Source organism: Podarcis raffonei, chromosome 5, assembly GCF_027172205.1.
Source record: "Podarcis raffonei isolate rPodRaf1 chromosome 5, rPodRaf1.pri, whole genome shotgun sequence".
Lineage (NCBI taxonomy): Eukaryota > Metazoa > Chordata > Lepidosauria > Squamata > Lacertidae > Podarcis > Podarcis raffonei.
Window position 1 is genome coordinate 67,562,961 of NC_070606.1, and position 71,576 is coordinate 67,634,536.

General features: G+C 44.0%; 3 protein-coding genes across 5 annotated transcripts in view; 2 read left to right on the forward strand and 1 right to left on the reverse strand.

Moving 5' to 3' along the window:
- Positions 1-1,566, forward strand: part of OTOS (otospiralin) — a 3,274-nt gene extending 1,708 nt beyond the window's left edge. For both annotated transcript variants that reach the window (XM_053389954.1, XM_053389955.1), the window contains exon 4: positions 1,201-1,566. In XM_053389954.1, coding sequence (XP_053245929.1) covers positions 1,201-1,385 — 185 coding nt within the window. In that variant the 3' untranslated portion in view covers positions 1,386-1,566. The remainder of the gene's footprint in view (positions 1-1,200) is intronic.
- A 2,834-nt stretch (positions 1,567-4,400) lies between these two features.
- COPS9 (COP9 signalosome subunit 9) lies at positions 4,401-11,838 on the forward strand. The gene is made up of 3 exons (XM_053389953.1): positions 4,401-4,527; positions 9,888-9,960; positions 11,585-11,838. The coding sequence occupies exons 1-3, from the start codon at positions 4,423-4,425 to the stop codon at positions 11,620-11,622; spliced, it is 216 nt and encodes a 71-aa protein (XP_053245928.1). The 5' UTR covers positions 4,401-4,422; the 3' UTR covers positions 11,623-11,838.
- Positions 11,839-23,101: 11,263 nt separating this feature from the next.
- On the reverse strand, positions 23,102-30,867 carry ADIPOQ (adiponectin, C1Q and collagen domain containing). 2 transcript variants are annotated; one of them, XM_053389952.1, is made up of 3 exons: positions 30,616-30,867; positions 26,194-26,441; positions 23,102-24,373 (listed from the first exon to the last, which is right to left on the reverse strand). In XM_053389952.1, the coding sequence occupies exons 2-3, from the start codon at positions 26,411-26,413 to the stop codon at positions 23,844-23,846; spliced, it is 750 nt and encodes a 249-aa protein (XP_053245927.1). In that variant the 5' UTR covers positions 26,414-26,441; positions 30,616-30,867; the 3' UTR covers positions 23,102-23,843. The 2 variants fall into 2 exon arrangements, with proteins under 2 accessions (XP_053245927.1, XP_053245926.1); XM_053389951.1 differs by having other exon boundaries at positions 26,194-26,420; positions 30,616-30,865.
- Between the last annotated feature and the right edge of the window lie 40,709 nt (positions 30,868-71,576).

Sequence of the window (71,576 nt, forward strand, 5' to 3'; positions counted from 1 at the left end):
AGAAACTGTTCGCAAGGCAGAATGTAAATCACCATATGAAATAGCACAATCTGCAATGATACTGAATTAATAACATTTAGGATGGCTGCACCACTCCTGAATCCAGAGTTGCAGATGTGAAACAGTGCTGCCTCCATCTAGTTTCTGAAGCTAGTTTGCATCCCGGAATTGGGTCTCCATGGAACAAGTTGCAGTCAGACAGATGGCCATTGATTCCCCTGGCCAGAGCACATTAATCAAATTGGCAGCACAGTGTTGATTAAAGCTAAATTATATGGCCGCATCCAGCTGAACTTGAAATTTAAGTATTATGTAGCACTATTCACTCTCCTAGGGTTATTTGGATTTATATACCATGCTTCAAAGGCCCACCATGGATTCTTTGACTTCATATTTCAATGTTTCGGGGTCTGGTTGCTTTTTCTTTCATTCTCCCCAAACATTTGCTGCAATCAGGAGGAGGAGAAAAGCAGCATTCAACACAATGAGAAGCATATTCATGTAGCAGAAACACTCCCTCCACCCCAAGCTGGTGTGTATAAAACTGGAGTGTGGCCTCTGGTAGCACTTTTATACATAGAGAAGCTGTGATTTAAGAGGAGACCTTGGAAACTGCATGGAATTTCCATTTACTTCATAGTTTTGGTAAAAGGATCACCCAGCCTTCTCAACAGGTGGTGCTAGTTGCCTGGTGAGAAAAAACACTAGAGGGTCCACGTTCTCTTTAAATTGTAAAAAGCACTGGCTGGTGCCAGAGATTTAGGGCCTATTTTTATTCCTTTTAAAGGTATCTGTGGCCAATATTCAAAGGCAGCTAATCTTTGGACCAATATGGTAGTGGGCCCTGAAGACCTTCCTTCATCTCCATGGCTACCTTTAACGGATGCCACATATAGCTTGTGATGCCAAAGCAAATTCTCATAATAACTAATCAGCATATCCGTTCTGCAGCGACTGTTTTCCTGTTGTACCTTCTCTCTCACTCGCTTCACGAGGGCGTAGCTCTAAACAGTAGCTTAAAATACTTTGAATAAATATGTTGGGAAACACATACTGTTTATTAAGGCAACTGTGCTAAAGCGTAGCACCAGCCCCATTCAGGGAATGCGACTAAAAGGTACTTGTTTAGGTAGCGTGAGTCTTCAATCCCAAATGTCTTGGTTACTGGGGGCAAAGAACCTCATGAATATTTTGTTTCAGACCCCTACAGACAGCCTGCAAACATGCCCTATTGGCCTTTCACAACCAACGATTTCTGGGCATATGTGGAATACTTCCGGATCTTAGGAGCATACCATAGAATCAATGAGATGGCCAGGACCTTCTTTGCTCATCAACCTCTTGGAAGTACTCTTGGATATCATGTCCCGGATCATGAGCACTAACTCACTTGGCGATTCCCAACGATTTCCAATACCAACGGATCACCAGAATTGCTTTTCTAACAACTGTTATTCCACTGCTTCTTTTGTATCAAATACGTAACTTCTGTTCCTGGTACTTCTAATGTTAATCTTAGTGTGGCCTCTTTTTTACTAGACTATATATACTTACTATTTACCTTTTTTGCAAGCAGAATAAAAAATTATTTGATTCTAATGCTGTTTTCTCTAGAGCCCCATGTATCCATAGTTCTATAAATCTGTGTGATGACATTGCATGCATCTATGATTAGGAACACAGTATGGTTCTAAACCACTGAGCCTAGGGCTTGCCAATCAGAAGGTTGGCAGTTCAAATCCCCACGATGGGGTGAGCTCCTGTTGTTTGGTCCCAGCTCCTGCCCACCTAGCACTTCAAAAGCACACCAAGTGCAGATAAATAGGTACCTCTGGCAGGAAGGTAAATGGTATTTCCGTGCACTGCTCTGGTTTGCCAGAAGCCGCTTAGTCATGCTGGCCACATAATCCAGAAGCTGTCTGCGGACAAACACCGTCTCCCTCGGCCTATAGAGTGAGATGAGCACGCAACCTCAGAGTCGTCCGTGACTGGACCTAACAGTCAGGGGTACCTTTTTACCTATGGTTCGGGAAACAGCATCTCAAAAAGGATGTTGCAGAGTTTGAAAAGAGCAACCAAATTAGTGCTATGAGAAACTGAATCCTTTTAGTTTAGAAAAAAAAGGTGAGGGTGGACATGACAGAAGAATATAAAATGATGCATATGTGGAGGAAGTTTTTCTCCTTTTCAAATAATGCTAGATCCAGGCGTCATCCAATGAAGTTGGAGATTTAGGACAGATAAAAAGAATTGGTTGTCACACAGTGCATGGTTAAAGTATAGAAGCTGCTACGACAAGATATTACGGCTAAAACTGTTTTTAAAGGAGGTTGGACTAATTTGTAGAGGATAAGTCTGTCCATGGCTACTAGTTTTGATGACTACGTACAGCTTCCAGGATCAGAAAGACTTCGCTCAGTGGTGGAGCACGTTTTGCCTCCCACAACCTCCCATGACTTTGGTACGGCTGCAAAGGCCTCATTCTTAAAACCCTTGAGATCCACTGCCAGGCAGTGTGGACAGTACTGAGCTAGATGAACCAATGGTCTGATTTCAGTATAATAATAATAATAATAATAATAATAAGAATAATAATAATAATTTAGTATTTGTACCCCGCCCATGTGGCTGGGTTTCCCCAGCCACTCTGGGTGGCTTCCACAGAGACCAAAAATACACTAAAATGTCACACATTAAAAACTTCCCTGAACAGGGCTGCCTTAAGATGTCTTCTGAATGTCAGGTAGTTGTTTATCGCTTTGACATCTGATGGGAGGGCATTCCACAGGGCGGGCGCCACTACCGAGAAGGCCCTCTGCCTGGTTCCCTGTAGCTTTGCTTCTCACAATGAGGGAACCGCCAGAAGGCCCTCGGTGCTGGACCTCAGCGTCCGGGTAGAATGATGGGGGTGGAGACGCTCCTTCAGGTATACTGGACCGAGGCCATTTAGGGCTTTAAAGGTCAACACCAACACTTTGAATTGTGCTCGGAAACGTATTGGGAGCCAATGTAGGTCTTTCAAGACCGGTGTTATGTGGTCTCGGCGGCCGCCCCCAGTCACCAGTCTAGTTGCCACATTCTGGATTAGTTGTAGTTTCCAGGTATAAAGCAGCTTCTGAGGAATAGCAGTAGGCAGTGATGCTTCCAGGTCTGAGGTGCCCTGGACAAAGTGGCATCTGGGGACCCCATGCCATCCTGGACAATCTCCCCAACTCCCTGCCACTCTGTTCCCCACAAGGTGGGCTGAGTGATTTATTTATTTATTTTAAAGCAACAACACTGGCATTTTTTCACGCCTTTGTCTACCTCCTTTGAATCTTTTTAAAGCTTTTCAACAGTAAAATTCTAAAACCCTCTGGATAGCTCAGTTGGAGGAGAATGGGCCTCTTATTAATCTCAAGGTCGTGAGTTCGAGCCCTGCTTTAGGGGTGGGGACAAAGAGTCCTGTATCGCCGGGGGTCAGAATGGATGACCCTCGTGGTCCCTTCCAATTCTATGATTCTTTTTTATAACAATTTTTATTAGTTTTCAATTACATTCCAATAATAGCCTCATTATAACAATGCCAATTCATAATACAATTACTAATATCAGTGCTTTTTATCTGCGGGTACGCATACCCCTAAACATTTTGTGAATCTAAGTTTGGCCTCATTGAGGGGCAGTATTTCAATATGAGTAGGAAAATGAAAGTACAGTGGATGCTCGGGTTGCGAACGTGATCCATGCGGGATGCACGTTCGCAAACTGCAGCGTCACGTCTGTGCACACGCGGGTTGCGATCCAGCGCTTTTGCGCATGCGCAAAGCGCTATTTAGCACTTCTGCGCATGCACGACCGCCGAAACCCAGAAGTAACCCGTTCCGGTACTTCTGGTTTTCGGCGCGTCCGTAAGCCGAAAAAACACAACCTGCAGCATCTGTAACCCGAGGCATGGCTGTACTCCTAAACATTTTTTTAAAGAAAAAAAAGCACTAATACCAATAATTCAAATACCAAATTATATAATTTAGGTCCGTCCCCGCCCCGCCCCCGCGTTCTAGAATTGAAGGTTTGATTATTTTATTTATTTCTGCCTTCCAAAATCTTATTGATTTCAATTCTCTGATTCAAGCCCCGCTGAGTCCAATGGGACGTATTCCCAGTTAAGCTTTAACAACAGGCCAATTTGTAAAAGTTATCCCTCCGGATAAATTGAGAGCTGAGATGGGGAGAAGCGGCGTTGCTGTCGCTCCCCTTTCTTCCCAAGCGGTGCCTGGATCTCCTCCCGCCGCGCCGCGCCGAGGGAGCAAGAAACGCCGCCGCCGCTGCCCGCGGAGAGGAGCGCCAGCCCCCTTCCAAAGGAGCCCGGCGCAGAACGCCATAGAGACGGCGCTCCCCGCGCGCCTAGAGAGACCGGAAGCTGCTTCACACTCCGACCGGATGTTGGAGGGTAGCCGGAAAGTTTTACAGAGGGTCGTAGACATGAAGCCGGCGGTGGACGAGATGTTCCCTGAGGGCGCGGGGCCTTACGTGGACCTCGACGAGGTGAGCGGTCGAGCCCCGGGTGCAAAAGGCCTGGGTCTCGCGCGGGGCTGCCGCTTGCTTAAAAACCCCGCGCGGCCTGGGCTCTTTCTCTGGTTCTTTCCCCTCCTCGGGTGTAAAGGGAGAGGTGCTATGGGGGGGGGGCGCCTCTCAAGGGTCTTCTAGGTGGGCCTTTGGCCTGATCCAGCAAGGCACCTCTTACGTTTCTAAGGGTGGCTGGGTGTGTGTGTTTTATTTTTTGTGCCACGCCTCCCCCCCCCCGGACAGGGACTCGAGGCGGCTTACAGATCAAAAATATGAACAGAATAAAAGCGTAGGGGGGGGGGACCCCACAATTAAACATCGATAGAATATAACATACATAAAAATGCGCTGATAATATGTGTGAAGGTGAGATAGGTTTTTGGGTTTTTTTGGCCAACCTTCACCCCCCCCCCGTGTTCTGCTCCCCACCTCCCATGCTTGCACTTTGGTTCAGCCTTTTGTTGCTTATCCCCCCCCCCCAGCAACTTGATCCAGTTGTCTGTGAGTCTTAGGAGGAGAAAATGAAAGTATGGATGCATTGTCAAGTTTTCAGGATGCCTTATGGAAAAGTTACAAACTAAAAACCCATGCAGTAAAACAGAATGGCAATCAAACATATAAAGGCAGTGTATGAACATCTGTCACCTGCATTGTTCTTCAGAAACAGTTGGAAGGCATTTTTTAGTTTGATGTTTAATCATCATCATCAGTGTTTGGATCAGAGTTTTAATAATGAGACTTCCTCGCATTATGCTTTTACTCTTTAAAAAAACAAATAAGTTGTTATTAGTTTTCCAATATTATTCCAATAATAGCCCCATTATAACAATGTTTTTTTCTGCATTCCAAAATCTTATTAATTTCAGTTACATTCCAGTTAAATTTATAAACCCTTATAGAACAGCTGCATTCTTGATGATTTCTATTCATGTTGTTACACTAAGTAATTAGTAAAACTTCAAGTGAGGAACTCTGTTATCATTATTCTTTCCTGGGTGTGACAATTATTTCTTCCATAATGTTTTTTCCTGCCCATGTATGGTGTGCCCTCCTTTCCTCTGATTGTTGCTGTCACCTATCATGACTTGGCTGTGTTGTACATAGCCCTGAGCTCCTTTTGAGGAAGGGTGATTTATAAATATTTAAATACATAAACACATAGCAGAAACAAAAGAAATTACAGTTAAAAGATGGGGAAGATAAAAAGGATCTTTGCCTGGTACCAAAATGTTTTTTCCTAACACCCCCTCTCGAATCACGTTCTGAGAGGACCTCTGAGTGTTCAACACCTTCCCCATTGCCTTCTGCCCCTTCCTGGCATCGTTGTTAGGCACCTGTTGAACCTCACACACCTTAGGTTCGCACTGTGCGAAACCAACCCACGCATTTGTGACCTGAAACCTCTCAGGTGGAATTCCCTTTGTAGCCCGCGATGACCGCCTGGGCACAAACTGGGGTGCTCCTCCCGACCCACTGGGGCCAGCATGTGCGTCTTCCTCATCAGAAGACTCCCCCTCTGACTTGACACGTCTGTGAGCTTTCTCCATTATGCGCACAGGAGATGAGGGCTCACTCTTGGACACTCCCTTAACAACCTGTGGAGACGCCCTACTCTGTTCAGGGACCTGGTCTCCACCAGCAGGTTCAGGCTCTGGCTCTCCTTCCTCCTCAGAGTCAGACAGACAATCTGAGTGAGCGTCAGAGCTCGCTTTGCGCCTTGCCCAACCATCCTGCTCAAAGAACTCAGCCTGTTTACTGACCAGAAGCTTGGTCTGATCACCTTCTGGGTATGCGAATCTCCACCCTTTTGTCGCAGGCTCATATCCACAGAAGATCATTTCCTGGTACCTTGGGCCACCCTCCTGCTGCAGAAACTTTGGTACAGGCACCATGGCTCTGCTACCAAAAGTGCGAAAGAAATGCACAAGCGGCTTCTGCCGATGAAGCAGGAAATACGGGGTGTCACCTACCACTGCATTGTAGCACCTGTTCATCGTGAAATTGGCCGTTTTTACCGCCTCCCCCCAAAAACTGTGAGGCAAACCAGAGTCATCCAGTAGAATCTCGGATGCTCGAACCAGAGCTTTACTCCTAAGCTCTGCCACGCCACTCTCCTGAGGAGAAGTCACCTTGTGACGTATCCCCCTCTGGCGAAAGAAACCCTTTAGAGCAGACCCAGTGACCTCTGAACCTCGGTCACATTTGAACCCTTGCACCTTGGTGGAGAACCGTAGTTCCACCTCTGCAACCCAATCTTTGATCAGTTGCGTTGCCTCCTCCTTCGTTTTCAGCGTGTACGCCCATGCGTTCTGCGTATAATCATCTGTCAGCACCATCAGCCACTTGGCCTTGCCCAGACTTGGCTGTGGCATACCAAAAAGGTCTGCATGCACAAGCTCAAAAGGCTTTGTGGTTACTCTCTCCACCCTGGGATTATTAAATCCCTTGTTTCTGGCTTTCCTGCAAGCCTTGCAATTCAAAGGTTGACCACATTCTTTTACCTTGCAACCTTTGGTGCACTCTGATAACATCTGGACGTCCTCACAGGACCCATGTGACATCCTCTTGTGCCACACGCAAGCACACGACACATGAGTGTGATCAGTGGCTTTCCCAATATTCCCCTCACCCTCCAGTGGTGTTTCCAAAACAAAGAGGTTGTTTTGATCCTTTCCAACACTTACGAGCTCCTTCCCATCTCTGGAAATTGTACAAACATCTTTTTCAAAACTCACAGAATATCCCTCCTGTAAAAGACAAGGTACAGACAGCAGGCAATGTTTTATCTCAGGGAGAACATAAACCTTCAATTCAGCCTGTAAGAAAGAGACAAACATGTTAGAAACATGGGTTATACGACCCTGTGAACCTGTAGCAAATTGAACTGTTTTCTCAGTTGAAACAGCCTTGCAGTTCCACATTTGTCCATCAGGTGGCGCTGTGACCAAATGGGCATTCGCAGCCGAGTCCACAACCCAACGTAGGACTCTCCCCCCTCCGGAGTTGTCCTTCTTTGTTGCCTTAGCAACTGACTTCCTGCTGCCCCCGACCTTGGGGCTCTCGTTGCAGGTGTTGTTGTTGTCCAAAACCGCCATAGAGGCAGTCAGCTGATAAGCTTTCACACGCCTGCTCCCTCTGTTGCCATGGAAACCCGGCTGGTTCCCATGGGAAGCGACCTTGGAAATATCCTGCCCTGGCTCCCTTGCTCTCTTTGGGCAGTTGCGACGCAGATGTTCAGCCGAGGCACAAACAAAACATCTCCGAGTGGAAAACTTTGCAAACTTGCCTTTGGTCTTCTCTGCCCCCCCAACCTTTCCAGCAGCACTCCTCCTTGAGGCTTTTCTGCCGTTGGGAAAATGGCTTTTGGCTTCTGCTGTGGTTTCTCTGCAAACCCCCTCCAGCTCCTGCCAAACAGCCTGGGCACTCTCAAGACCCTTGGAATGGCCTGCAACCCCATTCTCTGGTGCAAAGCTCCTCTCTTCTCTCAGCTGCTCCCCAGCATGCAGCTCACGTGTATGGGCATTCCGGCAGCCCTCCAACACAGTCCCAGCCCCCTCTGGGCCTCCAGCCCCCTCTGGGCTTCTTGGTGCTTCCTCAGAGCAATTCTCAGCCCTTTCTCGCCTGGCTCCCACTGCTTTCTTCAGTGCCTGCCTTCTCCCGGCCCAGGGCTTGCTCCCGTCCACCTTATCAAAAGGAATTGACGACTTCTGGCTGTCTGCCATCTCTCCCCCGGGGGCCCAGCTTACTTACAGGTACCTCCCGGTCCGGCAGATCTCAGCTCCTCCCAGCAAACTCCTGGCTGGCTCCAGCTACTCCTTAGCTGGCCTTTGGCTGCTCCTCAGCCTCTTTGCCTGCAGTTTCACTTCCCAGCGTCTCATCGGCTGGCCTCTGGCTGCAGTCCTCTCACACGCACGAACGTTGCTTATCTTTATTGCTGACCTCCATAACCTGTTCGGGGTCAATTACGTCCAGGGGTCCGGCACACTTCCCTTGCGCAGCTCTGGTCTTCCCCCCTGGGACCTTTGACGCAGCAGAGCGTAAAACACAGCGGAAGCAGAAGCAGGAACGTTCTGTCGTGTGGTAATAACTCAGGCTGAAACGCAGCAGTCTCCTTATCTTAAAGTCTTTATTCCTTAGCAAAACACAACAGCTATAAATCTCCTGGCGAGAGTTCGCCCATGTTGCTCCTTTCTCCACGGAGCTGACACGCACACTGAAAGACACAGAAAACCACTCCCTTCAGTGTTCTACGCCCGCCCTCAGAATGTGAGGCGTCATCACTCAGAACTCTTAACCCTGTAAGTTCTGAGCCTCTCCTAACATAATCATCATCATCAGTGTTTGGATCAGAGTTTTAATAATGAGACTTCCTCACATTATGCTTTTACTCTTTAAAAAAACAAATAAGTTGTTATTAGTTTTCCAATATTATTCCAATAATAGCCCCATTATAACAATGTTTTTTTCTGCATTCCAAAATCTTATTAATTTCAGTTACATTCCAGTTAAATTTATAAACCCTTATAGAACAGCTGCATTCTTGATGATTTCTATTCATGTTGTTACACTAAGTAATTAGTAAAACTTCAAGTGAGGAACTCTGTTATCATTATTCTTTCCTGGGTGTGACAATTATTTCTTCCATAATGTTTTTTCCTGCCCATGTATGGTGTGCCCTCCTTTCCTCTGATTGTTGCTGTTACCTATCATGACTTGGGTGTGTTGTACATAGCCCTGAGCTCCTTTTGAGGAAGGGTGATTTATAAATATTTAAATACATAAACACATAGCAGAAACAAAAGAAATTACAGTTAAAAGATGGGGAAGATAAAAAGGATCTTTGCCTGGTACCAAAATGGCATCAGCCAGGCAAGTAGCTTTTCCCAGTCAGCTATTTATCGTGTCAACTTTGAAAATTTTGCATCTGGTCCATTTGGTATTTCTTCTATTCCATTGCTGTTCTGCAGATCTCCCCAGCAGGGCATCTCCTGGCGCACTGATGGATTTCTGTGCAATTCATTTTCCATTATTATTTCTGGGCAGGTGCTTTCCCATTATTGCTATTATTTACCCCGCACCTTTAGCCAAAGGAGCCATGGGCATGAAAAGATTATTTGCATCCTTTCACTTGAAAGGGACAAAATGAGGGTCAAGCCTGATTAAACTACTATACTGCAGTAAGGGCTGCAGGAGATGAAAGTGTATAGGGGCATAGGTAGAAAATCATAGGCAGTCAGATTTGGAAGTTTGAGATCCAAGATGAATGGTTATATGAAACAGTGCAATAATGATTCCCTGTATATTGCTTCTATAGTTGATTAAATACTATTCTTTCTCAGGCTGGTGGAAGTACAGGTTTGTTGATGGATTTAGCTGCCAATGAAAAGGCAGTACATGCAGACTTCTTTAATAGTAAGTATTAGTTACATTTTTTAATTCTTAAACCCATCATGTTTATTTTCGCCACTGTCCAGCAGATTGTAAATTGATTTTCTAACCAGTACTTAGAAAAAAGCTTCCATTTAGAAGTTAAAGTATGTATGGCTTGTGGCCCTCCAGAATTGTTGGACTCCTAACTCCCAACTCCCATCATCTCCAGCCAGCATGGCTAATGGCCAGGGATGGTAGAAGTGGGAGGTCAGCAGTGTCTGGAGGATCATAGGGTCTTCTTCCCTTAATTAAAGCCAAAAACCTGTCTGAGGAACGAAGTTTCCATAGCAGGAGGGGAGGGTTAAGCCATAGTTGGAGACATTTTAAAAAATTATCTGTTAAACTCAAAACACATGTGCCAGGGCAATTGTGTGTCTTGGGGGTTTTTTGGGGTGGGGGGAGTTTTTATTATTAAATGGGTTGCCATCTAAATAGAAACTACTGGGAAATGCTTCTGCATGGTGATAGTAACACATGGAGAATGTATGCTGATCCCTCAAATTGCATTTATTTATAGCTGTTTATTCCAGAAATCCCCAGAGCTTTTGTGATGAGACTGTAATTTGGGGTCCATGTGGTGAATATCCACTCCATTGTATCTAATGTTGGTCATACTCAAGAGTAAACCTATTGAAATGAATGGGCATGATTAACTTAGGACCATTTGTTTCAGTGTGCCAACTCAGAGTGTCGGACTAGGACCTGGGAGACCAGGCTTCAAATCCTCACTCGGCCATGAAGCTCACTGGGTGACTCTGGGCCAGTCACTGCTTCTCACCCTAAACTACCTCACAGAGTTATTTGGTGGGTTAAATGAGCTGGGGTAGAACCATGAGCGTCACCTTGAGCTCCTTGGAGAAAAAGGTGGGATATAAATAAATAACACTTAGTTGAATACAACCCAGGGGTACTTAGTAAATGTGACTTGGTGGGTTCCATATGGTAACCATTTTAGTATATTGTTTTTGGTGACTTTCAGTAGCCCTTATAATGAACATGCGGGGCAAGCTTCCACAAATCCACTTTCTGGGGAAGTGCCCTAAAGTCTGCTGACAAGCAGCACACAGTTTCCTTCCTTTGGCTTTCCATAATTGCAGGGGTCATAGGGGAGGTTTTCTGTGGTGTTGCACTGAGCTTTGGTGTTTCCTTTGCTTGCTTCAAAGTGCATCACCTGCAAAGGCAGTTAAGGAATGGAAGAGATATGCGTTTGTACAAATAGTAGCTACAGAGAGGGCAAAATAACTATGGTAAGGAAACCAGAAGTGACTGTGGCTGAGAGAGTGGTATCAGTTCATACTTGTGGGAACCTGAATATCTAAAACAGGGTGGGATGGAGAAAGCCATTTTAAGAAACTGGCCATATATCAAGGCTTACAACATAACTCACTGGGTTGTATCCAGAGAATCACGCTCATGCAGGGAGACTTTCCCATAAATAATAACCTCCTTCCTGGTTTCAGTTGAATCTATTGTACAGTTTGATAATTGGATTCAGGTCTCTCACTTTACTGGGAAATTTGCTTTGTTGCTTAGCTCTTCAGAATTGTTTTTAAAAATCAGAATAATTAAAATGCATGATGTTAATTCACTGCCTTGTTTTTGTTAGATTTTGAAGATATGTTTGATGATGACGATATCCAGTGAAATTCAACTTCCTGCTGTGCTAAATACCTAAGTTTCTTGTAGAAGCAGACTATATTCCTAACAAAAGATAGGAAAATGTGAATATTGTCTCCAAGCCATGAAAGAGCACTTCGAAATGGCCAAAGGTGGTTGAAGAGAATTGTGGAGTTATTTTCCTCTTATAATGTTTGGATGTGCAGTTGTGCAGGCTTGCTTCAATAAAATCTGAACAAAACCTCTCATGTCTGATTATGCAGTTGACTACTGGTTGTTGCCCATGGAAATACGGCTTTTTCTTAATGTTATTTGGAATGTTGTATGCATAGGATGTAGCATTTTTAGTAAAATCCCCAACAATAAAATTAGAAGCAAGTGGGAGGTTTTAACACCTCGATCCTAAATCCATTTACTTGTGAGTGGCATGTTGAAAGATCATTGGGACTATACTTCCAAGTTTCTGCTTTCCTCACTCCCAGTTTAGCTAGGGAGCCCAGCATATTTGGCCAATGAAAATATTCCCGTAGAATATGAGTAAATCTTGTATTAGAGCTCATTTGGCTTCTTGCCATTGTATGGTTCTTTATTTTGTAACTTATTCTAACTACTGGTGGTTTATGACAAGACTTTTCCATAAATACTGAAGAGTCTTTATGGTGCATTCAGAAAATTTCCTCCAAAATAGAGCAGAATTTTTAGATGAATATCTCAATTGTGCTCGTGTTGCTTCCTCAGTCTGTGGGGAAGCTGACTATTTTCTTTTACACATTCTAAAGCCACATGCAGCACATCAAAACACAAGCTCCAGTACAATGATGCTTGGTTTTCTTTGTGTACATTAATCTGAGCTCTCAGCAAAGTGGAATGAAGTATTATTACCAAAATCAGAAAAGCAGTGGTGAATCTGAAAATGAGGTCTCCGGTGGAAGAATAAAAAAATGCTTTTACATTGAGTTATCTGCCCACTTTCATTATATGCATCTAATATAATAAACTTCACATAGTAGAATAAGAATGTTGCAAGAGCTTCATCTTTATATTTTAACAAAGTCTTTCTCCTCTCTGGTTTTTCACATTTACCCAGTGGAAAATGCTGTAACAAGTTTGAGAGCAGGGCTGCTACAAGGGTAGTATACTTAAACCTGACACACATACTCCAGATTAAGACCAAACCTGACATAAACCATTAAAAGTATTCTCACACTCCCCAAACTGAATAAAACAGATTGGAACCAATTTGCAATGTTGTGCATGCAGCAAAGACAGTGGCAATACAGCTAATGGCTGATACTCCACTCCAAACCTTTGTGCTGGCTTTGAAAAGATGTTGGACTGGGAGGAGGTGTTCTGCTGTTTCTTGTACCTACAGAGTAACACCAGCAGTACTCCCCTGGCACGGAGCTCTGCATTCTGCATGCTGAATATGAACAACACTCCACATCCCAGACATCCACATGTGAACAGCTGGGACAGTGAAAGCTGCAAGATAAGACGTTATGTAATAAAGGGCACACAAGGGGGGGGGGATGGGGTAACACTGTGAGCGGATGGAATAAATTTGCCTCCACAGAATCACTGGGTAGTAATTCTGGACTCAAATAGTAATTTAGTACTGGAAGCATACTATCTCATCTATGACCAAAATCCTGAAGGTGATCTTAAAAGGGAGAAGGACATTTGGAAGAAAAAGTGTAGCATGCAGTGACTTCAGTTACTCTCACTTAAGGTAAACACGTATTTACCTGATGGATGGAAGAAAGGAAGAAGACACTCAAAAGATCTGCATTGGGACAGATTTTTTAACTTGTTCATTCATTATCTGGAAGTAGGGAGGGTTGAGCAGTGAGATGGCCCAGTTTGCTCATGACGACAAATTGCTCGGAGATGGAAACCAAAGCAGATATTGAAGAGCTCCCCGAAGGTACAGTATCTCCCAATGTGATTGAAAGGGGCTGCAAAATGACACATGGGATGCAAGGTATGTACCTGTAAATGATGCACAGAGAGGCAAAAATATTGCACTGAAGTATGACAGGGTTTTTAAAATAATAAAAATAACCAATACATACAGGGGCCTGAGGGAAGTCTATTCCTTCAGATAAGCCTTCCTCCTTAATGAGGCATTCACAGAAGTTAACTGTGAAGAGACATAAAACTGGAGGAACAAAAACTGTTCATAGAAAATCTCAGCAATAGTGGCCTCACTAGTGGCAAATATTGACCAATGGGAAACATCCCAAAAGGGTTTATTAGGATTCCAAAAATGCTTGCAAGTTTGTTTTGTTTTTAAAGACTCCTGCCATGCCACCCCTTGAAGACCAAAGAGCAATTTTCTTTCAGCAAGTATTGGGGATGCTCCTACGAAGGAAAAAAAACACTTTTAGAGGCCTATATAATTGAACAAGGACAATCGGGGCTCCTAATTGCTAGGAAGAGCTGCAGGTAAATATAGCAGCAGGTGTTTGGATCCCTTTTTCAGTGATGCTGAATGTGCGGTCAGCTGATAGTTCAGTTGGTAGAGTATGAGTCTCTTAATCTTAGGGTCGTGGGTTTGAGCCCCACTTTGGGCAAAAGATTCCTGCATGAATGGGGTTGGACTAAATGACTCTCCTGCTCCCTTCCAACTCTATAATGTGATTCTGTTTCTTCTACCTGCATTCACTACATGGAGGTGGTGCAAATGAATGACTGTTAGACAGTAGCTTAAGAAACTGGCTTTTATCCTAATTTCAGCTTCATTGTGACCTGGCTGTCTTTCAGCAATTTACATTTCGTCTGTGTCTATGTCTGCATGCACTGCTTACTCACTGATTTGTTTAAGCAAATATAAAATTCTCAAAATTTAGTAAGCTTGGGGGTTTCCCATCAGGTAGGGAATCTCCCTATGTAACCCCCACCCCACCCCACCCAGTTCTGCTTTCATTAGCAGAAGCAAGTTAATTCTGTGACTCTGCAAAAAATATATGCACATACTTAATTTTATGTCAAGAGAGAGCAATCAATAGGATTCGAGAGTTTGTGTAGACCTTTAAAGAAACAGGAACTTCCACAGCCTGTGATAACTTTTCCGCTTACTTAATGTGAATGGATGTAACAAAACAACTGCAGACGAATTGTTAAGTCCTCAGTGGCGGTTATGACAATGAATAGTACAAATGATCTGCCCTGGTTGTAATTTGTAATGAGATTGATTTATTTTAAAAAGAAGCGGGTTGGTATAAGAATCGAAACAACAAAACGAAACAAAAATAATAGTCTAGGCAATGAAAGAAGGCACCCATTGCCTTGGGCCCAATAACCTGTATTACGCCATCTGCTGGCTCTTTGCTTTATTTATTTAATTAAGACAATATTCTATATGCTGCTTGATTGTCATAAATAACGAATCGTAAGACAGCCTGTAAACTGTTTGCAAGAGTATATATTAAAATGTTAAAATTCTTATTAAAAAAGCAGGTATTTAAAAACAAAAGATGATTAAAATCAGCAGTAGCTAAAAAGAGATGAAATGCATGTAACTTCTGCATGTCTGAATAGGCTTGCCTAAACAAGCCCCCTTTTTAAGCAGGCACTGAAAAGAGTACAGTAAAAGCGCCTGCCTGGTGTCAATAGGCTGGGAGTTGCACAGTGTAGATGCTGCCACACTACAAGATATATACAGGGCATAACTTCACTTCTAGGAAGAAGAGAAGCAAAGGGACAGGTGTAACTGCAAAAGAAGGAATCTGAACTGGTAGTGTTTCTTGTACGTATTTCAATGTAACAACAGCAAAAAAACAAAAACCCTTCATAAAGGTAGAAAATTCCACCAATCTTTTGCATCCAGCTGCCCCGCTCACCTGTCTTTTTATTGCCCTGAATTGTGTCCTTTTGCAGCACAGAGAATATTTATGTCCCTTTGCTTTTTAACTTTGCTGTAGAAAAAAGGATCGCTGCTTTCTTGTCTTGATGGGAGACCAGAGGCCATTTTGGGAGTTTTAAAGAAATTCAGTGCAGGGAACAGGAGGGTCACACTTTCATGAGGGACAGTTCTAAATACAGTAGTTAGCTTACAACATGTACTTAGAACTGGCTGAGTTCCTGTTCTACAGAGTTATTAGCATGACTCTTTAGCCTTGTCCAAGAAAATTTGCATAAAAGAGGTTCAAACTCTGCAGGGACTTCTATATATTTAAAAATACAGATATGAAAAACATCACCTGTTGTGTTTTTGCCCATCACAGTGCTCATAGCTGTCAACTTTTCCCTTTTTTAAAGGGCAATTCCCTTATTCCAAACAGGATTCCTCGCAAGAAAAGGGAAAAGTTGACAGCTATGACAGTGCTGCAATGAAGTGCACTGGTGCATCAGGTGCACTGAAGTGTTTTCCTGAGTTACACGTGGTTAGGGATGGAAATCTGCAAAACAGTCTTTAAGGTGCATTACATCAAGATACCACAAGAGTCTTTGTTGTGTTTATTGTGTGTGTTGTGTAAAAAGTAAAAGAAATGAGCATTTTTCTCTCTGCTAGCCAGTTAAATCTTTCAGCTGAACTTTTAACATGGGCGAGGTGACAGGAAAAGGTGCATAATTTAAAAAAGCATCAACTTTTCATGACATAGGAAGAATCAGCAGTGTGCTCCTTATCCTTTTAGCCATTTCCGGCCCCTGACATCATATACATTAGACCTGGGAAAGGTGGGCGTTGCTGCTTTGAGGTTCCTCACCGCTCTTATAAGGCAACATGAATGTTTTTGGATTTGAATTGCAGGAAAAACAAGGATTCCCACCGTCAGACAAGATACCGCTACGTTGGAAGCTGCTAGGGAGGAACTCGCCCCACGATACTTCCCTCTCTGTCAAAAGCACTGTGACAGACAAGTCTTTCCTCCTTGCTGTTAATATGATTGCGGGACCTTTTCGGCAGTTCTGTCAAGCTATTGATTGCAGTGCGCTGTGCAAGCTGCTCTGAAAGGGACGGGCCCAGCGGGTCACAAGAGCAGCTCTCTGAAGCAGAACTGCATCATGCAGTCATTAAGAGGGAGACCCCCCATTGCAGGGAGGAATTGGGGGCAGCAATTAGGACATTCTTTTCAGGGTCCCCGCAGAGAGATGATTAAAAGCGCTGCGGCTGGTATTGCTGAAAGACAGGTAGGTCACAGTTCAGGCCGTGCAGAGGAAAGCACAAACACCACGGGTTTCCTTTTCATTTCGGTGGGGAAAGCACGAGAAAGAGGTCTTTCACCTCAGCCAGATGGATCTAATCTGCTTTTCATTGATCAGTGATCCAGGCACTGATAGTAATGGGGAATATTCCTCGAGACAAGAATGCCATGGGAGCACACTGGAGGCTGAGTTCGCTATTAGTATTCCACATGATGTCAGCACTTAACTACAAGTGCGTGTGTGGTGCGGCCTTGTTTAATGGGTTCAGTACCAAGGATCAAGGAAATGTAAGAAAAACTCAGATTTTTGAAATCGCCAGTGCCTTGGGTTATTTTTGTCCTCCGCCTGGCACTGAAGCATGGCCAGAATATTGTAAACACCAGGAAGACTGAACTGCAAGCATGGGATTTTGTAGAATAAAATCAATGTATTTTTTTAAAAATAGCAATGTAATTGTCTGAAATTCTGAGGATTTTTAAATGGAATTTGCTGCCATTCTCTTGTGCTTTTAGCAGTATCCTTAGATGCATAAATTAAACAGCAAATGGTTTTATTGCCCTGCCAGGCAAAGCAGCAGCTCCTAATTTTTTTGTGCCTGGGCAGCTGTTAAAGGCTCAGAAGCAGGGCCAGCAAGAAAGATGGCAATCCGACCCTGGAATCTTTTGAATAAGGGATCTTGATATCCTTTTAGAAACAGCCACCGCTCTGTTTAGGTCTCATCTGCTTGGGGCGTTAGCATGAGCATTTTTGTTACTCCCACCTTTAATGGAACTGATTGTTTAATTCACCCCCAGGTCTTCTGCAAAAATAAGGGATCACTGAGCAGGAAAGAGAAATGTGGGGTGTTTTCTGGTGAAGCTGTGGGATGGGTTAGGGAAGGTGGATGAGCTAACTTTGAAGTTGCAAAGTTTCCTGGATAACAGAAGGAAGGCTCAGGGTGTTTACAACCAGCGGCTTAACTTGCAAATGGATCGTTGTGATCTCACAGCTTGGACATTGACAACAGGTTTTTTGATTTATGCAAAGGGAAGTGGGATGAGTAGGCTATGGGAAGACTCTAGGTTTGCAGTGCAAAGAAAAATGGAGGGGAGAAACCGCGAAAAGTGGAGGGAACACCTAAAAAACAACTCAATGGGACTGAGCATGCTCAGCGGGCACAGAATGCTGACTGGCAGGTGCGGGGGAGGGGGATGGAAAACCCTGGGTGACGGGAAGTAGAATGGACTGTCTTGGAAGAAGGGCATGGCTGGAAGACTAAATAGCGGCAATCCATGGTGCAATATTTCATTACAGATCCCACTTGCTTAGTCCTATTGCTACAACTTTCACTGCCCTCGATCGTATTGTTACAGAACTGGGATAAGAGAGTTTGGGGGTGCAAAGACTTAACCTCTGGAGTTAGTGAGTGTTAGAAATTAATAAATGGCAAAACTTCGATAATATTTGATTTAGCGAAGGGAAGATGCCAGGCCAGGGCCTCAACTGGGATGGAAGTCCTTAAGAATGGCAAAAGGTGCTGCAGGGCAAGAGATTCTCTGCTGGTGAACAGAGGTACAGGGGTGTGGGTCATAGCTGTCAACCGTCCCTTATTTGCCAGGAAAGTCCCTTATCCCAGCGCTGTGTCCCGCTGATGTCCTTTATTGATGATGTCCCTTAAATTTCCCAGGTTTCAAAGGAAACAGCTCCTCTCCCTCCCTGCCTGCCAGCCAGGGAGGAGAGAGGCTCCAACTGTGTTGCTTGGATGCGTTGCTCACCCAATAAGGAGTCTAAGAATGACTGGGGGGTTGGAGCTTGAATGCCTTGTGCTGATCAAATCGGCCGCGTTGCCTGAGGACTCCCCTTTGCTCAGCGCTGGTGGTTTTCCTTGCTGCATCCCCTTTGCTGGGTTGCTTTGCTGTGGGAACCACCGCTTGAGGCTTCGTTTGGCTGCTGGCTGGGCTTTCTGCCTTTGGCTTGGAGGGGCTCAGAAGTTGAACATACCTGTGTTGGGAAAATCCCTTATTTTGGCTTCTGATCCCTTATTTTTTGAGGCTGCTGATCCCTTATTTTCAAATCTGTAAGTTGACAGCTTGGTGTGGGTGTGGGTGTCCACCCCATGGTTATTGTGGAAGGAGAAATGTTTAGGATTTCAGCTTCCATGACGTAAGAAACCAGGGGAGGCGGCAGGCTGCAGAGGCGGATTTAGGGCAACATGACAGTTTCCGCCATATTGGGCGCCAAGCCTAGGGAGCGCCACAGCTATGGCGTAGTGAATTGAGAAGAATGGAAGGTGAGAGGTGGGGGGCAGGGGGTGCCCACGGGGGGGGGGGAGTGCTGTTTTTCATGAACCTTGGATTTTCTGGCACAGGTCTTTGGGAAGGAGAAGGGTAGAGTTAGCAGTCCAGGCAGATGCCATGTGGGGCAGAACCATCTAGGCAGGTTGGGGCAGAGGCACAGAGACAGTGTGCTGGGTCCTTGGACTCCAATGCTGCACTGCTGTGGGGAGCAAGCCCCTCTTGTGATGTAAGGCTCTGAACTCTCTCCAAAGTGGACCCAGGTGTAAATATGTGTACCAGAAACCATATTTCTTCAAGACACTAGTCTTTGCTGTGCTTTGATTTCCCAATGGAAATACAACTCTGGGTGAGCATTTGAAACCCCTGGAATCTTGTCCAGCCATTCAGCAGAAATTGGGGTGGCGCATAACAGTATTTTAAAGCATTAACAGTGTGCTAATCCCATCTGCCAACCTAGCAGTTCGAAAGCATGTCAAAGTGCAAGTAGATAAATAGGTACCACTCCTGTGGGAAGGTAAAAGGCGTTTCCGTGTGCTGCTCTGGTTTTGTAATGCTGGCTTAGTCATGCTGGCCACATGACCAGGAAGCTGTACACTGGCTCCCTCTGTCAGTAAAGCGAGATGAGCGTCGCAACCCCAGAGTTGTCCGCGACTGGACCTAACGGTTAGCCCCCACACACACACCTTTACCTTTTTAATCCCATCTATATGGAAGAGCCATTGGGTCATAAACAGAGAGCTCCTAATTTATAATTCCTTTGGGTGCCATAGAAGCTCCCAATGCCTCGGGGATACAGATGGTGTTTTTACAATGCACTAAAATGTTGCAAAGGAACACCTGAGCGATGTTTCTTAAGGTAATAACCTGGGATGCAACGGTTGGGTATATTTAATAGACATATGGGAAACGTGGCAAATAGAGAGTCACCTAGGCTGAAATGGTAAAACCAGGATAAGCTAAATGGAATTTTGATTTTTTTGGGGGGGAGGGGGGGAGATAAATTTAGTTTCAGCTACCTCCATGCATTACTAGTTGATTGTCTAGCAAACAAGCATTTGAGTTTTTGTACAAAGGGATGATGTCTTTGCACCATCTTGTGGACTCTTGTAGTGACTGCATCATATCCCCATTTCTCTCAACTTTTGAGCAGTTTAAATGAGCAAGGGATCCTTTAGACTTCAGTCGTTCGCTGGAAAATATTCAGCAAGATCCAAGGGATCACTTGTGGGTACAGACCGGCTTGAACTGTGAAAACGCAATGTAGTAAGAGTAATTTCTTATAGTTGTTTTGAACACTGTACAGTAATTCTACCTGCGCTTTTTAAAAAGGTCAATGATCTTTTAACAATTTCAGAGGTTTCAATTTAAAAATTTACAGGCAATCCTAACTGTGTGGAGTGTGTGGAGCAGTCAGTTCTCCACTGCTGTCCATGGCAGAAGATATTTTTCTCCTATTTTGCTTCACCAACTCCAAGCGTTCAAATCAGAGACATATATCAGGCCCTGTTCCAGGAACTAAACTGACTTATGATTCTTTGGATCCATCACTAGCCCTGCTCCATCCTGCTCCAGAATTGGTTTATTTAGGGTTCTTATACCCTTTCAGTGGGTGCAGCTGCGGAGGGGCAGAGCCTGTGCAAGGAGAACCCCACCGAGTAAACATTAGGAAGAATTTTCTGACAATTGCTGTTCAACAGTGGAATGGACAAAGTTGGAAGATGGTGGACTCTCCTTCATTGGAGGTTTTTAAACAGAGGTTGGATAGTCATCTGTAGTGGTTAAGAGCGGTGGACTCGTAATCTGGTGAACCGGGTTCGCTTCCCCACTCCTCCACATGCAGCTGCTGGGTGACCTTGGGCCAGTCACACTTCTCTGAAGTCTCTCAGCCCCACTCACCTCACAGAGTGTTTGTTGTGGGGGAGGAAGGGAAAGGAGATTGCTAGCCGCTTTGAGACTCCTTAGGGTAGTGATAAAGCAGGATATCAAATCCAAATCCAAATCCAAACTCTCTAGTTGTGATTCTTGCATTGCACAGGGTTGGAATAGAAGACCTTTGGTGTCCCTTCCAGCTCTACGATTCTGTGGTATAAAAATTGTTGAACTAAATAAATAACAAATGTTTCAAAGTCATTATTCTAGTCCCTTTTTTATATCCTTAGTCCTCTTGTGTTTAATTGCGGTTGTTTCCTCCTGCTCTTTGCATTAATATGCCCAGTGGGGCTTCCTGACTTCGCTGCATTCGATATTATTACAGGTAATGTTTAACATTGCTAAATTGGAAGTTGACATTTTTTCTCTTTAAATTTTGTGGCTGTTAAGTAACTCTCTCCCTGCAAGGGCATTTCTGATGGATTCAGATATGCGGTTAGCTTTGGGCAAACTGTGCTGAAAATGAAACTTTCCACAAGCTTTTCTTATTATCACAAAAGAAGACTGTCAGGCAAGTAGCTAACCAGAAGGCTCTGTGTGTGGCAGAGAGAGAGAGAGAGAGAAGGTTTGTGAATGTATCACAGAAAACTGAAAACACATGGGCAACACATAGGTATTCTCTCAAAAGAAAATAGATTTTGTAATGGTTATGTCCGTACGGTGGGGAAAGACTGACAAAGAATGGTAAGGAAGCTGATGAACAAAAACCAACACAGATATTTTGAATCATTAACAACCAGGATAAATGTTCTTTAAAGGAATAATAGCAAGCATGTATCGTTGGTTTCAACAGCCTCAGTCCAGTATACCTGAAGGAGCGTCTCCACCCTGATCATTCTGCCCGGACACTGAGGTCCAGTGCCGAGGGCCTTCTGGCGGTTCCCTCGCTGTGAGAAGTCAAGTTACAGAGAACCAGGCAGAGGGCCTTCTCGGTAGTGGCACCCACCCTATGGAACGCCCTCCCATTAGATGTCAAAGAGAAAAACAACTACCAGACTTTTAGAAGACATCTGAAGGCAGCCTTGTTTAGGGAAGCTTTTAATGTTTAATAGGTTATTGTATTTTAATATTTTGTTGGAAGCCACCCAGAGTGGCTAGGGAAACCCAGCCAGATGGGCAGGGTATAAATAATATATTATTATTATTATTATTATTATTATTATTATTATTATTATTATTATTATTTCACTGTGAATATTGTATAGTTCATAGTACTTTAGATCATGGGTCAGCAAACTAAGGCCCGTGGGCCAAATCAGGCCCAATAGCCTTCTAGATCTGGCCTGCGGACGGTCTGGGAATCCAGGCAGCATGCAATGGGTTTTGCGACTCATCCAGGCTTGGGGGTCAAAGGTGAGGTGGGCGGCTGCTTGAGACAAGCCCCTTCTTTGTCCGTCATGTGCACGCAGCAATCTTTTCTTCTGGGGTGGGGAAGAGGGAAAAGGAGCCACAGTTTAGATTTCCACCATGGAACTGCCGGCGACTGACCTCAGGAAGGGCAGTTGTGGCAGCAGGGGCTCAGCGGCTCCTTGGGAGAGACGCCCGCCGGTGTCTGTGGTGGCACTGCTTCCCGCCAAAGGAAGCAGGGAGTGCCTGGGCGGCTGCACTCTGAAGCAGTTCTGCGCTCTGATGGGGAGGCCACTCGTTAGCTACACCGTGCAAGCCATGGAAAGGTAAATAGCGGCCACCGCCTCGTCTTCCCTCACGTGGGGAAAAGAACGTTTTTGCTTGAGCGGCGCCGGCCTGACTTAGCGTGGCCAATGGCTTTTCCCTTCACCCACACATGAGCACACGCTCTCCAGGGCTGACAGGAATGGCACATTTACCTCAGCCCCCACCCCCACCCCGCCTTACAAGAGAAATAACAACTGTCAACGCGTAAAACACAAAGGAAGCAGCATGGGTGTATGAGGAAACACACCCCTCCCCCCAAAAAATCACATTTGGACAACGTTGGGGTTGGTCCCAATAAGGTTTTTTGACAAAAATGTGGGTCATAATCATGGCAACATATAGTCCAGCCTCCCACAGGGTCTGAGGGACAGTGGACTGGCCCCCTGCTGAAAAAGTTTGCTGACCCCTGCTTTAGATTGTTTGATCAGATTATATATATGCCATCTAATTTCAGCACAAAAGAAATAAAAAAATAGAACTGTGGGTGAGCAGGATTTTTATTTGTAATTCAGTAACATTTTGGTTCCAAATATTCTGTTGCAAACCTTCATTCTTATTTAAGTGCTAAAGACATCCTGTGCATATGCTAAGGTGCCGAAGCCACACGTAACTCATTAAAGAAACAGGAATATGTATTAAAATATATCTGAGAAAGCAATGCAGATCTAATGAGAAATCACTCTGAAAGCCACATCATGGTAATATTGTCAAGCATTAGTTGCTTCTATTTGTGCAGAACAATGCTTATATGGCTGCACCTCATTACTGAATTTCTATTGCTTTAGGCTCCTCTCTTTGAAGCTTATTGTTTGCTCTATTTGTCAGTATAACTGTAAGTAAATAACACCCATTTCTAAAGGAAGAGGTTTGGGCAAGTGTCTTTGATGAGTACAGGCAGATTCCGGAATCACATGTGCATGTATATCACTTGCTTTCTCTATATTTTATTAACATGCTCTTGATGTTGAACAGCTGAATGTGTGAACTGACTCTATTGAAATGCACTGTGGTGAAGAAGGGATATCAGTGGGTTGTATCTGTGATGGCTCATTCATATGAACAAGTCACCACTGGATGTTCAAGCAGTGGACATGCATGTGTGAACCGCCTTTGAACACATCTAAATTCAATTTGCTGTGTTTCCTTGCATTGACAAGTAGACTACAAGGAAAATCCAAACAATTATTGGCTATTTCCCCCCTCTCTCCCACCCCTGATATTCTATTGTCCATTATCCAAGTTTGGGTAGAGCAAGAATCCCATGAAAGTAGAATCATTAACATTATCAGCATAGATACCATTGTCTGTTTCATCTCCATATACTTGGAGCCAGACTTCATCCCCATATTCCAGACGGAGCAAGACAGAACCAGATGCTTGGTCAACGTCGTCCTTCTGGTACTTGTCATAAGTGATGATGACCGCCGTGTCCTTCTTGAACAAGCTAACTTTTACATCTGCCACGTACACGGTGAGATGATATGCAAAATAGTAGACTCCGGGAAAGATGCACCGGAATTTCCCTGTTGTTACGTCATAGTGATTTTGCTCATTGTAGAATATCTTCGTAAACCTGATCGGAAGATTGGCATAAGGGACTCTGGCTGTTAGACCAACACTGAAGGCAGATTGATACCTGGAGGCAGTTTCACCCTTTTCCCCTTTCAGTCCTGGGCTTCCTGGTGCCCCTTGAGGGCCTGCAACACCAGCTGATCCTAAAATTCCACTGTCCCCTTTGAGGCCTGGTACACCTACCAAGAAAATGGATTTTTTGTTAGAGTGGAGCATCCCCAGGAGGTTTCACCCAAACATCCTCAGCTGAAAAGATTATTTCAGCCTCACTTTCCTTCACAAGAACAAAATTCTGAGTCAACTTATTTGTGTGGGCAGCTCATGTCTACGAAAGTAATTCCAGCTTTATTAGGTCTGCTTTCGTTCTAGTAAACTCTCATGAGCTGCTCAGGAATGTGAAGACTGCAGTTTCAGTGTCCTAAGAGTACTTTTGATTCTTTGGGAAATGCCCTGGAAACATGTGGAAGGACATTAGGGTATAAATATTTATGTAAGTAAACCCGGGGCTTTTTCCCCCCAGCTGGAACTTGCCGGAACTCAGTTCTGGCACCTCTCAGGTGGGTGGCTATTCTAAGAGAATGAGGGAGGCGCTCAGGGTGAGTTCCAGCACCTTTTTCTAGAAAAATAGCACAGAGTAAAACTGTTCCTACCATTCTTCCTTATGCTGTGGCATAAGTACCATATTTTTCTGTGTATAACACGCCCCCGTGTATAAGACACCCCCTATTTTGGGGAACTCAAAATTAAGAAAATGGGGGGAATTGCCCAGAGTTGTTGAGATTTAGAGGGGGTTAATGAAAATCACTCACCTGCCTAAAAATGCTGCCAATTGCACAGGTCGCAGAAGACAAAAATCCTCTGCCTGCTCACCGCAATTGGCAGCTGCCAATTGCCCGCCCAGTTGCCACAGCAACAGCCAATCGACAGCACAATCGCCGCTGACAATCAGCAGCAGCCAATCCCCTCCCTCACTCTGCACTATCCATGTATAAGACGACCCCCACTTTTTGAGATTATTTTCTCAGAAACAAACCTTGTCTTATACACGGAAAAGTATGGTATTTAAATCCTTTAAAAATCCAGGTGGCAACTGGACAAAGTGTGTGCTCACAAGACCCTCAAACATTCTTTCAGTGTTCAAATGAATGTCCTAACCCTAATCATTATCAGCTAATAAACATGGCCCTTGGTCAAAGGTGAGATGGAACCTCATGTACCCACTTCTGTCTGCAGATGAGATCCATGGCTCAGCTAGTCATAAACAAGTATTTCATAAAATTTATATACCACAATTTTTTAAAAAAACACCCCACCAACACCTCAAACCCTTTATTATCATTTACAGTAATGTTTATTATATATAATAATAAAAACATAAAACAAAATATTGCTCCTGTCTGCCCTTACTGGTGCTAACAGCAGCTGGGGTGGGTTTACAATGGGGGAAAGGATTTGGGAGGAAAGTGTAAAGACTCTCTCCTAGAGCACCATGTCCGTCATTTTCAAAGTGCCCTCCTTAAGCTAATTATCAGAAAAGGGGGGAGGGAGATTCTAATCACAGATCCCCTAACTCACTGCTACTTTGGTCCTGAATATGTCCCTGGGTGCTTATTGGTTACAGATTCTTCTGCTGTCCTCTTTTTATGCTTTGGTAGTGCTGGTTGTTATTCTGTTCAGTAGTTTTATCTACTGTTATCTACAGCATTTATGTAAAAAATGCACCTTTGGTGTCCTGAAGAGGATTGAAAGGCACGACATCATGTTTAAAAATAAATGACGGAATAAATAAAGGGAAGGAAACCCAATCATCACATTATGTATGCAGTGACATGTTTTTTCTTTCTTCCTCTTGTACTTTCATGTGTCATCTGGCCTGCACGGTGATGTGTGAACCTTTGATCTCAGTCCTGCCAATTGATTAGATTTAAACCCATTAAAGCTCCCGGGGCCCTTGTGGGAATTGCTGGCTTGAATAGAACGGAGGGCTGAAAGCGCTCACCTTGATCTCCTTTCTCTCCCTTTTCCCCGTCCTTTCCATCCCTTCCATCTCTCCCTGGAGTTCCGTGGTGGCCTGGGTAGCCTGGTGCTCCTGACATCCAATTGGCACAGACTCCCCTGGGTGGCTGTTGAGGGTCTTCTTCAGCAACCACTTCAAGGTAACAGCAAAGTTTCAGCAGAAGCACCAGCGAGCAAAAGAGGAGGCTTGATCCTCGCTTCATGTTGCACCTGGAAATAATGAGGAACTGCCTAAGGAAAAGGAGTAGTAATAAGGAACAGTAGGAAACTCACAACTAATGGGGATCACAATCCTAGGCACTCCAGTGGCTCCTCTGTTTACCACTCCATCACAGGGTGTAAGGACCTGGGGTGGGGTGAGCTTACACTGGGGGAAAGTGGGCAACTGCACATCGCTGAGGAAGAGGAAAATCTAGGACCAAAAGACTTATGTGAGTAGCTGCCTGACCTTTCAATCCACAGGGAAAACACTGGAGTCAGACAAGGGACAAACTAAAGACAAAACCAGCTTGGCTCACACAGGGCAATCACAATGACTGAGTCTCAGAGTTAGCATGAGATTTATGTGTCCACCCACCAAATGTAAGTTATATAATTTAGGGTACAATCCTACACTTGGTCCAGTATATCTGAAGGAGCGTCTCCACCCCCATCATTCTATCCGGACACTGAGGTCCAGCACCGAGGGCCTTCTGGCGGTTCCCTCACTGCGAGAAGCCAAGTTACAGGGAACCAGGCAGAGGGCCTTCTTAGTAGTGGCGCCCACCCTGTGGAACACCCTCCCACCAGATGTCCAAGAGAACAACAACTACCAGACTTTTAGAAGACATCTGAAGGCAGCCCTGTTTAGGGTAGCTTTTAATGTTTGATGCATTACTGTATTTTAATATTTTGTTGGAAGCCGCCCAGAGTGGCTAGGGAGGCCCAGCCAGATGGGCAGGGTATAAATAATAAATTTTATTTTTTTTATTATTGTTAGTAGTATTATTTATTATCTGCCAACGGATTTGGCAGAAGTCCATATCAGCTGACAAAATGCCAGGTTCATCACCACTAAGACAGATATGCTGGTGGAATACTAAATATAAACTGGTGGAACATAACACTGGAGTGCCAGAGAATACAAGATAAGTCAGATGGGGAGAATGAGGGGCATCTAGGCCTGCTGGACCTGGGATGCTACCAAGCAGAGCAAGGGTGGGAAATCTTTTTAATCTGGCAGACCTTTTTATTATCTCCCCCACACCCTTGAGCCAACTTTGACAGGTGAGTTGCCTCACTCAGCTGCTGAAGTTGGTCTGCAGGGGTGAGGAAAAGTAATGCTCAAGCCGACCTTGAAAACACACACATCCTGTCACATACTTCAACTGATGCATAGGGAGTTCAGTCCTGCTTTCTACAGGGTTTTACGGCGCTGGTAGGCCCAAACCAAGCAGGATTCAACTCCCTGTGCATTAGCAGGAACTGGCGGGCATGGTCAAATACATCAGTCAGATGGGAAGGAGGTTGATTCACAGGGTGCAGGCGAACCAGCCAGTTTTCAGCAACCAGCCAGTTTTCAAGGAGGGATGAACTCATAAGCTGCTGCATGTGTGTTTTCAATCCTGTTTTCTGCAGTTTTCAGACTTGCCATCCAGTCCTGCTTGGGAACTTGCTGCCATGCTGGAACAAAGCAGAGTTGGACCCCTTCAGCCTCAGCTAGACAGAAGTGGGTTATTCCCACCCAGTTCCTTCTCCTATATACAGGCTCTCTTTTTGATCAGGGAGCTCCATCCTTGCGAGTCTCCTGCTTTTTGTGCCTGTCCTGCCTCCCATGCCTTTATTCCTGAGCCTCTTGTTCCCTGTGAGGAAGCCCCTCTCAACCACAATGGAGTGACCACTCTGGAGAAGCCAAACTCCCTTCTGCCTCTGCTGTCCCCATCTCTCTTCCTAATCCTCCCAGCTGTCAGGGACTCTGCTCCTGCCTCAGAGAGCTTTGGCAGTGTTTGCCTTCTGCTCCTCCACAAAATGCAGAAGAAAGTCACATGAAATGAAGATCACCGAACCAGAAGATCAAGCACCAGTTCTGTAACTGCAATCAGCAGAAGACTCAAGGCACAGTTTGAAGCTGTAGCGTTAAGGGAGATCCTCCACATACAGAAGCATTTAAGGCTAGGCAGAGGGAGGCAGCTGGTTTGGGGTATCATGAAAGGGCAGCAAGCTGTTAGCTGTTTTCCCATTTTTATTGGCAGGGTGGGGGAGAGGCGCTTGTGGGATTTCCTGCTGCCAGTTCCATAAAAACCCCTAACTGGTCACTTGCATATTATCTACCTTGACTTGGGGTGCAAGGTGTATTTGCTGTTCTGCCCCAGAGAGCAAAATGCCCTCAGGAGACCCTGGGAACTCTATTCTAATTCAATTCTGCCCCGTGCATGTTTTCTCAGAAGTTCCACTTTGGTAAATGGCACTTACTTCCAGGTAAGTGTGTACAGAGTTGCATCTTGACTGATACATGCTTCTGTACTGTTTTTGCAGACAGGGGCCAAAGTGACTGGATGATTGGATTTGAAGAACGTATGTTTTATAACCTAAAGAGGCATTCTGTGAACCACACTATGACAAGCCAATAGCTCTGGACGAGGATGAAACAATGAAATGACCTCTAGATTCCAGAAACATTATCTTCAAAGTATGTGTGGCAGAGAAAACTTGGCAGATAGTGGGGTACATATCTGGGCATGTTGTGCTTGTACCACTTCAGTGTCCTTATCGCTACATAACTCAGGAAAAGACATTTAGGTTCCAGCACTCAGAACAGACATATCTTGATTGTAGTTGCTATATTTTCTGACTACCACCCTGTATGATTTTGACGCCCCTTTTAATGTATGCCTCTATTGCAAAATGCAATGCAATTCAATAACATTTTGCATTTTGCTTGACATTTTGCTGAGCTGCTGTGGAGAAAGTTCTTGTACTCAGCCATGTGATCAACATGGAAGGACACTCCACACACCATTCCAATACTTCTTTGTAAAAACAAGCAAACAAGCAAACAAACAAACAAACAAACAATAAACACTACACCAAAATGGGATTTTGGTACCCATAAAATTAAATGCATTTGTAGAATGCTCCTGGTCATATACAGCAGTCCCAAAACCAGCTCCTATACAACCAAATAATTCTGATCAAGGAAACTTGTAAATGCCCACTTTTCCTGATAGGAAGGCAAAATGCAAAACAATATCAAAATATTGGAGAGGAACTGAAGACCTACTTATGTGTAAAAATGCATAGGATTGGGTTGATGGCTGCATTTCTATGCTCACTTACCTGGGAGTAAACTCAATGAATTATATTATTATCTAACTAAATGTGCATAGGCTTGGGCTGTATAGAAAATTTGCAGAGTGAGTGCAACATAACTGGGTTTGAAGTCTACTTTAAAGTACTACATTAGTTGCATTAGTGCTGCTGTATAATAGGGTGGATTATATACTGTAGTATTTATCTTGATCTTCCAGGACAAAAACAAGCCTGATCTTTGAAAATTAATATTCCTACATTTCTGGACTTTAGAATTATCATTGGCACTAGCCTAAGATAATGTATTCTGTTCCGAAACAATATTGTGGAGCTGTGGAATGATGAGGCTGCAATCTTAAAGCCACTTAGTACTATATCCTTGTGCAAAAGAAAGATCTATTATGTCTGAATATTCTTTTAAAAATTTCCATCTTCATTTAGATTATTCAGTGTGACACAATCATTGTGCTGGACTGTCTGCAGAACTAGAATGTATTAGTATAGTGAAATCTAAAGTGCTCAGGTAAGTGATCTATGCATTGTACACTCCTTAGAATGGCTAAAAACTCTCATCAGGCATTCTCACCTGAGGCACTCCAAATTTGTTAATTAGTTAGCATAACATATGTCACCTGTTTGGCTGAATATTGTAGTCTAGCAAGAAAGGCAGGTAACTCTAATTAAGCATCGTGCTTATATAATGTACGGTATCTCTTTCTCCTTTTCCTTCTGTACCCTTTAATGTAAGTCCTACTGAACTCAATCAGACTTGAGTAAACTCGCATAGGGATTACACTGTTAACTACACTGGCAGACAATCATGAAGAATCTAAGTTAGTAACCAGTAGAAGGCAGAAAGATTTCAAATTTCTTGCTACAATAATTTTCTTATCATGAGTTTTTCTCATTTCTGCACTAATTTTGAATCCATTCTTGACTGCTAATTCAAGCACTCAGGGGACATGGAACAATGCTGTTAACTGCGAGCGAGCAATTCTGTAGATAACTTTCCTAAATAACTGGTTCCCAAATAAAAATACAAGTGTGCAGTTTCTTTACAAAATGATTGTCTATTTGAATGGTGTAGTATAATGCTCTAACAAAAAATGGCTCTTACCAGTTGTTCTTTGTATGATGTCCTAAGTTGCTTGCAGTCACTTCAGAAATGCAGTGGAAAGAATGGCCGGGTCTCTCAATCACTTATCACAAAGAGACATGTGGAGCTGTCAGTTATGATGCTGTCCTTTCTATTTGCTACCGAGCATGCTAATTTAATTCTATGCACTTTCTATCATTTTCCTGTTTCATTTTTAATTTGGGATAATTTTAATTGTGTTCTATTTTTAGAGAGACATATTTTAAAAAGAACCAGATGGCTTGCTCGAAAATTGTCAAACCAATGATAATTAGATTTTGTGTTACCAGAGGAATATATAGCGTGCGCGCGCACACACACACACAGAGAGAGAGAGAGAGAGAGAGAGAGAGAGAGAGAGAGAGAGAGAGAGAGCCTTCAAATTATAAACTGTAGTCTTTTACTCAATTTCCTTGGGGATAGTCCCATTGAATTGAAAGGCAGTTTCTTCTGACTCTGAGCAGTCATGTTTTGCTATTAAATAAGTGGTTTAACAGTGCAATCTTATATTGCACTACTTAATCCTACTCAGAATTTGGTCCCATTGAGTTCAAAAGTGCTTACTTCCAGGGAAGTGGGTATAGGATTAAAAGAAGCAGTCTTTTAATTTTACATTTGGTTTTGACTCTTTGTTTCTTTGAGTATCTAGATATTTATCTAAATAAATAAATACCTATTTAGGGGAAGGAAGAGTTCTGTGCTTTGCTAGTTAGAACCCTTTTTTAAAAGGAAATAAGTAACTTTATTAAGTATCTATGTAACTTACTATCATTTATTAGTTATATGAATCATTTGCTCTGCAGGCACTTTTTTTCTGACTGAGCCATACAGCAGCCAGATTGATTTGCACTGACAAGTGGACAGGTAGCCTTCTCTTGCAAGATTACAGACCCTTGCTAATGGGTCTCCCAACCCCTTATAACATTTCAGATGCTCACCCCTTGGCTACTTGTCAAATCGCCAGATACACATTTGGAATTTAATGTTTGATAGCACTGCTGCTGTTGTAAGGTTTTTGTACTGTGTTCTTTTGCAGGGAATTTGTAACCATACAAACATTTCATTTTTTGACATTTGTATATTTTATATGTACCCGGCTTGCCCATTAGTACAGCTCCTGATGCAGCCAGTCCCCCCGAGTCCCAGTGACAAAGGGAAAATATGATGTGGATGGTACAATGAGTTATATTTGGCTGCACGATATGAAAGCACTTCAAACTGCCTGCTGACAAGCAAGAAATCTCTCGGTCAAATTAGAACAGTGGTGTCAGGTGTTAAGATCCTATTGTCAGGCTCCTGCTCTTTCTGCAGCAAGAAGGTTTGACTCTGGTGCATTCTTTAAATGCAGTCTTTGTTCACAGGGGTCTGAATTATTGGGGGAAAATTGGGGAAGGGGCCTCATTTTAAAAACACTGGTGGCAGGCAGGCATCGTCCACAAGAAATCTACAAGCCACACCAGCTGACACCAACCAAATTTTTCCAAAATTACACAGGTAACCAGGCAGACCTGTGACAAATGCAGAGGCAGGTACGTTTGACGTTCCCAGGGCAATGCAGATAAGTAAGTCCTATAGCAACACCACTGGTGGGAACCAGTCAAAATACAGCTGATCATGTCACCCATTCATCCTCTCATTGCTCAAGAGGTCATTCTTTTGAGATGGTAAATACCTTCGTTCTTGAATCCAGGTCCCAGACCTACTCTATTCATGCACAAAATATGCCCTTAAGACAGGATTTGTAAGTGAAAAGTTCCATTGGGAGTGGTTTTCCCCCCAAGATATTTCCTTCTGCTAAAGCTATGGTTTTCCCAGTAGTGATGTATGGAAGTGAGAGCTGGACCATAAAGAAGGCTGATTGCCGAAGAATTGATGCTTTTGAATTAAAGTGCTGGAGGAGACTCTTGAGAGTCCCATGGACTGCAAGAAGATCAAACCTATCCATTCTTAAGGAAATCAGCCCTGAGTGCTCACTAGAAGGACAGATCCTGAAGCTGAGGCTCCAATACTTTGGCCACCTCATGAGAAGAGAAGACTCCCTGGAAAAGACCCTGATGTTGGGAAAGATTGAGGGCACAAGGAGAAGGGGACGACAGAGGACGAGATGGTTGGACAGTGTTCTCGAAGCTACCAGCATGAGTTTGACCAAACTGCGGGAGGCGGTGGAAGACAGGAGTGCCCGGCTTGCTCTGGTCCATGGGGTCACGAAGTGTCAGACACGACTAAATGACTAAACAACAACATTTCCTTCTGGAGAGGAATATTTGGCATCATTAAGAGTCTCTAGATGGCTTCAGGATAGCTCTCTTGTACTATTCCAGACATGTGGTTTATATACTGTACGTGTGTTTACCTTGTCTCCTTGTGAACATTCATGTTATTTATGACACCTTAGAATTCTTATAACAATAAGTGTCCATTGATTAGCAAGTTGCAGGTATTTGCATTTTGTCTTTCTACCAGGAAAAGTGGCCATTTACATGTTTTCTTGATCAGAATTATTTAGTTGTATAGGAGCTGGTTTTGGGACTATATGACCAGGAGAATTCTACAAATGCATTTAATTTTATGGGTACCAAAATCCCATTTTGGTGCAGGGTTGTTGTTTTTTTACAAAGAGGTATTAGAATAGTAGTCAAATACTACATGGCTGAGTGCAATAACTTTCTCCGCAGCAGCTCAGCAAAATGTCAAGCAGTTTGAGATGCAAAATGGTATTGCATTCAGAATTTTTTTTTTTATTAAGACCTGCTTAGCTGTTGAAATCTTGGCTATTTCTGATTATAAGTATTATGCAGTCAGTATTATGAGGATCAGTCACTTGTCAGTTCCCTTTTAATTGTTATTTTTAAAAAAGGATCTTTGTCCAGATTTTCACTTTGGGGGATATGGCAACCCTATGTGAAAGGAACAGAGGGGAACTAGATTCTCTCCCGCATTCCTGAACCTTTCAAGGTATGCTTATTAGGGATACTTTGGATTCTAATCTGTTGTAGTGATTGTATGAACCAGCAGGTGGCAGTTAGTGTACACAAATGCAAGGGGGAATCTAGTCTATGTAATTTATAATGAAGTTTCCATCTCTCTCTCTCTCACTCTCTCACTCACACACACACAACTCCCAAGTCTCTAACAGCTGTCTGTGCAGAGAAATGCAGTAGGCAAGGCTTCTCTGGTACTGGAAATCCTTCACCTGTTACATTTCTGTGTGGCAGTCAGGTGATCTGGTATAGGAGCAGCATCAATAAAACAAACACACACACCAAGCCTAATTTATAAAATGTGTCCTCTTATAATGGATAGCCATTTCAGAACATAAGAAGGGACGTGTTGGATCAAACCAAAGGTCCAAACTAGCCCGTCTTATTTCCTGCATTGGCTAGCTGAGTCCTTCTGGGGAGCCCACCAGCAAGATAGGAAAGCAGCAGCCTTCATTGTTTGGTAGCAAGTATTCAGGGACGTGGGTGGTGCTGTGGGTTAAACCACAGAGCCTAGAACTTGCCGATCAGAAGGTTGGCAGTTCAAATCCCCGCTATGGGGTGAGCTCCCGTTGCTCAGTCCCTGCTCCTGCCAACCTAGCAGTTCGAAAGCACGTCAAGTGCAAGTAGATAAATAGGTACCGCTCCGGCGGGAAGGTAAACGGCATTTCCATGCACTGCTCTGGTTTCGCCAGAAACAGCTTAGTCATGCTGGCCACATGACCCGGAAGCTGTACCTCCCTCGGCCAATAAAGCGAGATGAGCGCCGCAACCCGAGAGTCGGCCACGACTGGACCTAATGGTCAGGGGTCACCCCCCCTTTACCTTTACCTTTATTCAGGGACAAAGCACCTCTGAACCTGAATGTCTTCAGTTCATTTGTCTAATTCCAAACTCCACAAGCATTTCTGGATATTCTGGGGAAATGACATCCAGAAATTATATCAAAATATACTGGAAATGCTGGAAAAGCATTATTCAGTGTTATTAAGTCCCAAGTGTTATTAAGGCCCAAGACTACAAAGAACTCATCTAACCAGATTAATGGGCAACAAAATGACAAATGAGGGTTAATGTGATTAATAGTGGAAAGGAAACAGTGCTGGTTCTGCAGTTCCATCATTTACAGGAATCTACCCCTTGATTCTGCTACCTGTGTGGGTGTAACCAGAACAGAAGCAGCTCCTACTAATTTACTTGGCTCTTACCAGTGGCGACTATCATCTCTTCCCCCACCTCCCCAGGAATGCCCCTGGATATGACACTACACTATGATGAAGCATTATTCCCAGGGGGCATTATGTCCTAGGAATCTGGCCAGCAGACTGCTAAGAGCAGCCAAGTTGCTACTCGAAGTGGCAGCAGGACTTTTCCTTTTTGTGAGAGAAAGAAAAACCTTCAGCCATCTCTTGTTTGAAGGTAAGACACCTCCCCAGTTATTACAATTTGCCCCCAACCAAAAGAACTGTGCAAGGGGCAATGGCCCTGCAAAAGTGGTGGTGGATATTTGGCTCAGCTTTAATTAGTCCCCTGCATAATGGTGTACTTTTCAAGTTTTGAATGTTTCGATTAATTTAAAAAATAAAAATAAAAAATACTGCAATTGTTTGTATTTGGGGGTCTAATGTCTTTGCAAGTACAGGGTGCTTATAGTTCCACAACCAGTTTGTGTTATTTATCTTCCTAATAGAGGGGAGATCACTCACTCACTTGTGCTCATTCAGGTTGCCTTAGCATTGCTCAACCATAGGAACCAGTTCCAACCTGCATGGGCAAAAGCCAGATCTCTGGTTTTGCCCTTTTGTTTCTGCTGCACAGGCATAAATAGGATCCTTCATTGTTCTGCAGAAATGCAGTAACTGTTCTGTGTGCTGCGCACAAGGTTTTTGCCACTTGCCCAAGACAGTTGCCGCGTCAAGGCAGCTACTCTTTCCCTCAAGAAATTGCTGCTTTTCAGCCGGTCCCTAGGGACCATGCTAGATATCCCCTCTATATATGGTTTTGTTATGTAATTGGCTGAGAGGGGGAATGCCAAGCAGTGTCTGATGTCAACTGAGGTGGGTGGGGAGGGGAACTTTAACATTTCCTCCCCCTTTCACAGCCCCAACAAAAACCCACCCCTCTGATATGCTATTTGCATTTCAATTGAAACCTCCATGGATGGAATTTTGGGAAGACGCTGACATAAAAGCTCTACTTATGTGTTTGAAATCATGTTTGTGGGCGTGAAGTGTGTAGGGAATGGGGTCGCCGCCCATCCTGTAAAAAACAGGATCACCCTGTTTGGGGACAAAAATGTCCCCTGTTCTGTTTGGACTTCAAACGGGAGACCTTTTCTTTTGTATTTGAGCTCGGCCAGCCCAAAATGGCGGTTGTGTCATTGTTGGTGCGGCTGATGAGGAGCTTGGCCCAGCATGAGTGACAATAGAGAGAAGAGAAAAGACCTCCTCTCCCTCCCTCGTACCTCCTTCCTTCCTCCTCACTGGCGCTCCTCCTCAGCCACTACCCACCGGTCAAGAATGGTGCGTGTCTGCTGCCACTTAGCCGCCTCCACCACCCTAACCTGACCTCTCCACCTCCTTCCTCCTCCATGCTCAAGTCTTTTCCTATGCCTGCATGGGCAAGACGCTAGAGCTGTGGTTCAAGTTGCCCATGGGAGCTGGCCATCTGCCCGTGAGTCAAGGGAAAGAGAGGGGCCAGGGTGGTAAGGGAGGCCAAATCTGGGGAACCCCCCCCCCTCCACAAAGGGGGGGATTTGGTGTCATGAGAGTGTGTGTGCCCCCCAATCCTCACCCCCAACCTGCCCTGTCTTTTGCCTGACCAAAGGTGGCAACCCTAGACTAGGGGGAGTGACTGCAGGCATGGTACCCCATCCACCCCTGTCCTTGCCTGCTTTCCCTGCGCACTTTATGCCCATATGCATTTTTCCTGAATGAATGAGAAGGCAGTAGATGCACAACAGGCACCAGCTTCAGTGATTTAAAGGGGAATTAGACAAACCTATGGAGGACAGATCTTTCAGTGGCTGCTAGCAGTGATGTTTAGGCCAGTTAAAGCAGTTGTTGGGAAGCAATGAGGGGAGAGGACTTGGAGGCATCTGGTTGGCTAATGGAGGTAGTCAGATGCTAGAGGGACTGTCTGCAGAGTTCCTCTTATGTTCTTAAAATTGAATATTTGATGGCTACATCAGAGAGAGAGAGAGAGGAGGAAATAGAGAGTAAGAAATGAAAGCAACGGAGGCATTTTCTGCCTTGGAATCCTAGCCCAGAGCGGCTGGGGAAACCCAGTCAGATGGTGTTATGTACTAAGCTCGGATCCTAGAACAATAGGCAAGTAGGATCCTAGAATGCAACAACTGATTGGCTTGCAGGAAAAGACCAATCAGGTTTCAGGAGGGAAGCAGAATCAGCCAATCAGATGGGACTCATTGTGTAAATAAGGTATATAAAAGCCTGAGGTTTAGGGGGCAATTCAATCACTGTTTTATAAGCTGCAATAAAGAGCATGAAATCACTACAGGACTCCCGAGTATATTTCAGATGGGCAGGGTACAAATAATGGTTTATGGCAGGTATTATAGAAAAATAGATGTCCATTGCCTAGCATCCATTTAACATTTCCCCAAAAAGCTCAAAACAGCTTTGCATTATCTTAGTAACCCTTACAACAGGCTGTAAGAAAGGCAAATATTGTCTCAACAATATAGAAGGAGTGCTGCTAATGCCATGAGATTGTGGTCTGAGGACTTCTCAGCACAGGCCCTAGCTATCTACTATTATACATCTGCTCTCCAAACAGTACATTATACATTTATAATATAATCAATGAAAGTTGCAGCTCCACTAAGTGCAACATGGAGGGATGGAGTGTTCTTGAATAGGAAAGCTTCTTTTATGCCACTTGGTAGGAAACAGAAGCCAGCCTGTGCTTGCTCGTATGTTGGAAAGGTGCCATATATCTCTGGATGGACTAAAAAAAGACTCGGCTGCTGAATTAATTTAGGTACATCAGCAGTCAGATCAGGTATCTTCAATATAAGTTTAGGGGGTAGTTGGGAAATTTGGAAGGGTTTGGGTAGCTGGGAAATAAAATATGAAAGCAAGTAGGTCATTTTTCTGTGTGCAAACACCAGCGATCTGTACTTGCGTGAATGGGATGAAGGACTTACCCCCAGACACACCAGACACAATTCAAGCTGGCTAGTGATTGTTAGCATTCAAACACTGGCAGAAGCTGAACTGCAACAGAATTCCTGTTGGAGGAGTACACTTTTTGTGGATGCAATCACACTGGGTTTAAGAAAACAAGAAAGTGAATGTTTATTAATAATGGAGAGTGCCTGGTGCTGCCTGATAATTTTTAGAAACAAACAAACAAACATGCTTCTTAAAAGGATAGTGTAAGTTGTGTGTTTGGTCATGTCATGACAATAATTTTGCTTGGACTAGTTGTGAATTCATACTGGGTTGCCATCTTGATTCTAAATGGCGCCTGATGATATATCAAGAAGTGGCTGAGCGTGTGCCAAAATAAAATGAGTGGTGCCATGTTCCAGTCTACCATCTTGAATCATGATGGCACCCGGCACCCAAACATTGATGAAGGCCATTGCCCCCCTACCTAGGAACCCTCATGCCCAATCTGGGGTCACTATCTTGAGAGGCAGCCAAACATATGCCCCCAAATGGGTAACGTTCTTCCAAATTCATGTTTCGGTCCCCCATCTTAAATCAAAATGGCTTCTGGTATCCAAACATTGACAAAGGTCACTTCAGGATCCCTCATGCCAAATTTGATGACGTTACATCAAGAGGTACCCAAAGGTCGAAGTAGACCCCCACACGTTAGGAACTCGCAGGAGGAAGGTGACATGTTGTTTGGACCAGGAACCATAGTCTAACAAACTGGCCCGTTTAAGAAGCCAGCTTCATAATCCATGGATTGTAGTTGTCCTGCTTTGAAACTGAGCAGAATTTGTTATAAACCACAATACCTTGTCTGGGTGATACAACAGACTTGGAAGAATTGCAGGGCAGACACTGAGTAGGGAAACACAGAAAAGCAAAATCTATCTTGATACTAAAACTTATTAGCTTCCGCTGATCATATCACCTTCTGCTCTGTTAAACACCATTGCCTACAGGTGTCCAGATTTGACAGGAAGAATTTCCATTTATTTTATCTCTGCACACCCTAAGCAGCACTAAAAGAGAGGTCTTCAGGTTCTTGATACAGAGTTTGGTTTGTTGCTACAGAAATTTCCCCTAGTTAATAGGTGCTTTCCCACAGCACCTTGCTGCTTGCCAAAATGGTAGGTGGATAAATGCAAGTTTGAGTGATTATAAGCTTGCATTAGATTTGTATGGGTGTGCCATTAACTACATTTGGGAGGTCTGAATAAATTTATTGCTATAACTTGGCTCAGTATTGCAATAAAAACACGTCTTCTTCTTATGTAAAACATTATTGCAGCGGCACAGTGTGATAGGAATTTTGAGGTCTTAGATATATGTTAAATGTTCATAAATGTACCAACCAAGCACGTACATAGATCAGCACAGGAAGACTGACCTGGAACCATTTTGATTCCCAAACTGTGCCAAACTGACCAAACCGCCTCGGTCCAGTATACCTGAAGGAGCGTCTCCACCCCCATCATTCTGCCCGGACGCTGAGGTCCAGCACCGAGGGCCTTCTGGCGGTTCCCTCATTGCGAGAAGCAAAGCTACAGGGAACCAGGCAGAGGGCCTTCTCGGTAGTGGCGCCCGCTCTGTGGAACACCCTTCCAGCAGATGTCAAAGCGATAAACAACTACCTGACATTCAGAAGACATCTTAAGGCAGCCCTGTTCAGGGAAGTTTTTAACGTGTGATATTTTACTGTATTTTTGGTTTCTATGGAAGCCGCCCAGAGTGGCTGGGGAGGCCCAGCCAGATGGGCGGGGTATAAATAATAAATTATTATTATTATTATTAGTAGTAGTAGTAGTATCATTATTATCATTATTATCATTATTATTATATTATAAATGTTTTCTCTGCAAGGTCAAAGGAAAATGGAAAAGCCTCCCCATTGTCTTTTCTTTCACAAATCCTGTCTTAAGGGTATGTCTGTGTTTGAATAGGGTGTGAGCCTGTGACCTGGCCCAGGAACTAAGTATTTATCATCACAAAAGACTGCCCAGGCTCCCCAGGCAATCCAATCAAGTAACCTGCCAGACAGGAGATAAACAACAGGAGAAAAACAACATTCAAATTTCTGTTTTAGACCACCTTTTCTGTGATGTAGGTATGATGTATCTGGGGGGTGGTCTTAGGTTACACCCCTTCAGTGATGTATGTATGATGTTTCTGGGGGTGGTCTTGATCTACAGGGTGGCAATTTCAAAAGTCCATATAAGGCCTTGCACGCCATTGTTCTGGGTTCTTCCTCCTTTCCTGCGGGTAAGAGGAGCACCCTGTTGCAACAGATCAATAAAGATCAAGCTTACTAGCTGCTTTGCTTCTCAATAGTCTCTGGTTGGCCTCTGTTATTTTCTCCTACCAATAGGGAACCTATGTAAGGATGTATGGGCTCTTGGATACCCCATAAGGCAAAGGGGCAATTTTTGTTTACAACAATAATAATAATAATAATAATAATAATAATAATAATAATAATAATAAAAAATTTTATTTATATCCCGCCCTCCCCAGCCGAAGCCGGGCTCAGGGCGGCTAACAACAATAAAACAATACAAAAGTACAAAAGTACAAGACAAACAACACTCTAAAATCATTCATTATAAAATTAATTAAATTCAAGCCACTGGCCACCATTGGGCCAGAGCTCCGCGAAGATTGCCGAGGGAGGGAGTCAGGCTGTGCCCTGGCCAAAGGCCTGGCGGAACAGCTCTGTCTTGCAGGCCCTGCGGAAAGATGTCAAGTCCCGCAGGGCCCTAGTCTCTTGTGACAGAGTGTTCCACCAGGTCGGAGCCACAGCCGAAAAAGCCCTGGCTCTAGTTGAGGCCAGCCTAACTTCTCTGTGGCCTGGGACCTTCAAGATGTTTTTATTTGAAGACCGTAAGTTTCTCTGTGGGGCATACCAGGAGAGGCGGTCCCATAGGTATGAGGGTCCTAGGCCGTATAGGGCTTTAAAGGTTAAAACCAGCATCTTAAACCTGATCCTGTACTCCAGTGGGAGCCAGTGCAGTTGATATAGCACCGGGTGAATGTGATCTCGCAGCGAGGACCCTGTAAGGAGTCTCGCTGCAGCATTCTGCACCCGCTGGAGTTTCTGGGTCAGTCTTAAGGGCAGCCCCACGTAGAGCGAGTTACAATAATCCAGTCTGGAGGTGACCGTCGTGTGGATCACAGTGGCTAGGTCAGGGCGAGAGAGGTAAGGAGCCAACTGCTTAGCTTGGTGGAGATGGAAAAATGCCGCCTTTGTTATAGCTGCAATCTGCGCCTCCATGGAAAGGGAGGTGTCGAAGATTACACCGAAACTCTTAACGGACGGTGCTGGCACTAACTGCGCCCCCGCAAGAGATGGGAGTTGCCCCCCCAATCCCATATCGTCCCGTCCCAGCCACAGGACCTCTGTCTTCGAAGGATTTAGCTTCAACCGGCTCCCACGTAACCATCCAGCCACAGCTTCCAGACATCTGGTCAGTGTGTCTGGGGCCGAGTCAGGATGGCCATCCATCAACAGATAGAGTTGGGTTTCATTGGCATACTGATGGCAACCCAGCCCAAAACTCCGGACAAGCTGGGCGAGGGGGCGCTGGGCGAGGGGGCGCATAAAGATGTACAACAACAGTTAAGGGCTGAAGAAGATATTCTGAGATGGATCCATGACCAGTTAATGGTAGGGTGGGGGGGAGGGATGATGTGCAAAATAAAAGGCACAATTTTGAGCTCAAAATAAGATGTTATAGACTGCCACTTGCTCAATATTTTCATTATTGGGTTTAGGAAAGGATGCAGGAGTGTGATAGTGAAATCTGCTGATGAGACAATGTTAGGAGGCATTTTCAATAAAGGTAAGGACTGGAAAATTATGCAGGATAGATAGCCTTGTCTTAAGGACTGATATAACAATAATTAACTGGATGGAATTCAGCAGGACAATGAGAGACGACATTTATTGACCTGTGGCTGATTAATAAGTTCTTTTTGTATTTGCCAAATACCTGCTAGGAAATAAACGAATGATAAACTTATGAACCAGCACCGTGGGAGGCAACTGATAAGAAGGTGGATGTGAGGAAGGAATTTTCAAAACAGCTTGACATATCTAATAAATATAGGTTGAAATTAATATTACTATACAATAAATTCAAATGGCCTCCCCTACACTATTGTTTATTAGGAATGAGAAGGGTGAATCCTTCTGAGCTTAGCTGAAAGTCAGGCATAAGAAGAAAAGGGGGGAAACACAAATCTACATTACGATAGGACATTATTATTATTATTATTATTATTAGAATTTATAAACTGCCCTATACGCAGAGGTCTCAGAGCAATTCACAGAAAATATATATAATCAGAATAAAAACAACAACCCAATAACAAACAGACCCCAAGAAAAGAGCCGCATTTTAAAAGGTTATAGGATGTCAAACAGATCAACCAAAGGCCTGGTTAAAAAGGAACATTTTTGCCTGTTACCTAAAGGTGTGTAATGAAGGCACCAGGTGAACTTCCCTGGGGAGAGCGTTCCAGAGATGGGGAGCCACTGCAGAGATGACCCGTTCTCATGTTGCCATCCTCTGGACCTCTCAAGGAGAAGACACATGGAGAAGAGCCTCAGAAGATGATCTCAGGGTCCTGGTAGGTTCATATTGGAAGAGGCAGTCCTTGTGGTATTGCAGTCCTGAGCCGTTTAAGGCTTTGTAGGTCAAAACCAGCACTTTGAATTGAGCCTGGAAACTAATTGGTAGCCAGTTCCTTTTCAAAAGTCCATGTCACACAACATTGGCAGCAGGACAGCAGCACACCCTCTCCCCTTCTTCAACATGTGAGCGCTCCACATGCAAGTAACACGTGAACAGAGCTGAAATAAGTAGTTTAATATGAGAGGAGGGAAGTAGAAATATAAGGGAGGGAGGAACATGTGAGCACAGGTCTCATTTCTGTATGTCCAAACCATGTTGCATGGGATCTCCGAACCAGCTCTGTGTTAGAAGAGATCCTGAAATTTAACCTTCAGTATAAGTAGAACCCCATACAATTTCAAACAAAGCAACCCCATTGTTTCCTATATACAACAGACAAGGCAAAGCAAGTTTCCCCCCCTTGATGGCTTACCAACAATCCTCCAGGGCAGGTCTTCTTGTAGCACAATTGGACTGCAATCTGTAGCCTCTTACCTGAGAGTTAGCCCCACTAAACTTAACGGGAGTTCCTTTTGAGAAGACTTGTAGTGGATTGCACTGTCCTCACAAGCCCAGATGTAGCGATATCCATCTTCATATGCGAAAAACTGGGTTTCTGCCTTAAGAAACTGTGTCTTTATGGCTTTCAAACTTGAACTATAGTTTATACACCCCATGGGTTAATGTATCGTTAAAACTTGGTTCTTCATTAGACTTTGAAATGTAAATAATTGTGTAAAGATTTGCCATATCTGCTTGCTGAGTGTCTTCAAATAGATACATGTTTTCCAGAGATAATGGATAATGGATATTAGGTGTACTTGGAATTGTAAAAGAGGTCACACTGTTTCTTTTTCTTCAAGACCTGTAGGCATGTAAATCTCAAAACAAAAACTGAGAAACCATTCATCCACTTGATTAATAATAACTGAAACAAACAAAAATGATTGATTCATTATCTAGGCTGTAACAAAGCAAACTTTAACAATTCCTTGAGTCTGAATATTTGTTTTCAGGATGACCAGTTTGTTTATCTACAAAGGGGAAATTTACAAAGAAAATGACTCATCCAACTCCTTTAAGTCAGAAGAGCAGCTTTTATACTATTTTGATACATGTTAGCATCTACTTAATCAGAAGTTGTTGTTTTTTCAAATTGGGGGTTCATCTGGACATCCAGGAACTTTAAGATAAGAGTGATGAATGGATGGCATAAGATGGATAGAAATAGGTCAGAAAGAATCTGCATCATAACTCCCACTTTCCTTTGGCTTGTAACACCACAGAACACACCAAGGCCACTTACTTGATAAATAAGATTGGTAAATTTCCTCCTCCTCCTCCTCCTTGAAAACAAAAAGAAACTGTTCCTTGCTTCTATAGTGCAACTCTCTTCCAGTTAATTTTGCATTAATGTTACACATAATGACTGAACACAGGATACATGGCTTCAAGATACCTCTCATATTGTACTCTTGCATGCCACCCCAATCTCTGAGCAGTGTGAGATTTCAGGGGGTTCAGGTGCTTATCAAGGGTTTGTGTTTCTTTTTGGGAATGACGCATAGCACAGAGTGTGGCGCCTTTATGATATGTGGTTTATTTAAACATATATACAACTTGATCCTATGGTGGAGGAAGAGTTCACAGCATTAACAGCCAGAAAGGATCTTGTTTCTCTCCTAGCGAGAGCGTTCAGAAATCAAACATCATGCTCTCCTTCTCTGACTTCTAGGTGGCATTACAGCCAACTCCCAATTCTCAACTCTGCCTTTTGTCCTTCTCACTGTTGAAGAGCTGGAGGAGGGACCCTTTCCTTTGTTCTCTTAATGGCCCATTGTTGTTGTTTAGTCGTTTAGTCGTGTCCGACTCTTCGTGACCCCATGGACCAGAGCACGCCAGGCACCTCTGTCCTCCACTACCTCCCGCAGTTTGGTCAGACTCATGTTTGTGGCTTCGAGAACACTATCCAACCATCTCATCCTCTGTCGCCCCCTTCTCCTTGTGCCCTCCATCTTTCCCAGCATCAGTGTCTTCTCCAGGGAGTCTTCTCTTCTCATGAGGTGGCCAAAGTACTGGAGCCTCAGCCCATTACCTTTCCCTTGTTCTCTCTTAATGGCCGATCACTTTTCATTTGTTTTCTTAATGGCCCATCACCCAGGTGATTACACGAACACAGGAAGCTTCCTGTCTTATATTTTAGCACTTGCTGGTTCCAGGGTTAGAATGCGTCTGGTAACCACAAACTCATAACAGTACTAATGCCCCATCAGTTATTTAATTTGCTAGTTGCTAGAGAGTGCTCAGCTTATTCAGAAAAGTTTTTAGCAGCTTCTTCCTCTAGTTTTCATTCTATCTCTTTAAAGAACTATGCTTAGAGCAGAGCTACAAAGAAGATTGCTTCTTTTACTGGAAAGGAATGGCTTATGGCCACAAATCCCCTTTTGGCTGAGGGGGGAGAACTGCTTATGGTAATTTCATCACTAAGTACGTCACTTTTGTAGCATCTGCATGCAGAGGTTCACTGAAGTTCAGCTATCTTACTTTGCTCCCCATTGCCTAGTTCACGCTGAACAAAAAGCTGTACTTATTTCTGGCAACGAACAAAGGAATCTAAAGGGTGCCACATTTGAAAATAAGAATGTGTTATCCTAATATCCTCTCTTGCAAGGAGAGTCATGGAAAGTTTCCCAAAATCCTAGAGTTGTCTTCAGCATTCTGCTAACCAATCCAGGGCCATGAACAGTCACTCAAGGGAACAGATTCCAAAGATGGCACCATTTTCCTACCACAAGTCTTCATCTGCATTTGGCATTTAAAAAATGAATGAGCTCCAGTTTCAGGAATAGACATTAAAGGTTCTATTTAAATAAACCATGGAGGAAATGTCCCTCCTCTGCCCCCTGAGATCAAACATTTTATAAGCGGCACCAATGGTCATATAGTGTACTGTTTTTATGGGCTTACAGGGACCGGCATGTCATTACAGGTACTGGGATCCTGGAGGAGCTATCTGTACATCGGCGGGAAAATCATCCAAAATATCCACCTGAATGATCTTGGATGTCCTTTTATGCTGCTTAATTGTCCAACCACTGCAGTTTGCTCATCTCTCAGATTAAGAGCCAGGAAAGAGATTAAACTGTTTATAGCCTGGTGACCAGTTGGGCTACTTTTAGATAACCTTTTGATGTTCTTATTGGGAAGCGAACCCACAGTTTTCTGAGTGTTTGTTCTGATTAAGATACATATATGACATAAACAGCTGGCTCCTGGAGGGCCGACACAGAGGTGACACAGAGGTTGGTTACTATTCTACACAGGCTCTTTGGCCTCCTCAGAAATAAAGTTCATTTAACCACTAACTTGGCTCATAGTGAGTTTCTGTGTGATCAGCTGAAGACAAAAGAACCACATACAATGCACTGCAGCAACCTTGTCTGAAAATTAGCAGAGCATGGACTACAAAGAGTAAATCATCTCTGTTCAAAAGCTGTCAAAGAAGGCAGGAAAGCACTCCTGGCCACTGAGGCCTCCTGAGTCTCTAGTGACAGTGCTGCTGGGTAAGTCCTAAGCTAAGACCTGCTCCTTCCAAGAAATTACAGTGGTACCTCTGGTTAAGAACTTAATTCATTCCAGAGGTCCGTTCTTAACCTGAAACTGTTCTTAACCTGAAGCACCACTTTAGCTAATGGGGCCTCCTGATGCTGCCGCACCGCCGGAGCACGATTTCTGTTCTCATCCTGAAGCAAAGTTCTTAACCTGAGGTAATATTTCTGGGTTAGCGGAGTTTGTAACCTGAAGCGTCCGTAACCCGAGGTACTACTGTACAACCCTGTCCAGCGCAGGCTCTTTCCTAATGTCTCAGAATCGAGAACTTGGAACACATGCCACTTCTGTCTTACTGTTTTACCACATCCACATTTGAGTATCTTTTTAATTTATTTTAAATATTGTTTTCTTTGAAATGTGGGGAAGCTACTGACATTTACAAAATAAAGAAAACACCCTACATTTCATCCTTAAAGATAAAACCAAATCATAACTGGAAAAGCATCAGAGAAGTCTAGTCCTTTGGGAGACCCAAAACCTGGTGTCTAAACATTTGTTTTGATCTGCTCCCTGAAAGTTAGGAGGGCATGGGGGGGGGGGTTGGCCACTCGAAAAAAAAAGGATTTTCGGGGCAGGGTAGGCCCATGGCACAAATTTGCATAAGAGCTCCATTTGCTGATTTATAGGCGTATGAAATTAAGATGGCGTGTGGCTGAGATTTTGCCAACGCTGTGCTTTGCAGTGTCCAGCTGCCCTTTCAGCAAAGTAACAACTCTTCTTTATAGTATTAAACTAAGGAGCAGGAAGTCTGGGATCTGCCACAAAAGACCTGGAGCTCGGGCCTGCCAGACCACCATTTAACAAAGCTCCTGTGACAAGCTTCTTTGAACAGGGACTTGGAGGACAGAGGAGCTACTTCTGTAAAAGCGGAATGAATGGGAAGACTCATGGTTTAGGCACTCTAAATTAGGAATGCATACTCTTCCCAAGTGTCCCGATTTAACTGGGACATCCCAGATTGACAGAAGCCACCCTGGCTTCTGATCCCAATCCCAGATGACCAATTTTGGGCTCGTTGTTTGGTTCCATGCTGTGGTGCAAGCAGAGCCTTGCAGAGCCAGGCAGAGGCCCGGGCCAGGTAGATATCCCCCCTTTTACCCTGGGGATAACTGAAGTCTTATAAATAAGTAAGTATATAAATAATTTCCACAAAAGTTATGCTGACAAATAATTTTATTTCAAGGCTTGAACCGTATCTGCATATAAAGACAAAATAGAAAATATAGATATACAATAGTGCTTTTTAAAAATACATAGGGAAAAGGATTATTTTAAGTATTTACATTTAAAAATGCTTTCCTGGCTTTCTTTTCTGCGAATTCTTGAATTACGCAGGAAAAATCAAGCAACTTCGCCTTATCGTGGTTTATGTTTATCATTGCTAAACCGTTTAGGCATTCTTGAGCCATTGTTGATTGAAGGAAAGACTTAATTCGTTTTAATATATTGAAACTTCTCTCATTGGAGGCCACTGTATCTGGTAATGATAAGAAAATGCGTAATGCAATTAGAAGATTTGGAAAAATGTTTTCCAAATTCATGGCCCCAAGGAATCTGCCGCCTGCGGCCGCCACCTTTGCACCTCCGCGTTGGCCCCAGTGCATCCCCTGCAATTGTGAATATGCTGACTGAGGCCCCCTTTGGAATTGAAGGCCCGGGCCAAGTGGCCCATATGCCCCCCCCCTCTGTCTGGGCCTGGGTGCAAGTCAGGTGGCTCACATCAGAGTGTGGGACCCAGAAACAGAGGGGGGGGAACTACCTTGATGCCACATATCATCACTCCCCTTCCTCCATCCACTGTGGCACTTCTGGAAGCTGCCTTCTGGAAGTATGTCTGTGGCATTGGAGGGGGAGGCAGAGGCTGGTCTGGTCCATGTAGCAGGTAGGAGAGGGGAGGGATGGGGCAGGCGGGTGAGGAAGGGGGCAGAAGCAGGGAGAGGGTGTACGAATGAGCGACGGGATTGGCTGGATGGTGGGGATGGGAGTGTGCCCCAAATTTTCCTCTCAAAATGTTAGGGGGTATGGGAAAATTCTGGGCTTATAATGACAATGTTCCTCTAAGATTTAGAAAACAGCTAGATATGTTTACTCAGAAGTAAGCCTTATTGAGTTCAATATAACTTATTCCTGTGTGTATTACAGCTGCATTTATTTATTTTTTTAATCTTGAGGCACAGAAGCGTGTTTGTTTTCCTCTCTTCCTCAAGTAGCCCAGGGCAGATAATAAGTTTTATAAAGCGAATATATCAACATCACTACTGTTTTGAACTGTTCTTAATATTTTTGTGTTTTTAGGGTTGCAACATACCCTGGGACTTTAGGGCAAAGGGCAGGTAATACATAATCATAATAAATATAAAATGTGAATATATTAAAATGATAACACTAAAATCACCACCACACAAGAAAATAGTATCTGAGGTTAAATACTTTGTTAGAGGACCACATTTCCATGTCGTGAGATGTTTTTTTGCAGTTAGAAGCTCAGATCTAATTTCCAAGATGCATCAACAATTTCGTGTCAAGAGACACATAAAAGCTGTCTTTTTTTGAAAACATTTAATTAAAATGTGTAAAAACATTTTAAATAAGCAAAATAGCTTATGAAAACGGAAGCTCTTCCGAGATGCATTGTTTTCAGGAAATAGTGACTTCTTATTATTTATAGCTCCAGACGTGGTATACCAAGCAGTGATTCCCACTTCTCACTGCCAGCAGTGATTTTGGGCTTCTTCCAACTTCCTCCTTGAAACAGAAATATGCTTCTTTTGGTGATCTCATTTGTTTTATATTCTCATATTTTTTCCTGCCCCCACAACTCTCCTTCCTTTGGCTAAGCAGCCTTTTAGAAGTGCCATCCAATGTGGAAGTCTTTGCTTTCCCCTTTGAAGAGCGATACTTCACTGTTGGCTAAATCAAGAGTTTTACAATTCTAAAAGCAACGTCTTGGATGTGGAATATTATTAATACAATATAATGAGTGGGAGGGAGTGTTATTGATACTGGGAGGCTGGGTGAGCATGAATTCATCAGGGAGGCAGAAAAGTTTGGAGCAGGAGGAATTAATTGGGTGGTGAGACAGCTTAGGCACCTAAGCAGGCCACACTTGAAGGCCCACAGATTCTCCACGTCAGTGTTAGAAACTCAGATATATAAGCTAACCACGAAATGGCACCTTAAACCTAGGTTACAATTGCCACAATGGAATGTCTAGATACCAATGGAATTTATTGTCATCGTCGTCATCACCATCATCATTAATTTCATTTCTGTACCACTTTATATTTTAAATGAAAAAAATCTCAAAGCAGTTTACAGAACATGAAAACTGAAAACAAAAATCCACGTAGCCCCTTCTAATTCTATAGTTCTATGATTCTTTGAATCCAGAATAAAACAAATTCAAGCTTCAAGAAAATATTTTAGATCCTTCTCTAAGTGACATTTAGCTCTCCCCATATTTATTTACCTATTTGATTTATGTATCTGCCCCATAGCAGAAGTACTGGAGGAAGCCAGTGTGGTGTAGTGGTTAAAGTGCCGGACTAGGACCTGGGAGATCAGGGTTCAAATCCCCACTCAGTCATGAAGCACACTGGGTGACCTTGCGCCAGGCAGCCTCTTAACCTACCTCACAGGGTTGTACGAATTAACTGAGGAGGGAGGTGAACCATGTACTCCTTGGAGAAAAAGGTGGGATATCAATTCAATAAATAAACTCTTCTGCTTACCTGCCCAAGAAAGCTGGAGGGGCCAGCCAGATGCAGATGTTGCCAACCTGGCGTCCAGAGATCTCCACATGGTCACAACTGGACCTGCGCCAGTTGCAAAATTCCTGGGGAATTTAGAACACTGCTTCACGTGTGTCACCATCATGCAAGGTTCTGTATGGAATGACAGTAAGAAAAATTGGTCCCTCCCATGTGAGAATCTTACAATCTATAATTCAACAGGGAAACAAGTAGGCGGAAGAAAGAGGTGATGCTAAATAGGGAGATAAAATGTTTTCAGCTTGATTTTAAGTAAAGGAGAGGTTGCTACTCTTACTGGATTTCTCAGCAGCTTTTGTTACTATCGACCATGGTATATTCTTGATGCTGAAATCAGTAGGAGGACCTGCTACCTTTACTCTTAGTTGCAGTAATAATCTCATGCCCCGTCATACCATTTGGGGTAAGTGAAGTGCTCGCTGGGGTAATATGATTATGCTGAATGCAGAGTGGAGAGCAGTGACACTTAATGTGGCAATTAATTGTATCTGGTGGCATTTGTCTGCACAAGCAGGACTCCAACTTTGCTAGGCTCTTTATGCTTTTGAAAAAGGGCAACAAATGCAGTGGCAAAAATTGGCTGGCTTTGAAAAGGAAAAGTTTGAGAAGCTGCCTATTTCATTGTAAATTGTTGATGAGCTTCCTCAGTAGACCCGTATTTCACTTTTGTGTGTTCTGAGAGTCGCTTGGCATCTTTGAACTGTGCAAATAGCATGTCCTGGCAGATTTACCCAGTAACTCCCACAGGTCTTTACCAAGACAGAGATGATGTTTGTCGACCACACAGAATCCAAGGATGCACATTTGTTGCTGCAATGGAAAATAACTCTGCAAAATATATGGATTGGGGAGGGGGAATTAACTCTGTGAAAGTATCAGCATGGACTATTTTGATCCTGAAAAATCTAGCAACAACTCAATCAGCACAGGAATAACAACCTCCTGAATCCTGATTCTTCCGGCTATAGTTCATCCGGAACATGAACGCCTCCAATATAAAGGCTACAATTATTGTCATCACCACCATGGTCACAATATAGAAAATCATGAAATAGAGGCAGCTCCAGTGCGAAGTCTCTGATGTCACCCCTTCCATGATGATGTACCAGTCGTTGACGACTGTCAACTCAAACAGGGTAACAAAACTGTTCAAAACAGGAATGACATGCATGCAAGAGGAGGTGGGGTCCATAAACTTTGAGACTGAAGGAATAATAAACTAGAGGTCCAAGCAACCAAAATAAAACACACATGAATATGAGAAGATAAGATAAATGATTGAGCAGGTGGTTGAGGGACAACTCCAAGCACATCTGGAGGATGTGGACCATTTGGATCCCTTCCAACTGGGATTCAGACCCCATTATGAGACTGAAACTGCCTTGGTCTTGCTGCTTGATGATCTTCCCCAGGCTAGGGATAGAGGTGAAAGTTGTTTCCTGGTTCTGCTGGATCTCCCAATGGTTTTTGATACCATAGATCATGGTATCCTTCTGGACCATCTAGGGGGGGTTGGGAGTTGGGGCACTGTTGTACAATGGTTCCTCTCCTTCCTCCTGGGACATGTCCAGAAAGTAGTGGTGGAGGGGGTGAGTGTTCGGACTGCTAGGTGCTCACCAGTGGAGTACCTCTTCGCCATGCTTGTCAACATTTATCTGAAGCTGCTGGGAGAGATCATCAGGGGGTTTGGGCTGGGTCTTCAGTAGTATGCGGATGATACCCAGCACTACCTCTTGTTTAAATCGGAACCAGTGAGGGCAGTGAACATCCTGTGTGAGTGTCTGGAGGTGGTTGGAGGATGGTTGCCACCTAACGGATTAAGGTTGAATCCTGACAAGACAGAAGTACTGTTTCTGGGGGACAGGGGATGGGCAAGTTTGGGAGACTCCCTGATTCTGAATGGGATAACTGTGGTCCTGAAGGACCAGGTACACAGCCTTGGGGTCATTTTGGACTCACAGCTGTCCGTGGAGGTGCAGATTAATTCTGCGTCCATAAACTAAAGCTAAAATAACAGAGTTTATGAATACATTTATTTTAAAAATAATATGGTCCAGGGCATTGTAATACTGCAAACCCAGAATCCCATTTAATGTGCACTTGCTTTGATGGGGACATGAAATTGTGAGTGACGTGATATTTGGTAAGCAATTTCAAAAAAATGCAACCTTGGTACACATCCCTGCTTATGAGAAAGTGGAGCAAAAATCTCTGCTTCAGCAAGCAGGGGGTCCACAGAGGAAGGAGCTGGGGGCAAGAAAGGGAAAGTAGGAGAATAATGAAGTCAGAACACAGGTTCTGTGATGGAACTAAATATTCAAGTGAAGTGATTTTCAGCTAAAATTGATTCAGCTAGGTACAGCGGATCATCAGAATCTGCGGATTTTGCAGAATCTTTCTGCAAGAAACAGTGAGCAGCTTATGACAAATAGCAGCAATTAAACTCAACAATTGCAAGGCCAATTTCTTAAGAACAGGAATAACAGCAACATGATAGCAAATACAACACTATATAAAAACACTTCAATACTATAAATGGAACAACATTATATTGGCATTACACGTTCTAGCAATTGCAAAAATAACAAGGGAGCTCGGCAGTTTTATCTTGGTTCTAAATACACCCGTCCCATGATAAATAAATGTTGCTCACAGTTCTTCTCCCGCAGTAACTGAATGGCAAAGAACAGGATTGCAGACAGGTTGGAACTAAAGCAATGGAACAATGTGCTCCTTGAAGCCCAAGGCTTTTATTCATTTTAAAACAAAGGCTTGAAAGAGTATTCCAGTACTGAAAAAATATAGGAATGCTTCCTCTATGTGTAGTAGTTTTGCAATTCCTATAAAATGACCAGGGCAATAATGAGAACACTTTACATTTTTTGGGTGGAGACTTGTTGCATCTACACCTCTTTGACCAGTGTAGCTAAATGGGCCCATCCCCTGGAGGGACCCCTATTGCCATGCTGCTTGATGAAATAATATTCCTTAAGCTATGTCCTGTACACATGACAATCTTCTTCTCTGGCGATCACTCGTAGCCAAGTAAGGTTGTCTTCCATGAACAGAGTCTTAACAGTGAGTCCATAAGTGACTGTGGAGGCCAATTCTGGATCCACATGTCCTTCCACAGTGGGGACATAGGTTTCCGGGTGGAAGTTGATCATGGTGAGGGTTTGCCAAGCGTGCCTTCCTCTTAGCACGTTTCTCCCTTGCGTTCTGAGTTTGAGCATCTTCAAAGTCCATGACACCTTTGGTAAAGACTGTTCTCCAACTGGAGCACTTGCAGGCAAGTGTTTCCCATTTGTCAGTGTTTATAATACATTTTTAAAGATTTGCCTTGAGAGAGTCTTCAAACCTTTTTTGTTGACGACCGGCATTACACTTTCCATTTTTAAGTTCGGAATAGAGTACAGTAGTTGCTTTGGAAGACGATCATCAGGCATCTGCACATGACCAGTCCAACGAAGTTGATGTTGAAGAATCATTGCTTCAACACTGGTGATCTTTGCTTCTTCCAGTACACTGACATTAGTTCGCCTGTCTTCCCAAGTGTAAAACTTTTCAGAGATACTGTTGATGGAACCTTCTAGGAGTTGGAGATGGCGTTTATATGTGGTCCATGTTTCACAAGCATACAGTAAGGTTGGCAGTACAATAGCTTTGTTAACAATACCTGCCCTGAGGCACTAGCTTTCCTTCTTCTCCTGCAAAGGAGACCAAACTGATGGCATATTAACATATAAGCAATGCCTGCATGGAGCATCCTTAAGGCTCTTTAGTTGCCTGCCAATAAAATAGCCTGGCTGATCGTGAATATGACATTTCAGAGTGGCTAGATTCCTCCAAACCCTCCACCCCACCCCATTATAGCAAAGTAGTGCTATTTCTGTACTTGAGAGGCACTTCCTTGTTCTTGTTAGACCAGGTCTGAAGTATTCATAATTGCTCAAAATTTAAAGGCTGCTCCGTTTCCTGAAAAACAGTGTTTTCAATGAAATATGCTCTCTTGGGCCAAGCCACAATAGATTTACTCATCTGTCTATTAAAGGTGGAGCTGGGAAATTAAAAGAGTGTTTCTTTTATTTCTATAGGGAGTCAATCAGTGCAATCCTACCCATGTCAACTCAGAAATATGTCCCATTGTTTCCAGTGGGGCTTCTAGTGCGTTCAGCATTGCAAGCTAAATTGTTTGTTTAGGGATGTGGTTCCTTCCTAACTACTCGCTGGTTATCAGAGCAGTACAAATTGTGTAATAATCATATTCTTGGGGTGCAGGCTATGTGTGTCTGCAATTACGGGGAGGGGGAGCCAGAAAGCTCCACTGTGCAAGTTGAGTTCTGCAAGCTTTTTTCTAGACGCCCGATTTCAAAGTATTTAAGACATTGTATGTATGATTCACCTCCTCTTCTTCCTTGTCAGAGTGCTTGATATGCATTTGGGGATGCAAAGCAGTGAGTAGCTCTGAACTTCACAGTGCTTTGGATTCTAGCCACAGACTGTTAAAGACCAGTGAGTATACAGGGGCTGCATCCTTCAAAACATCACTTTTTTATAATAACAAAAAAGCATAATGGATATAAAACAGTATTTTACCAGGAGGTATTTTCTGATGGTTTTAGCAGCAAATACTCCCTGTTTCCCCTTCATGGATCACTGCCTTGCCGTGGCGAAGGGGCTTGAAGAACTCAGAGAAGCTATGAACTACGCCGAGCAGGGCACACAAGATGAACAGGTCATAGTGGAGAGTTTTGACCAAACGTGATCCACCTGGAGGAGGAACCGGCAAGCCACTCCAGTATCCTTGCCAAGAAAACTCCATGGACAAAGACAACAGGCATATAAAAGTTATGACGCTGGAAGATGAGCCCCTCAGGTCGGAAGGCGTCCAACATGCTACTGGGGAAGAGCGGAGGGCAAGTACAAGTAGATCCAGAGCTGATGAAGCGGCTGGGCCAAAGCCGAAAGGACGCTCAGTTGCGGATATGCCTGGAAGCGAAAGGAAAGTCCAATGCTGTAAAGAAAAATATTGCATAGGAACCTGGAATGTAAGAACCATGAACCTGGGCAAGTTGGAGGTGGTCAAAAATGAGATGGCAAGAATAAATATTGACATCCTGGGCATCAGTGAACTAAAATGGACGGGAATGGGCGAATTCAGTTCGGATGACCATCACATCTACTACTGTGGGCAAGAAACCCGTAAAAGAAATGGAGTGGCCCTCATAGTCAACAAAAGAGTGGCGAAAGCTGTACTGGGATGCAATCTCAAAAATGATAGAATGATCTCGATACGAATCCAAGGCAGACCTTTTAACATCACGGTAATCCAAGTTTATGCACCAACCACTGGTGCTGAAGAAACTGAAATAGACCAGTTCTATGAAGACTTACAAGACCTTATAGAAGTGACACCAAAGAAGGATGTTCTTCTCATTATAGGGGATTGGAATGCTAAAGTAGGGAATCAAGAGATAAAAGGAACAACTGGCAAGTTTGGCCTTGGAGATCAAAACGAAGCAGGGCAAAGGCTAATAGAGTTCTGTCAAGAGAACAAGCTGGTCATCACAAACACGCTTTTCCAATAACACAAGAGACGACTCTACACATGGACATCACCAGATGGGCAGTATCGAAATCAGATTGATTATATTCTCTGCAGCCAAAGATGGAGAAGCTCTATACAGTCAGCAAAAACAAGACCTGGAGCTGACTGTGGCTCAGATCATCAGCTTCTTATAGCAAAATTCAAGCTTAAACTGAAGAAAGTAGGAAAAACCACTGGGCCGGTAAGATACAATCTAAGTCAAATCCCTTATGAATACACAGTGGAAGTGACGAACAGGTTTAAGGATTTAGATTTGGTGGACAGAGTGCCTGAAGAACTATGGATGGAGGCTCGTAACATTGTACAGGAGGCAGCAACGAAAACCATCCCAATGAAAAGGAAATGCAAGAAAGCAAAGTGGCTGTCCAACGAGGCCTTACAAATAGCGGAGGAGAGAAGGCAAGCAAAATGCGAGGGAGATAGTGAAAGATACAGGAAATTGAATGCAGATTTCCAAAGAATAGCAAGGAGAGACAAGAAGGCCTTCTTAAACGAGCAATGCAAACAAATAGAGGAAAACAACAGAATAGGAAGAACCAGAGATCTGTTCAAGAAAATTGGAGATATGAAAGGAACATTTCGTACAAAGATTTCCATAATAAAGGACAAAAGTGGTAAGGACCTAACAGAAGCAGAAGACATCAAGAAGAGGTGGCAAGAATACACAGAGGAATTATACCAGAAAGATATGGATGTCTCGTACACCCCAGGTAGTGTGGTTGCTGACCTTGAGCCAGACATCCTGGAAAGTGAAGTCAAATGGGCCTTAGAAAGCACTGCAAATAACAAGGCCAGTGGAAGTGATGGTATTCCAGCTGAACTATTTAAAATGTTAAAAGATGATGCTGTTAAGGTGCTACACTCAATATGCCAGCAAATTTGGAAAACTCAGCAGTGGCCAGAAGATTGGAGAAGATCAGTCTACATCCCAATCCCAAAGAAGGGCAGTGCCAAAGAATGCTCCAACTACCGCACAATTGCACTCATTTCACACGCTAGCAAGGTTATGCTTAAAATTCTACAAGGAAGGCTCAAGCAGTATGTGGATCGAGAACTCCCAGAAGTGCAAGCTGGATTTAGAAGAGGCAGAGGAACCAGAGACCAAATTGCAAACATGCGCTGGATTATGGAGAAAGCTAGAGAGTTCCAGAAAGACATCTACTTCTGCTTCATTGACTATGCAAAAGCCTTTGACTGTGTCGACCACAGCAAACTATGGCAAGTTCTTAAAGAAATGGGAGTGCCTGATCACCTCATCTGTCTCCTGAGAAATCTCTATGTGGGACAAGAAGCTACAGTTAGAACTGGATATGGAACAACTGATTGGTTCAAAATTGGGAAAGGCGTACGACAAGGCTGTATTTTGTCTCCCTGCTTATTTAATTTATACGCAGAATACATCATGCGAAAGGCTGAGCTGGATGAATCCCAAGCTGGAATTAAGATTGCCGGAAGAAATATCAACAACCTCAGATATGCAGATGACACAACCTTGATGGCAGAAAGTGAGGAGGAATTAAAGAACCTTTTAATGAGGGTGAAAGAGGAGAGCGCAAAATATGGTCTGAGGCTCAACATCAAAAAAACGAAGATCATGGCCACTGGTCCCATCACCTCCTGGCAAATAGAAGGGGAAGAAATGGAGGCAGTGAGAGATTTTACTTTCTTGGGCTCCATGATCACTGCAGATGGTGACAGCAGCCACGAAATTAAAAGACGCCTGCTTCTTGGGAGAAGGGCAATGACAGGCCTAGACAGCATCTTGAGAAGTAGAGACGTCACCTTGCCAACAAAGGTCCGTATAGTTAAAGCCATGGTTTTCCCAGTAGTGATGTATGGAAGTGAGAGCTGGACCATAAAGAAGGCTGATCGCCGAACAATTGATGCTTTTGAATTATGGTGCTGGAGAAGACTCTTGAGAGTCCCATGGACTGCAAGAAGATCAAACGCATCCATTCTTAAGGAAATCAGCCCTGAGTGCTCACTGGAAGGACAGATCGTGAAGCTGAGGCTCCAGTACTTTGGCCACCTCATGAGAAGAGAAGACTCCCTGGAGAAGACACTGATGCTGGGAAAGATGGAGGGCACAAGGAGAAGGGGGCGACAGAGGATGAGATGGTTGGATAGTGTTCTCGAAGCCACAAACATGAGTCTGACCAAACTGCGGGAGGTAGTGGAGGACAGAGGTGCCTGGCGTGCTCTGGTCCATGGGGTCACGAAGAGTCGGACACGACTAAACGACTAAACAACAACAACTCCCTGTTTACTCAGAGAAGATCTCCCAGAACACCTATTTAATGTCTTTCTGGATTATTGACTTTGTCAGAAATCTACTGCCAAGTTCAGTTTTAGATTCCACCCCCCTCCCCGTCTCAGGCTGGGAGATTTTTTCCAATGCACTGTGTTTCAAAAGCTATTACAGTACCTTTAGTGATGCAGTATTTTCCAGTAAATGTACCTGGACTGTTGAGCTTACTTCACCCCACAGAGGATAGTTCTGTTCCAAATGTAGGTCATTAGTACTCAGCAATTTGTTCCATTACAGCTAATTGCCAAGGTAGAAGTATTATGCTATCCCTTACATTACACACACACCTTTTAAAAGAAGCTCTGTAAAATAATAGATGTTCCACAATTCTATCAGTGTTGTCTATTGGGGGTGGGGGGCAGGGGGAGTTCTGAATAAAGATTGCTTAAAATTTTCATTTTAAAACTGAATGTAAATAATTAACCCATTATCTCACCTTTTTTTCCTTTTCTTATATTAATGTGTGTCTCTGTGTGGGTATTTATTAACCTCCTAACTGGCTCTACTAAGGGCTAACAGACAACCCATGATCTAGCAACTAGTCTGTGTGGGGCTGAGATTTGGGAAATCCCAGCTTTGTTCTCATTGTGCAAATTATTATTTTTTGGTCTAGCCTACCACTGTCACATTGATGTAAGGCTAATGCACTGGTCTGAGCTCCTTAACTGAAAGGCAGAACATGGATTAAATGAGACACTCACAGAACCGCCAAGCTCCTAATGGCTACTTTCCCTGCCTTCAGCTACCGGCAAGCAGATTGTCTGATTCATCCCCTAGTAACAGATGCAGCCAGTTTTATGTGCCTCTATAAACCAGCTTGGTGTGACCTAAAAGGCCAAGGGAACGTGTGGGTTCCTTGGAAGCTAAGTTGTAAATGAATGTTGTAGGACTTTTTACATGGCACAAGGTGCTAAAACTTGCAATATGCAAGTTTTCTGGTGCATGGCTCAAATTTGCAAGTGGCTTAAATCTTCTGTTGACTCCAGTCAAAGGCTACTATGGGGTGTGGCGCTCATCTCGCTTCAGGCCAAGGGAGCTGGCATTTGTCCACAGTTTTTTGGGTCATGTGGCCAGCATGACTAAACAGCTTCTGGCATGATGGCACACCATGACGAGTGCCAGAACAGACGGAAACACCGTTTACCTTCCCACCACAGCGGTACCTATTTATCTACTTGCACTGGTGTGCTTTCAAACTGCTAGGCAGGCAGGAGCTGGGACCGAGCAATGGGAGCTCATCCAAACCGTCAACCTTCTGATTGGCAAGCCCAAGAGGCTCAGTGGTTTAGACCACAATATGTACGTTAACTAGGTCATTCACATGATCAGGCAGAAGGGGTCTTATTTCAGAATATAGAGCTCTATGTGATGATGGGGGGGGGGGGAAAGAATCCTGAATAGCAGTTGTGCTTGGAAGTAGCCAGAAATTAAATTACTTTAAGTCTGTGTAAGATATTTAAAGCACCAACTTGGGTGGAAAATGCAAAGCTTTCTTTTCAACTAGAAAACTGCATCTGTGTGCCTGACAAGTTCTGGGATACATTCTGTAGAACTGTGTGTGTGTGCGCATCTGCAGAGCAGTCTTCCTTAACCTGGTATCCATTGAGTGTTTGAACTGTAATAATAATAATAATAATTTATTATTTATACCCCGCCCATCTGGCTGAGTTTCCCCAGCCACTCTGGGCGGCTCCCAATCAGTGTTAAAAACAATACAGCGTTACATATTAAAAACTTCCCTGAACAGGGCTGCCTTAAGATGTCTTCTGAATGTCAGGTAATTATTTATCTCTTTGACATCTGATGGGAGGGCGTTCCACAGGGCGGGCGCCACTACCGAGAAGGCCCTCTGTCTGGTTCCCTGTAACCTCACTTCTCGCAATGAGGGAACCGCCAGAAGGCCCTCGGCGCTGGATCTCAGTGTCCGGGCTGAACGATGGGGGTGGAGACGCTCCTTCAGGTATACAGGACCGAGGCCGTTTAGGGCTTTAAAGGTCAACACCAACACTTTGAATCGTGCTCGGAAACGTACTGGGAGCCAATGCAGATCTCTCAGAACCGGTGTTATGTGGTCCCGGCGGCCACTCCCAGTCACCAGTCTAGCTGCCGCATTCTGAATTAGTTGTAGTTTCCGGGTCACCTTCAAAGGTAGCCCCACGTAGAGCGCGTTGCAGTAGTCCAAGCGTGAGATAACTAGAGCATGCACCACTCTGGCGAGACAGTTTGCGGGCAGGTAGGGTCTCAGCCTGCGTACCAGGTGGAGCTGGTAGACAGCTGCCCTGGACACAGAGTTAACCTGCGCCTCCATGGACAGCTGTGAGTCCAAAATGACTCCCAGGCTGCGCACCTGGTCCTTCAGGGGCACAGTTACCCCTGTAACTCCTCTCATTCCTGACATTGGCCATGATGTCTGGGAGCTGGACAATAAAGACATCTGGAGGGTCCCAGTTTCCCCCAATGCTAGTGTGGGAAACTCCTTGCACCCTGCTGCCCTGAATTGGAGCTCATTTTGAATAGATGAGAAGAAGGCAGAAAAGGGAACTTCCCCTGGAATCTGCTGTCTCAGGCAGGCTGCTTTAAATTGCTATGTGTTTCTGTAACTTGAGGGAAGGAAGAGCAGTGTTATCAGACAAAGTCTATTTTCACTGGTTCCCAAAGCCAATAAGGACCCATGATGGATGGAAAGGTTCAAGCCTTTATTGCTATAGCAATAGTGGCTTAGTTTGGATTTCTTTCCAGAAAGAAACACATGACCACACCCATACCTGATTCCTCCCACCCCTCCCAAGTTTGCTCTTGACACACAAACATTAGGTGCTAATTGATGATAAGATAAATACTTGCTTGAAGCCCTATTTTATTTGGTTGCAGTTCTCTACTTGCAAAGCAGCTGCATTTAATATGAACTTTTAGCTTGCTGGTGGGCTGAACTGGTGATGTTTGGGCTGGAACCTGAGAACACAGGAAGTTAGACCACTGCACAGTCAGACCACTGAGTTCATCCAACTTAGTGGTGGCCACACTGACTGGCAGCAGCTCTCCAGGCTTCAGAGTTAGGATATTAAAACAGGAGCTTCTTTGAGGCTATTTTGGGGGCCAGCTTGGGGGCTGTTTGGCTAGCTTAAAACATGCTATTCCTGTGTAAGGAAGATGAGATCCCTGCATTGCAGGGGGTTGGACTAGATTACTCTTGGGGTGGGTCCCTTCCAGTTCTACTATGCTTCTATGCTGCTGTTGCTTGCTGTCTCGCCCTAGGGTGTTTCACTCTTTGACACTGATGAGGGGGACTTTTGGCCACAAGTTCCTACAGAGCTTACAGGAAGAGAAGGTTGTCTCCTTATCTGAGAGCCAACAACTGCTAGCTTCTCATGGTGTTAGCAAGCCAACCAAAGAGCTCAAGGGGGGCATTTCAACTTTGCCTGCTGTCAGCCAAGCTCAGGATGCCAGGGACTTGTGGCTGTCCAGTGCAGTATCAGTAGAATCCCTTCCAATACATTGTGCATCTGCTTCCCCCTAGAAAAGTAACACGTGAGGATAAGTACAGCCACAGAGTGCCATGGGGTTGCAAAACAAGCTCATTTCCCATTGCCTTTCTTTGCACCCTTCATAAATTCCCATCCTCTTTCCCACCTGCTCAACTCTAATTTCACCTTCTACCATGCAAATACGACTTTGAGCATCAGAGGCTTCAGTCTTCTCTAAAAACTATATTCTTGAGAAGTTGATGCTGTACAAATTAATAAGGCATATTTTGGAAAGACACCTTGTTAAAAAAAGAAAAGCTATTTCTTTTGAAATAGTCGGACTAAGTATTGTTGATGGAAACTGTGCTTAAGCAGCAAAGGCCATTATATGCAGCACTGTGAGAGGGACTGCCATTATTTGCAACACTGTGAGAATGTAAATGACCATGGCATTCCACTTTGTTTCAGTTGCCTTTGTAAAGCCAGTGAAGTTGTTAGCTCTTTCGTGCCTTGCATTTTAATGCAAAGTATCAATTTTGTTTGGCTACAGTTTATCTGATATGCATAGTATTTCACACTACTTCCGTCTATCACGGGATCCTCCAATGTTTTCCACTACCTGTCACACCTGATTTTCATAACTACATATTTTCATTTCTAAACATTTACTGCCCTAGTTGGCTAATCAGGGATGAACGAGCAAAAAAGGGCGAGCTTCTGAGTAAGCAGAAATGAATCTCAATGTCTGATCAGACCCATTGCACACATTCACTATCAGTTACTACAAGTACATACTTCACAATAAACATCTAAGAGAAACTGGAGTAAAGCAAGCTGGTTAAGTCAGAGTAAAGCTATACCAGATCTAAACTTTGTTCAGCAGTGGAGCTGCTGCCATTGCTCTGCCTAAGCCTGGCAGAGACAAGAAAGAGGTTGTCCCTGCAGACCACATTGATCTATTGGGTGTATAAAGGATTATTGCTTCCAAGCAATTTGTAATTGCTCTGGAGAAAAGCAATTGTGTTAAGTCAGCCACTGAGCAAGTATTGTTAATAGTTTAGCACCAGGTGAACACTGAAAACTGGACAATTGTTAAAGCTTCTGCCATAGGTGCCTGAACTGTATCACCACATGTCTCTGAACACAAGAGGAGTCCTGCTGGATGAGAACAGTGCTAGCACAGCATTATGCTCTCCAAATAGCCAACCAGATGCCTATGGGAAGCCCATAAGAAGGCTATGGATGCTGTCACATTTCCTTCTTGTCACCCCCAGCAGCTGGTTTTCTGATACTGGAGTTAATAGCCCTCATGACTAGCAGCCTCCTTTAATTTCTCTGGTGCATTTTGAGTATGACCCTCGGAGTCCCTTCCAATTCTATGATTATATGAGTACTGCATTCATCTTATGTTTATTATAGATTATAAAGCATGAGCATGGAATGAAACTAAAAGCACCATAAATCATAAATGGCCAGCCATCATTAAGGCTGCTGCAACTGAAGGCCTATACTCACAACCCACTGGCACAAACAGAAAGTTGTTTGTGCTCCCATTTCCAGTGCTGCTCTCTTCTATCTCCCCATACTGCTGAGTGCAAAAGTGCTAAGCATGAGTGGTTCATAGGTTACCATGTGCATTTATGACGTTCTCCACCACAGCAAGACTTTATAGCTCTGAGTGGAGAAAGAACATGGAAATACTAGTAGTTTACCAGATATATAATGCGGGTGGCACTGTGGTTAAACCACTGAGCCTAGGGCTTGCCGATCAGAAGGTCGGCGGTTCGAATCCCCGCGACGGGGTGAGCTCCCATTGCTCGGTCCCTGCTCCTGCCAACCTAGCAGTTCGAAAGCATGTCAAAGTGCAAGTAGATAAATAGGTACCGCTCCAGCCGGAAGGTAAACGGCGTTTCCGTGCACTGCTCTGGTTTGCCAGAAGTGGCTTAGTCATGCTGGCCAGTAAAGCGAGATGAGCGCCACAGCCCCAGAGTCGGTCACGACTGGACCTAACAGTCAGGGGTCCCTTTACCTTTACTTACCAGATATCTACTTCCCTTTGATCTAATTTGTAAAGCTCAGTAATGTAGATAGATTCAGTATTGGTGAATCATATGTTGAAGCTCGCAGTAGGCTATCTAGTATAGTCATACCTTGGGTTGAAGTAGCTTCAGGTTGAGTGTTTTCGGGTTGCACTCCACGGCGACCCAGAAGTAACGGAATGCATTATGGTTCCGCCGCTCGCGCATGTGCACACGCTCAAAATGACGTCATGCGCATGTGTGGAAGCGGCGAATCACGACCCACGCAGACGCGGGTTGCTTCAGGATGTGAGCAGGGCTCCAGAACGGATCCCGTTCGCATCCAGAGGTACCACTGTAATCCAAAACTCTCCTTGATGCAGAGTGAGGGTGTCTTCAACAGATGACTTCCCAGCCCTTGTTGCAGACTCCGTGACGGACAATCTTCCACTCTCCTTAAGTAATTGCCTCAGTTGTTACCTCTGAAACATTTCTCTTAATGTTAGACTACAATCTACCCTCCTGTAAATTATGGCTAAATGTACCCACTTCTTCCAGCCTTACCTCATAGAATGTCTTTTCCTCATCTCTTGCAGATTATGTTTCTGAGGTGCTTTGAATGTAAAGGGTCAATAAAAGCTTTCTGGGAAATGATATATAATTAATGGGGGGAAATTGTTTAAAATAACTTTTGTAAAGAAACCAGAAGCCTTTTTTATTAGGAATTATAGGTACCAATATGCCAAAGGAGCAGAAAAAACTTTTTATGTATGCAACAACAGCTGCACGGATGCTACTAGCTCAGAGATGGAAAGAAGAAAGAGTCCCTAGCAGAGAGGAATGGCAAACCAAGCTGTTGGACTATGCTAAAATGGCAAAACTGACCGGAAAGCTCAGAAACAAATAAGAGGAAAGAATGGGAAAAAATTATAATTTATTTAGGAGACCACTATAAGCAGAAGAAAACATTAACAGGATTTTAATATCACTTGTAATGTAACAAACACTTTGGACAATATGAACAGATGCAAAATATAGATTATTAAATAATATGCAGTTGAAAATGTTAACAATAAGACCCATGGTAGGAAGTTTCAAGTTTCAGAGAAATCTCTATATACGGCTGTGCATTTGGTATTGTTGTAAATTTACATTTGTAAAACCAAATGAAAACAATTTTTTAAAAAAGAATGTAAAAGATTAAAGGCTAATTTCTGGGCATTTCTAGGCAGAGAAAAGACTCCTGTCTGAAGGCCTGGAGAGCCAATGCCAGTCAATGTAGACAGGGATGAACAGAATGTAGATCAGGATCACTTTTAGATCTCTGGGTGAATTGCAATCAACCGGCAAGGGCTCTCAGTGTTTTTAACAATACCCACAGCAAAATGACCTGTTCCACCTAGATTAGGCTACTGAAATGAAGTAAACTATTCTGAAGTTGACTTTTGTGCAAAAGGCTTGTGAGCAAAATTCAGTGACGGTACTGGAAATAAATTACTAGACTCAAAATATGTTCAGAGGAGCCCTGTTTTTTCGTTCTTAAAATATGTCTTTTGCTCCTGACTCTGATCAGTAGATCTAGTGAAAAACAAGGTAGTTTCAGCAAGCCTGAAGTTTGCCAACCCCAGCGCATTATGTTGAGCTGGATGGACAAATTGTCTGAATCAGCATAAGAGAATTTCCCATGCTGACTCGCAGGCTAGAAATAATCACTGCAAACTCACCACAGATAACATATGTTTGTGTCTGGGTCTAAAAACTTGCCCAAATATCCTGTAAGGACAATATGACTGCTTTGTTTGGCTGACTTGAGAGTTTTTTTTAATGAGAGGGTGGGTTTCCTTTTAGTTCAGCTACCTGTGAACTTTGCTTCCATCCCCTTTGTTCGGATACATACTTTGCTCAGCAACAGGAAAAGTCAAGAGAAAACAGAATGCAGCAGCTGAGAACCTGAGCTGGACAGGAATGAAAATGTGTGTTTGAAATTCATATTCCAAGTACAATTTAAATTGTACTATGAATCTGAAATAAAGCTAAAAATGTTCCTAGTAGAGTTTTTTGTTCCCTTTTGCTCACTGAAAGTTTGATGAGCAAACTCATTCTTGCAAACTACAGTCTTGAGAAAAAAGTTGAATAGAGCACACTGATGAATAAATTAACTCTTGAGCACAGCATCTCTAAATTGCCTTAAATAACAGGAAGGCAACTACAGTACATGATATGACTATAGTTCCCATTATTATTCGGATCAACTGAATGCAAAGTAGGCATCACAAATCAACTGAAGCAGTATATTCATAAGGTACAGAGAAAACCCATGCACCATAGCCATTTTCTAAACTATTTGCTGCAAGACATAAGTTGAAAGACTGCTTCCATTACTTAAACATGTGCCTTTTCTGAAGATAACAAAATACATCAGGGGTTGAATAGTCATTTGAATAAGTTTTGATGAGATCTTCAGTTTGGGGAATTGACTGTACAAAGGTCTTCAGTATACTGTGTCCCTAAACTCCAAATGACTACTTGAAAAGCTAAAGTGTGTTTATTTTCTATATGAAATTTAGTTCAAGCAGGTATTTTGTATAACGTGATTAAATTTATATATGTATTTTAATTACTCAAATTACTTTCTCATGCTTTTATATACCCTATAGTCATATCATGTAGTGTAGTTGCCTTTCTGTTATTTAAGGCAACCTTGAGCACATGCCTGTCAATTAGGATACTTTCAGTTAGGATACTTTCTTACTTTCCCCCTAAAGTAATGTAACTGGACAGCTAGCTTTCTGCTGGGAAACATGGCAGCTGGAGGAAAACTTTTACTTGGCAGAAGTTTACATTTGCCTAGGAAGTTCTCTTCTCATCAGGACACATCTTCTTTTAAGAACCAGTCTTTACTTTCAGAGAGGATGGCCTCTTTGAAAACCATGGACAAACCTCTCCTATTTCAAAATACTGAACTCTATAGTTTTATGTGGTCAAACATCTCCAGCTGGGCAGAGCAATTTTATATTCCAATACATCATAGAATGAGACACATCTTCCACTATACGGGTGCAATATTCACCATATTCTATAGCTGCTTAGGCGATGTTATCCCATTAAAATAATTTTGCACCCTAAAATTATTTCAATTAGTTTCTTCCTTGTATTATGTGTTTATTTATTGTTGTCAAAAGAAAACTCCTAAATGACAACAGTGTGGGCAGTTAAGACACAGCTTGAAGAAATCTCTCTTTTTTCCCAAACAACAACAACCCTGCTTTGGGGTATAGAACAGCGCACAAAAACCAAAACTCAGGGCACGCAAGCCAATGCAACTTTTCTGAGAGACTGGGCCTTGCACAATGTGTTGTTTTGTTCCCCTGCTGGTGTTTGCAAGCAAGCAGTGCCCCCTTCTCCTCCTGACTTTCCCTGGAGTATTGTGCACGAGTCACAACATTGGCCTCTTCTGGGGAATACTAGGTTAGATGAGGAAAGAAAGAAGCGAGCAGAGGAGGTGGGGAGGAGCAAAGGGCCTGGGGGGGGGAAGGATCCAGCTACATGTTCTAACACTCTGTGCCCTAACTGGTAATGAATATGCCTGAGGCAAACTTCCAACTCTTTGTTTCTTCCTCAGGGCACCATAATAATTCAAAATGACCAACCTACCTTCTTGCAAACATGTGTCTATATCAATAAACTTTTTTTTTTAAAAAAAAGACATAACAGAATTAGCCCTGGGTTGACCAGAGGAGAACAATTGTTAGAATCTGGGAAAAAATGTCAAGCAAGCTTTATGTTACGTACTTTTAAGAGTACCTTTGTAGCTTTCCTGTTCAAATAGTGCTCCTGCCCTTCTTGAGTCAAGCTCAGAAGCTGCACAGTAACCCCTCCTCCCCCAAACATTCTGCAGGGTACAGAGAGAAATAACCTCTGATTTTCTCTACCTCCATCAGTCACATTCAATGGCTGGTTAATCTTTCTTGTGTTAGGCTACAGGCAGAAAGCCAGCAAAGGGTCTGCTTTCAGTCTGGTCTGCTGCCCTCTTTAAGCCTCCCAGCAGCACCAGATTTAGGGTGGTGTGGGCAGGTGCTTGAGTTGCTGCAACTATGACATAGCACACTTGAGAGCATGTGCAGAATGGAAAGGAGGGAGAGGATGCCAAATAAATATTTCAGGCGCCAAATTTTGTCCTTACTCAGGGCACCATAATACCAAAGTCTGCCCCTGCTCCCAGCAAGCACATACAGTGGTACCTCGGGTTACAGACGCTTCAGGTTACAGACTCCGCTAACCCAGAAATAGTACCTCGGGTTAAGAACTTTGCTTCAGGATGAGAACAGAAATCATGTTCTGGCGGTGCAGTGGCAGTGGGAGGCCCCATTAGCTAAAGTAGTACCTCAGGTTAAGAACAGTTTCAGGTTAAGAACGGACCTCCAGAACGAATTAAGTTCTTAACCAGAGGTACCACTGTATTACTTGGCTTTTTATCTATCCATTTTCATCTACCCTATTTTGCAGCCCTGTCCGACTGCCCCAGGGCAAGTGACCCTGTCCTAGTTGCACTAGTATGGACTATGAGAATGCTTGTGTGGTGTTGCAGGAAATTGTGGATTTATGTATGCTCCTGAGTCCTGGCTTGTATGTGTAGTAGAGGATGGGTAGCCTGTGGGAAACACCTGCATTAGGTTTGCTTCGAACTTCAACCTTCAGAGCAGACATTCCCACCCCCCTTTCTCCCTTCCCATCAGTGTTTCTATTCGAAAATGACAGGTGCTGGGGCCTAAGCCTGCCTGAAAAGCCTCGGACTTGAAAGCCCCATTCTAAACAAGTGCGTGCGTGTAGCTATGCCACGAGGGGAGTGCACTTTGTATGTGCTCAAAGGTGCTCTCTTTTCCCCCTTTGGGTAAACTGCCGCTGCAACTAAACCTTTGTTTTCTATGATCCTATGCGCCTCTCCGCCCACCCAGCTTCCTTTGGGGGGTCGCCGCATCTTGCAGACCATCTTACGGCCTCTCCTGACGGGAAATTTCAGACAAAGGCTGGGCTGCTGCCACAGTAGCCGCTTCCGCCAACAGCCTCGGCGGCGTGTGCGTGCGCCACGGTTTGGCGCGGCCAGAAGAGACGAGAGCTGCTTCTGCTGGATCCAGTCCGCCCTCCGATGCGCCAAAGGAGCCGGGTGGCCAATGCTCCCTCGCCTTCTCTCCAAGTCCTTCCCACGAGCCGGCCACCCATCCCCAGCAAGCGGCCACCCGCAACAGGGGCGCGCTTCCTCAGCCTCTCCCTCTCCGCTGCAGCCTTTGCGCCCCCTTCGGTAGGACGAGCCAGCGACTCCATCCATCCCCACGTGGGAACGGGCTCCGGAGGCTAGCGGGGTGAAAGCTTTGGGCAGGGAGGGCGTGGGAACCAAGGGCGGGAGGATGTGAGGCTGGGCGGCAGGGGCGAGGGGGTCGTGGTCCCCACGCCCTCTCCTCCCAGGGGGCGCCGAGACGCGGCACAAAGCCTGCGCGCAACTGGGGCGCGGAGGGAGCTGCCGCGCAACGAGGCGCGTCGCGGATCCTGGTTTGTTCTCTCTCTTTTTTCTTCCCATTCATCCCCTCCCGTCTGCCTCGGACGAGGCTGTGCCCTCGGGGCTCTCTTGTTTTTGCATAATCCTGCCTCCCTCCCTCCCTCTCTCCCCCTCGCTGGGCTCGCGTTTGATTGATGCGATGGGGGTCACGCTTTCGTTCCCGCGGGCAGCAGCTCGTCGCTGGCGAGGCCAAGCCTTTGTGCAGAAGTGCGCGGCGGCCCAGCGTCCACGGCTGGGCGGGAGGCATTTAAATGCCGCGATTTTGGGGCGGTAACAAAGGCGGCAGCGGGAGGGAGAGAGACAGAGTGAGAGGCGCGCGTACGGCTGCTTTGGGCCGCCGCCAGCAGTAGCGGCGGTGGCGTCGGACGCGGCGCCCAGGAGCGCTCCCAAGTGAGTAAAGGCAGCGACTCCGGCGGATCCGTCCTTGCACTCGCGCACTGCCCGGTTATCCATCTGATTGGTGCTTGGGGGGAGCGGGCAGGGCGGAGGGCGCTCTCTCCGCGCGCAGCTTCGTAGGCGCGCACGGATGGATGGATGGACTTCGCTGTGTGCCAGTCTGCCCTTCCCATCGCTCCTGCAGCGCCACTTCCAATTGCGAGACGGATTCGAATTCGTCTCCGAAGCTTTGACGCGCCCTCTCCCATCTCCACGCGGCTCCCATACTTTTGCACTGGGAAATCGCCAAGGTCCTGCAGTTTTCAGGATCCTGGCATTTCCCTTGAGCGACAGAGAAACCCTACATGCGTAACGTGTGGTAATGTTTTGTAATGTTTACTGCAAATAATAGATGGAGGATTTCCTTGGAGCGTTCTATCAACGCAAAACGATCAAGCAACTGGTGCCTCGGAATTGATTTCCCCCCCGTTTTTGATTAGGTTAGTTTCTCCCAATTGCCTCTAGCTTATTAAGACTTTGTTCTTGGGATGGGAAAACGGTAACGAGGTTGGTCGTGTTTTTGTTTCTGAAATGGTAATTAACTGGAGGCTCAGTTTCCAAACGTGGGCAATATAAATCTTGGATAGAAAACTTTGCAGAGGCAAACTTGAAAAGTTTTCCCGGTTTGCCTGTAGGTTGGGGTCTTGAGGTTGTTGCTGAAGCAGATTCAAGCAGGAGCAAGACTGAATGAACTTGCATCTCAGCGGTATCATGTAGAGATGACTTGGAGATTGAACAACTTCCAGTGCATCAGGTTTGGCCTCTCAGTCACTCCTCCTGCTTTTCATTTGCAGAATGCTGTTTTCATTTGTTCATCAGTTCTCTGTAGAAAAGAGCAGCCTGCTGAGATAATAATGTTAGCAATCAATACTGCTGTTTTTCCCCCCTTGAAGATCCTTATATTCTTGCCATCTGTTGTGACATCTTGTGCTCCTCTTGAGTTTGCACTGTGCAACGTTTTGTGTGGAAAGGCAATTAATAGTTTCTTTATTTTCTTATTAGCAGTGGGCACAATCCACTGAGAAGCGGGAACAGTTGCACATCTCACAATCCATTTGAGTAGGGCTTGCACAGGAGAGCTGCCGGTTTGATTGCACCTTAAATATTTCATCAAGTATCTGTATATGTTTTCTCTGTGGCATTCGTTCCAGAATAGATAAAAGTTATATAATGGAGAGTGTGTTCATTTAACTTGCAGATTCCATGATAAAATAACAACATGAGCAGATAATTTTCTGTCATGGGTTCTGCTCCAGATATTTTGTTTTCAAGTAGAAGCATTTGGCATCTCCTGTTGCTAGGCAGGGAAAAGTGTGAATTATAAAAATATGCTGAAACTTGAGGGAGACACATTTGGATTTTAATATGTTGCTGATATTATTTTTCAGTATGTTTAAGGCTGCTGTTCTGGACATAGTTTGGAGCAGATAATTTTACTTGACTTTAATAGGACTTGTATATGTGAAATTGTGCCTGGGATTTCTGCTTGAATTCAAAAGAAAGGCACTGTCATCTGTTCTTGAGTAAAACTTCAAAAGGCAAGGATTTTGCCCAGTATAAATCATGTACGGTAATTTCCCCCAAAGTTGATCCTCAATATTAATACAGAGGGCAGCAAGAGCAATAGAATAAGAGCAGTGAGAGTAATGGCCAGGGCATTTTTTCTAGGAAAAAAGGTGCTGGAAATTCATTTTAGGGACCTTTCTTTAGGGGAGCACCCAGCCAAAGTTGTTGAGTTTTTTTTAGAGGGGAGCACAGTGCTTCCCCCCTAAAAATGTTTAGGGGTACTGTCATTTTGTAGTCCAAATCAGGAAAAATAAATAAATACAGTAAACGGACAAAAGTACAAAGATTCACAAAATGTTTAGGGGTGCTTCTATTCTTATGCCCACAGCCTCTGGAATGCTGTGCCATAATGATAAAAAGGTGCCGGAACTCAGTTCCTGTAAGTTCCGGCTGAAATTAAGCCCTGGCAATCTGAAATAGAGGGCAGTGGAAACCTCTTCCCATAAACCTCTAGAGAAGTGATGGGGGTGCAGTAGCTGTCCACTTGTCTATCAGATCCACATTTTGAGCGCATATACCTGTGTAACGTCCCACTTGTCTTTGGGTACACAACTGAGCTCCATGCTGGACCCTGTATTCTAGTCATCCCAGCAAACCCTTTCGATTGGAACAACTATTGACCAGCTGCAAACACCACTTTGGGGGAAGATGGTAGAAAGGGTCATGGTGGGACTGCTACAAGTATTCTTGAAGGACACTGATTATTTGGATCATTCTTTCTTGCAAGGGGATAAAGGAATAGAGATTGGGTTGTGCATCTCCTGATTCCCTCTTCC

Excerpts from the sequence above, each read along its gene's own strand:
- ADIPOQ (XM_053389952.1), bottom strand. The coding sequence starts at position 26,413 with ATGAAGCGAGGATCAAGCCTCCTCTTTTGCTCGCTGGTGCTTCTGCTG. Across the intron at positions 24,374-26,193 it reads GGGAGAGAAAGGAGATCAAG|GTGTACCAGGCCTCAAAGGG; the intron begins GTGAGCGCTTTC and ends TTTTCTTGGTAG.
- COPS9 (XM_053389953.1), top strand. The coding sequence starts at position 4,423 with ATGTTGGAGGGTAGCCGGAAAGTTTTACAGAGGGTCGTAGACATGAAG. Across the intron at positions 4,528-9,887 it reads CTTACGTGGACCTCGACGAG|GCTGGTGGAAGTACAGGTTT; the intron begins GTGAGCGGTCGA and ends ATTCTTTCTCAG. Across the intron at positions 9,961-11,584 it reads ACATGCAGACTTCTTTAATA|ATTTTGAAGATATGTTTGAT; the intron begins GTAAGTATTAGT and ends TGTTTTTGTTAG.